General features: G+C 36.4%; 6 protein-coding genes across 6 annotated transcripts; 3 read left to right on the forward strand and 3 right to left on the reverse strand.

The window, feature by feature from the left end:
* Positions 1-3,915: 3,915 nt before the first annotated feature.
* On the reverse strand, positions 3,916-14,998 carry LOC137739148 (protein ROOT HAIR DEFECTIVE 3-like). Its single transcript, XM_068478658.1, has 23 exons — positions 14,821-14,998; positions 13,751-13,900; positions 13,349-13,415; positions 13,162-13,264; positions 12,263-12,333; positions 12,042-12,105; positions 11,858-11,923; positions 11,646-11,693; positions 11,503-11,565; positions 11,296-11,352; positions 10,954-11,112; positions 10,798-10,866; positions 10,613-10,704; positions 9,873-9,951; positions 8,794-8,959; positions 7,554-7,678; positions 7,094-7,356; positions 6,794-6,890; positions 6,543-6,707; positions 5,668-5,772; positions 4,945-5,039; positions 4,758-4,854; positions 3,916-4,605 (listed from the first exon to the last, which is right to left on the reverse strand). The coding sequence occupies exons 1-23, from the start codon at positions 14,822-14,824 to the stop codon at positions 4,378-4,380; spliced, it is 2,433 nt and encodes an 810-aa protein (XP_068334759.1). The 5' UTR covers positions 14,825-14,998; the 3' UTR covers positions 3,916-4,377.
* Positions 14,999-31,288: 16,290 nt separating this feature from the next.
* LOC137740199 (WD-40 repeat-containing protein MSI4-like) lies at positions 31,289-37,397 on the forward strand. Its single transcript, XM_068480025.1, has 15 exons — positions 31,289-31,473; positions 31,860-31,923; positions 32,341-32,427; positions 32,518-32,580; positions 33,500-33,565; positions 33,719-33,793; positions 34,092-34,167; positions 34,433-34,640; positions 34,853-34,934; positions 35,154-35,227; positions 35,436-35,547; positions 35,664-35,738; positions 36,365-36,432; positions 36,694-36,793; positions 36,918-37,397. Exons 1-15 carry the CDS (start codon positions 31,352-31,354, stop codon positions 37,011-37,013), a joined length of 1,368 nt encoding a protein of 455 aa, XP_068336126.1. The 5' UTR covers positions 31,289-31,351; the 3' UTR covers positions 37,014-37,397.
* A 1,710-nt stretch (positions 37,398-39,107) lies between these two features.
* Positions 39,108-43,693, forward strand: LOC137739291 (transmembrane 9 superfamily member 7). Its single transcript, XM_068478842.1, has 7 exons — positions 39,108-39,294; positions 40,521-40,685; positions 40,814-40,923; positions 41,133-41,241; positions 41,317-41,429; positions 41,995-42,145; positions 42,272-43,693. The coding sequence occupies exons 1-7, from the start codon at positions 39,169-39,171 to the stop codon at positions 43,427-43,429; spliced, it is 1,932 nt and encodes a 643-aa protein (XP_068334943.1). The 5' UTR covers positions 39,108-39,168; the 3' UTR covers positions 43,430-43,693.
* An 893-nt stretch (positions 43,694-44,586) lies between these two features.
* Positions 44,587-45,660, reverse strand: LOC137740584 (uncharacterized). The gene has a single exon (XM_068480424.1). The coding sequence runs from the start codon at positions 45,658-45,660 to the stop codon at positions 44,587-44,589; it is 1,074 nt and encodes a 357-aa protein (XP_068336525.1).
* Positions 45,661-49,300: 3,640 nt separating this feature from the next.
* On the forward strand, positions 49,301-50,362 carry LOC137740585 (uncharacterized). The gene has a single exon (XM_068480425.1). It carries the CDS (start codon positions 49,301-49,303, stop codon positions 50,360-50,362), a length of 1,062 nt encoding a protein of 353 aa, XP_068336526.1.
* A 2,148-nt stretch (positions 50,363-52,510) lies between these two features.
* LOC137741181 (beta-galactosidase 1) lies at positions 52,511-58,990 on the reverse strand. Its single transcript, XM_068480988.1, has 19 exons — positions 58,478-58,990; positions 58,176-58,271; positions 57,959-58,071; positions 57,791-57,857; positions 57,589-57,681; positions 57,300-57,443; positions 56,714-56,802; positions 56,481-56,586; positions 56,306-56,393; positions 55,590-55,708; positions 55,341-55,505; positions 54,968-55,146; positions 54,749-54,858; positions 54,370-54,479; positions 54,145-54,255; positions 53,954-54,064; positions 53,624-53,829; positions 53,199-53,535; positions 52,511-53,099 (listed from the first exon to the last, which is right to left on the reverse strand). Exons 1-19 carry the CDS (start codon positions 58,652-58,654, stop codon positions 52,989-52,991), a joined length of 2,532 nt encoding a protein of 843 aa, XP_068337089.1. The 5' UTR covers positions 58,655-58,990; the 3' UTR covers positions 52,511-52,988.
* Positions 58,991-64,292: the final 5,302 nt, after the last annotated feature.

A 64,292-nucleotide genomic window follows, 5' to 3' on the forward strand; every position in this document is an offset into this window, starting at 1 on the left:
TGCACTCTTGTTTTAAGTTCATCCAAATCATTCCTCGAAATTTATAATCACGAGAGAGGTTTACAGTTTACACTACGTATTTTGGAATCCTATGAGAATCTGTAACTGGTCTTTTATTATGCAATTAGGTGGACCAATATGCAGAACCATAATTACAGTAAAAACATATTCCTTCGACCACAGTATTACCCACCAACAACAATTTTATCTTATTTTTAGCATATTTGATCTTCCAAGAGAGAATTAAGATATAAAATGAATGACGGTTTGTATTGAGGGCATTAAACGTGAAGTAATCACAGAGATATGAAATGTAGAGAGGTGTGAACAGATGAGGGTTTTCTTTTATGTTCTTTCCTTGTTGGTTATACATGTTGATTTTGATTTGATGTTAAAGTTATTAACTGCATCAGAATGAATGGTTGGTTTGGCCTAAACTAAGTCATTAACTGCATCAGAATGAATGGAAAATCGGAGATAAGAACATGACTGGTTGGTCTTTCCTCTTCATGTAAAATTGTGCTTGTTGTGTCTGTCTGGTAGATATGTTAAACCAGAGTGCCTTCGAGTCAGATTTTGTGAGGGGGTTTTAGTGTTAAGTGGATTTTACATATCGTTTGATATATGCTTGATTTCATTTGGTTTATCACGGTATACACCTCATAGGTCTGTTCTGTCTTATTCTTGCTGCATTTTTGCATCATTGGCCTTGAAAAATGATCACATAAGATTAAATCATAATTTTTTAACTTTTATACCAATAACTGAATCTGCACCAATTTACTTTTGTATAAGTTTGTAGTACTAACTACTATCCTCTTATTATTTTGTGTGAATTAGATGAAGTCAAAGGTGTCAAAGGTCTCAAGGACCTCAAGCTCAAGTTCAAACTCAATGAGATCAAAATCAAATAGCCCTCAGGATCAAACTAACTTTGAATGTTTATTTTCATTGTCTTTGATTCTATTAGAAATTCGGAATGCTTATTTTATCTATGTTGAAATGGGACTTTGATTTTATTTATACTCCTCTAGATGTATTACAAAATGGTTGCAAATTGTTTTCTTTCAATTTTTTTTTGCTATGGAAAATTAAAAATAAAATAAAATAAAAACCAAACCGGCCTGAAATCGAACCGAGAAAAATCGAACCGAATACGAACCGAACCGAACACAAACCGACAGAAAACCCAACCGAATCAAACCGAATAGTAATTTCGGTTCGATTTTCAGTTTTGGCAAAAAACTGAACCGAACTGAACCCACCCCTAATGAGCATTAATACAATATTCATTACTTGAATTTTGAAAAGATTGTTAGGGCATGTTTGGTAATGTATTACTAAACAATGTATGAATAACTGTTTTGTAAAATGAAAACAACAAATACAATTAAATGCGTTTGGTGAATTAATCCCTTTTTTTTTTTTTTTTTTTTTTTTTTGGAGAAAGTAGACATTGAAAATGTGTTTGATACAAATATTAAAATGTAAAAAATAATAATTAGTTTTCTTGTTTTGTTTATGTTATATAATTATAAAATGATGGTGGTGGTGATAATATAGATGGTGGTTACGGGTGATGGTGTTGATGGTGTATGGTTAATGGCAATCACGGAGTGGGGATGAGGCATTGGTGGTGGGAGTGGTGGTGCCATATATGGTGATTGTAGCGAGGAGTAATGGTGGTGGTTGCGGTGAGTGGTTGTGGTGAGTAGTGGTGGTGGCAATGGTGGTTGAGAGTTGGCGGGGGATATGGTGGAGATGGTGGCCATGGTGGTGGGGGTTTGGTGATGAAGATAGTGGTGATGTTGGTGGTGGTGGTGGTGATGGTGTTAGTGGTGGCAGTAGCGGTGGTAGCGATGGTGGAAGGTGGTGATGGCAAGGAGGTTGGCGGTGGTTGTGGTGATGGCAACGATGGTGGGGTTATGGTGCCGGTGGCAATGATGGCAGCAGTAGTGGTGAGAGATGGTGATGACAAATATGTTGGTGACGGTGATGGTGGTGGTGGTGGGGTGATGATAGCGGTGGTAATGGTGGTGGTAGTGGAGGCGGCAGGAATTGGTTGAGATATTGATTGTGATGATAGTAAAACTCTTAACTTTATTGCGTAAATCTTGTGTTTTACTTTGTATTTGAAAACTATTCTTAAAACACACACAAAAAACATCAATATGATAAATTACAGAACCTAGACTGAATATTATATTTTGTGTATTTCATTTTCTATATTTGTTATTTATAACGCATCTAGGGCCCGCCTTGGCCCAGTGCTGGCTAAGCGACCTTGGGGCTCAAAAAAATTGGGGGCGCCAAAATTATTAAGGTGGTATATTCTTATATATTTTCATAAGAGTATAAATTTATAAAATTTGGTTAAATAATCAAGAAGTTTAACTAGAACTGGGGGTTTTTGTTGTTTAAAATTAACAAGGAGATCCTTCGTTCAAAACTCTGTGTATTTATTTATTTTTTAACTTTTACGAATTTATTTCGTAAGGGTACAAATTTGTCGAATTTGGTCAAATGATTTATAAGTTTAACTGGAATTGATGATTTATGCTGTTTAAAATTAACAATGAGGTCTTGATTTCAAAACTCTATGTGCGTTTTTTTACCTTCCAATTTTTAAAAATTTCTTTTCATAAGAGTATATATTTATAAAAGTTGGTTAAATGATCAAGAAGTTTAATCAAAAGTAGTTGTTCATGTTGTTTAAAATTAACAAGAGGTCCTAAGTTTGAAATGCTATGTTCATTTTTATTCTTTCTAATTTTTACAAATGTATGTTTGGTTGTTGATTTATTTTTAATTACTAGCTAGTAGCTATGTGGATTGTAGTTTTTAGACATTCATTCTAATTCAAGTCTAACTTCAACAAAGAGTAATGAATAGACCAAGTTTTTAGATTAAATTTGCAAACAATAAGGTGTGTCACCAATAAGAGATAAGCACGTTAATTAACATTTAACTAATAATTCAATCATTAACAATCACATCATATGGTTATAAATCTGGTATCCCTAGCATTAACCTTCAAGAAATTAATGTATGTATGTCTATCGATAGTAGGTTTAATTTTGGTGCTCATTCATTGCTGATACATATCAATTAAAGACTCGAAAGATATGATTGTTTTTTAAGTCCCATATGTTAATAAGGAAAAACATCTTACTATTTAAATAAAAAACACTTTAAAAGTTCAGATAGAAGGGAAACAAAACTCATCATCTATCTATTTGTAAACCCGAAGTTTTTTTGGTTCCCTTTGTCTCAATACAAAGTAAATTAGCTTTTTTGTGTTTCTAAATTATTGAGTTTGAAGTGCTTCTCTATAATATAAATTTATTGAAATCTTACGTATGAAAACAAATATTTTTTTTTATACGAAATTAGGGCATGATAGCATCGCCATGGGCCTAAAAAATCTCAAAACCGGCCCTGAACACACCAAACACATTTTGAAAAATTGTTTTGCAAAATGTTACCAAATAGAATCATGACTCCCTTATAATTCACATTCAGAGTTTGAAGCCGCATAGAGGATGGCCAATAATAATCTCTCCGTCGGAAACTGGTGACCGGCTCCAATTCGTAGCTTTGAGTCAAGCAACTCGTCGAAAACAGAAAAGAGCAATTTGAAGTGCGAGATGACTAAGACAACGAGGTTAGGAAGCGAGAAAGAGCAGTGGTGGGCAAATGGCCCTTTAATGGAAATGTGTGAACCTTTACATAACGACGTGAGTTCAAATCCCAGTAATGACTAACCTAACATCTAGTCTAACAAAATCGATCGTTTGACAAAAAAATTAAAAAATTAAAAAATAGCAGTGGTGGGAAGAAAGTAAAACTACTGTACACAAAAGAGTAAACAAACAGAAACTATAAACTAGGATTCTCTCCCGGGAAAATATAAAATTACCAAAAAGAATTAGTATAAGCTTTTATCCAAAGGAGTGTTCTTACACATGAAATACTGAGTGAATTGCTTGCCAATATTCAGTCAACTCCAACACCAAGCTTGGTTACAACTTTAGCAATACAAAACTGATGCAATCAACGAACATGATCGATATCAATATCGATCACTGAAAGGAGCCATTAGTAGCTCCTCCAACACCAAATAAACAAGAACACACCTATACTGACAAAATAAATGCTTAACGGGGCTTCCTCAAAACAACAAACTGCCCCTTGTATGCGGCACTCGCTAAAAAATGATGCCTACAAAACTATTACTGCTGTACGCTTGCAAAGGTAACATACAAGCTCACAGAACTAACATACGAGGATGATAAGCGACTTAACACCCTGACATTAAGTACGCAGAACACCAGAATTTTCAAACAGAAAAAAGGGCCTTTGTTCAGATTGTTTAAACTAGTCGTGTTTTGAGGAGCTGGAGTATTCAGATTCTGTCACTCCCGATGAGCCACTTGATGACATTTCACTGCTAGAATTCCCTTCTTTCCCATAGCCTGTTGATGCTGGTGCAGGGTTCCTCGGAGGATCATTAGCTGCAGGCTTTGCCCCTTCTTCTGCTAGTCTTTTCATCATGTTCATGATAGTTGGTACCACCTTGGTCGACAAGGATAGAAGCCCGGGAAGCTGCAGGCACAGTATCACACGACTACAAGTCAACTTCTAAATAACCCTTTGCAATAACAATATGTTGTTATTCGTATTATATGACCGGAGTCCTATCTTAAATAGTTTGGGAAGGGATGAGGGAGGAGATAAACTTGTGATTTGATACTCACAGCACCATTGCGGAATTCACCCGCGACGTCTAGCTGCACCCATAGGGCTTTAACGAGTAAAAAGGCCACAAAGATGACGCACAGATAGAAAGGATTTCTGCCATGAAGGTATAGTGAGAATGGTGGTAATGGATAAAATAAAAGGTAGAGCACCAGCATCATCATCTACCTTCACAAAAGTATGTACCTTAAAAGTGTCATAAATTCATTGAATCCCAGCACAATCAAGGCAACAATAGCCCACGGAGGTGGCAACCAGTTGTTATTACGCTTGTTAGCTTCCTGAAAAGTAAAATAGCATAAGGAATGGACTAGGTGTGACTATCAGTAAGTTAAGCTCATAGAAATACTAAATTGAAGAGCTATTGATAAGAATATTTATATGACGTGTATCGATCAATATATTCATCTCAACCGTGGCTAAAAACTTTGAATCTAATGTCTTCCAAGTAACAGTAACCATTTATGCAGGGCAATAGCAACACTGCATGCATTGACTCAACTGCAAAATATAAGTTAAGCGGCCCTATATAATGATTTGGTTTTACCTCTTTAACTCCTTAGAACTATTCCCTAATCTCTACCAACAATAACAAAAGATGAAATATTACATGAGTAATTCAATTAAGAAATTCTGTTTGAAACACCTCTTGAAAAAATAATGACCCATTTGATTTAAATTAAACAAAATCTAGCCAGGCATAAGATCAATAAAAGTGTAAATGCACTGCAATGGTACAATCTAAATCTAAACCCAACAAAAACAAAGTATAACAATAAAAGCCCACCAAATAATACTTTATAGGAGACCCAATAAAAAACAGTTCATGGATTCCATTAAGAAAAATAAGAAACCATAGCAGATGGAGGACGAAACAAAACATATATATTAGCAAGCATTGTATCATACCTGTGCAGAAATAGCCTGAGAAACACTGTATTCAGTCTCTGCCTTGAATTGCCGCCACAAAGATTTGCACTGGACAGGTGTGATCAATGTTTTTGATGCTGAAATCTGCTAATAAGAGGGAAGTCACAAAAGCTACTTGGTGCTTACATGAAAAACTAAGGGCTACCAGCAGTACCACAGAACGAGCACATAAAAGAATACATTGCCAAACCCGACTAAGACTTCCGGGATCAGCTGAACCCCTGGCTATTAACTGTCTTTTACTTTGCAAATTTCTTTGTTAAGTTTGGTTGTCTTTCGTTAATGTACAACCCCTGTTTAACCACTATAAAAAAAAGTGTAACTCCTTGTAGTTGTAGTTACTAAAAGAAAATTTTAATCATGAGTAATGTGACTAGTCACTACACCCATATATGCCTCCCCTATTTCAGTTTTCTGTTCTCCTATTTCATATTTTACTTAAGTTATCTAGATCATCTCAGGTAACTGGGTGGGCCAGTGCATGCATATGCATAATATTTAAATGTTTTTATAAGAGTTTTCAGTGCTGTATTTTGAATTTGTGATACACCCATATACTAAATGTCATATTTTGGCATATGCATTCTGACTGGTAGGCCAATGTCATTACTAAATTTTACCTTTTAGTTTCCCGACAATGCTAACACTATTTTCTTAAAGATGGGACATTGCAATACAAACAACAACAACAACAAAGCCTTATCCCACTAAGTGGGGTCGGCTATATAAATCCTACAACGCCACCGCGCTCAGTTTTGAGCCAACTCTAAAATAAACAAAAGATGGGACACTGCAATACAAATTAAAAATTCACAAGCTTGAAATTTAAAAATAAAAAAAATAAAAAAAACCACCTCTTGCCAAGTGCTTGAAGCCAGTGGGTCAGCGGTCGCGATACTCCGATCTTTAACAGCAGCATTTGTGGAATCCACCAAGGCAAGGGACAAAGTATTCTCAATATTATCAGCGCCCTCATCATCCAAACGGATTGCAGCCATAACAGAAAGCAATTTTAAGGACTGCAAAAGTTGAAAATATAGTTGAGAAATCTTTACGGAGAATTCAGACACAAAATGTAACAGATAATACAGAAACTGTGACATACTGCAGAACGAGCAGTTTTGGTAATTGATCTAATATCTTCCTTCCCAGTCCAGACACGTGGCATTGAATCAGAATCATGGCTAAATAACGTTGCAAACCTGTAGATAATTTTAAACCATCAGAACCATGGCTAAGTGTTGTTGCAAACCTGTCAGAAAATTAAATCTAAATTTGCATAAGATAAACTCAAATTTAGACAACTGAACGTCTCAGAACCATGGGCAAATTGAAGCTTAATTTGCATATGATAAAATCTGAAACAATTAGACACCTGAATGTGACCATTGCAAGGATTTCCTACCTGTCCTTCATACGAATCAAAACCCTTCCAGCCTCTTCCTTTGTTTTAGCTTCTACCACACCTCTTGCATACGCCTCCAGATTTGCAAGTATTTGGCCCTTAGCTTCTTCATCCATATCAAAACCAGAAAGTGCACTAGAGAGCCCGGAGACAGCTGATTCTGTCTCACGCTGGAAAAGTTTTCTTATTGAGGGCCAGGTCTCACTATTAGCTCCATCTAGAAGAGCCTCTACTGGTGCCGATAATGCATCCTTCAATTTTGACTGAAAATGTAGTCAAATTATCAGCATGGTCCATTAGATAATTCAATCAAGAAAAATATAGGTCAAAACCATATAAGTTTTTGCTTGATCCCAGTTCCCTTTTAATTTCCTTCTGCACTCTAATTTTGCTTGGGTTCTGATTATCCGTTACCCCAATCATTCCACAAGGACCAGTGAAAAAAAATATGCCAGTATACCTCATAAAGTGCAGTAAGTTCAGAGAGCTTAGCAGCACGAACTGAAGCAATATGGGCTTCTATATCTCGTTTAAGTTTATCCCTTACTTTTGATGTGTCCCAGTTTGCTAGTGTGATAACAGCATCTGCAAAAATAATGTGTTAATATTACATTGTACTTTCAAAGCATGAAAAAGGAACTGAAGAATGAATGAATACTTTGCAAGGAGATAAAAAATACTCAAGAATCATCTTTTTTCTATAGCATAACTTAACTGAAGTTCCTTCAGAACGCTTACTCGAGCCAAAGCAAACGTATATGAAACAATTCTAAAACTAAATTGTTTATGTCCACAATTTTTTTTATGTGTATGTAAATCCATTTAACTCAATTCAATAACAAATCTAAATGATAGATTCATCATATATCAAAACAAAACATTTCATCATAAAGTATGAAGTAAAGAATTTTTTTTCTAAATATTTGATATTTTGATAGCACGAGAGTTCTTTCGTCTTGAAATCCGACTACTATTAATTTGAAGAGGGCTATTTCTTATTCTATATTCTGTATTCTTTCTAAAATTCAAGGACTAACCGCTGTACTGAATTACAAAAAAATCCTGAAATACATCGATGACTTGTAATAGAACTTATGCTTGATAGAAATATTAGTACATATAGAGTCGACGAATGAGGTGCATTCATAAAAAAATTTTAAATTCACAGACGAAAAAATGGCAAAAAAGAAAGTATTAATTTCCCTTCTATATCTTGCATCTATAGTATTTTTGCCTTGGTGGATCTCTCTCTCATTTAATAAAAGTCTGGAATCTTGGTTTACTAATTGGTGGAATACTAGGCAATCCGAAATTTTTTAATGATATTCAAGAAAAGATTATTCAAATCTGTGAAGCTAATTCAAAAATCTGTTATTTTGAAGTCTCCCCCTTAAGAACACATTGGCTCTGGTAGGAAGAAACACTTTACTCAACTTGTCCTTGAACGTGTTATAAGGTGTACACTAGTACATGTCAAACTGTTTTGTGACCTATGTATTCTTCGATTCATCAATTTAAAGGCTTCTCATATTTTGTAATTCAGTTTTTTTAAATGTGTTCTGAGGAGTGTACATCGATACATTCCAAACTGGTTATGTATTCTTTAATCAACTTAAAGGCTTCTCTTATTTTGTAATTCAATTTTTTATTTATTCTTAAATTTTCAGCTATTGCTAAAAAATGGAATTCCCAAAACATACCTGCACATCCTTCATCAAACAGAGCCATAAAGGACTGAGAGCAATTATGAGCAGCCGCTGAAAATCCCTCCCCACCTTTCAAAGCCTTATCAAATGCTTCCTTGAACTTATCCAGAGTACCAGATCTTATATGTCCCAGTAAAGCTTGGAACGCAGGTTGGACAAGCTAACAAGAAAGGAAAAATAAGATTAGAAAAAAGGGCAGAAAAGGTGAATAAGAGAACAAAGACATGAATAAGGTAGATGGTATTGGAACTCATTTTATATACAAAAGGGATAATTTTATGCAAAACAAGTTAAACTTTAATCTCTTGGAAGGCCTCAAAAAGCTTTACTATACATTGGTCTTCAATTTCCGTAGGCAAAAATAACTTGTTTTCCAATACATTTGACATGTATAGCAGATTCAAGGAGGAACTACAAACATAACTTGTTCTTCAATTTCTATAGGCAAAAAAATTACAAAATATGCAACACTGCATAGCCTCAGCAGGCCCTACAGGGGGGAGGGGGAACAAAAGAGGAACATAGTGTTGGGTTTTTTCCAGCCCATGATAAGTTGTCCTAAGTCTATTGGGAATTAATAGTCTTAGAGGATTAAATTGTTTTCTCAATTGGAAAAGGATTCATAACTAGATTCCAATTAGGATTAGTAATCCTTATTGAAGAAGACCTTTATTATGTCTATATAAAGGGGCTATTGTACTATTTTTAGGGGGAGAGCAAAACAATAAATTGTATACCACTCTAGGGATTAGAGTGAGAGAATATTGTAAAGTGTGTGCGAGAGAAAAGAAAAGAGATAGGGTATTTCTTGTTCTTGTTCTTTCAGGTTTTTCGTCAAGTCCTAGTTCTAGAGATTTGGCAAGATTATTGGTTGTACTCATTATTGATATAGTGAAAGATTGTTGTTGCTGTCCCGTGGACGTAAGCACATACTGCCGAACCACGTAAATTCTTGGTGTTATTTATCTTGGTTATTTGTTTTCGATTTCCGGAGTTTGTTCTTGTTTTTCCCATTCTTAAAACGTGATATTCTCAACACATAGCTTGCACAAAAATGACATCGAGATTATTACTTGCAGCAATTTTTCTTCGAGTTGCTGGCGCTTCCCAGTTCTGACACCCTCATCAAAATATATAGCCTCTGCATCATACCTAAAATTGCACAAATAAACATATTAATCAACTAAATACAAAGAAGTATTCAGCCACACAAGGCAAAAGGTGAACTGCAACAGAAACCTTAAACCTGAAGTTGCTCAGTACAATTAAAGCAAAGGTAAAGTTACGCGCACATTTCTAACAAGCAATTTAACGAAAAATCTGAACATAAAACATAAAGCAGCCAACTTTATTTCTCTTCCTCCCCTTTTACCGTGTCAATGAGATTCTTTCTCTTTCTGTTATTACCATTTTGTGTATTGTTCACTCGTCTTTTACAAGGCTAAAACCTTGTACCCAAAAAACAAAGGAAAAACCTTGACCAATAGCACGGACTAACACTTGATCACCCACTATTCCGAAAGCGCTTTTGGTATTTGACATAACAAAAAACCATAGTGTGACCAGCGCCCATCCTCCAGTTGAATTGAAATGAGGCTCACTTAAAGAGTCTTGTGTATCATGAGTACCATAATCCAGACCCTAGAAGCAAGTTTCTACAACAAACCTAACGTGACCATCAAAGTGAATTCTAGATGTTCACAGAAAGTGCATGCTACCTAATTAGCACAAGACAGTTAAAGAACTTCTCTCTCCTTAGATCAAAATGTATCCTATAGCTTTGCCGCCGAGAAAATCAGATGAAGATACTTACTCTGATAGATAAGTATCAAGGATTGAATTGAGCTTCTTCCCAAAGCCAGAAATAGGACCGGACTGAACAGCCTCATCCAACTCACTCCACTCCTGTGATAATTTAGGAGTTCAAGGGCCACCAAATTTATAACATCAACAAGATTTTAAGAATAAAAAAATGTGGTACCATATGAAAATAGATACCTCATTTCCTGCAAAAGCAGCATACTTCTCATTTGCAATTTCTTCACAACGTACAGTAGCCACCATGACCTACAATGATTGAACAAAAGATGGCTTATTTAAAATAACATGCATAGGACATGAATGTCATAAGTGAGAATATATTCACAGGGTTACCTTGTGGGCAGGAAGATCAAGATCTTTGTTTTCTTTGATGACTTTCCATATCTGCTGTGCACTAAACGAAAACCCTGAAGCAGGAACTACTCCCCGTCGGTCTCCAGCAAGACCACCAGGTGCAATAGAATGATAAAATCTCTGCCTCAAGCTAGCAACCTTAATTTATAAACATAATTTACCAAAGAAAGAAAACAAAAATGTTAGATAGCTATATCTAGCAAAAAGCTAAAGTTCATTGTATCCCAAGAACAAAGAAACCAATATTAAATTTTTAATTTAACCTGATACAAGGCTAAAAATAATTCTATGTGATCAACAGACACACATATAGACATATACCTGCTCCTTAAATTGCTCTTCCTTTTCTTCATAACTAGAAAGAGCAACAACCTCAACCTAGCCATTCAATTATCAAAACATTGTCAATACACATGATTCATAGTTTTCACCACAATAACATCAAATTACTGTCATTCTTTAACAGTTTAGCCCACAAAAATGAGTACATGTCTATGCTCATATGTCAAAAAAGTATTCGCATCTTACATTAAAAAATTCACTTAGTGGAGTTTCCTTGTGGGCTTCAGGTTTAGGAACAGAGTCCCATATCTGCAACAAAGGATAAAGAAGGTTGAAAATAAACATCAACTTAAGTCAGAAAATAATAAGTAAAGAAATAAATCACTTACCTTCTGAATGTCTTCTCTAAGCACTGGTTCTAAATTTTCCAACGGCGTCTAAACAAAGAAAAGGATACAATCAAAAACTCAACCCAGAATTGAAAAGACTTATACAAAGAAACAAAGTGATGCAACAGGAACTAAAATATGAATAATAAATGCAGAGTAAAATTGACTCCATCTCAGGCTACGACGTAGGAAGCTAGAAGAGAGGAACTAACCCTTGTCTTATCACGGATGACAAACATCAGGGTTGTTTTACGCGGACTAAATAATCGCATCATCACCTGTTAGTCAAGCATAAAGTTATAAAAAATTTAAAAATTTAAAAAAAAAAAAAAAACAAAAGCAATCTTATGACATTTATACTAACTGCTTAAACACAGAAGCTAGGTATAAAAATACTTGGAACACAGTCTTCAGGAGAGGCTTGTTTGCAGCTTGCTCACGGCCTATATCATGGCACCACCTGGAAGATAAAAATTGTTTTAGAGAATAACTCACATGGATTATGGAAAAATGAAACCCCAAACAATATATTAATTAAGAGCAACTAAGCAGGATATAAAGCAATACATATTGACATGGTTAGACTAAAGAATATTTTAAAGGGTAGAAAAACTCACATGTTTATGAGCACTATATCTGAAACAGCAAGAGCAAAGAGGGCACTCTGCTTCTCAAATGCAGTATCATCCTTGAAAAGAAAAACAGATAATAATAATCAAAACAATTATGTCATTCTTGTCCAGAACTGTTTAAACAGTTAGATCAAATGTTACAGTAATGTAGTTCAAAATAAACGAATTAAATTACACAACCTAATTCCATATTAAAATACTTGAACCTGGAAAAAGAATGTTCACAGAATAATGCATTACAGCGTGGAATAGTTAATAAAGACTACAGACATTTGCGAATCCACTTTCTACCATCTCATAGTTGAGCTTGATGCATTAAATTTGAAGATCATTTTAATAGAAAAGCACTGATCCAGTGTTTTATAAAATAAAATAAAAATGAACTTGTCAGGTAGTTGCACTCTATTAAGGGTAGTGCTACCCACACACGCATTTTTACTTCTCACACACCCCCTTTCCATTTTCAGCCATCGGATCAAATGAATTAAAGAAGATCAATGGCCAAAAGTTAACAATGGTGTGTGGGAGGTAAAAAGGGTGTGTGAATGGCACTATCCTCTATTAATTCCACAAATTAATTGATCATAGCAGCAAAGGAATCATAGCATTTGAAGGCTTCACAACACTCAACATTAAAAAAATGTACAATTGCACGAGAGAAACAATGATAAATCCCTAAGTGATAACACTTTTTCCTTTCCGTTTTCTCATTTATTTGCTAGTCAAATTACCAACGTCTACTCTTACTTAATAGAGTAAGTATTGATTTTCTTTAAGCTACAAGGGCACAGAAGAATATAACAGAGAACTGGTTTTGATGATAAAATCCAAGCATGACCATTAATGATAATTTAAAGATAACTAAAGTGGGGTGTAAAAAGCACCTCTCCTCGTTCTCTTCCATCGGTACCCTCTAAATCCATTACAAGAGTGCAAGGCTCAATGCCGGCGCATTTTGCAACCCAAATACCTTTGGTTGTTTGCGACCTGGAAAAAAAAAATGCACCCAACATTTCGTGATCATAAAATAAAAACATAACTAATTTAATATTGAGCATCATGATAACTTGCCTTCCTCTAAAAGCATCCATCTCGCGAAAGTTGGTAGCAAATAAATGATTTAACAATGTGCTCTTTCCTGGCCAGATCATTAGTAGGAAAAAAAAATTAAGTGAAACCTTAACATATATTCAGGAAGAAGAAGACAATATGACATCCCTCCATGCAAGCTAAACTCAAAAAATAGCTTATCAGTGTCAGATTTGAAAACAGAAAACATATTCCATAGAAATTCATGCCTTTAATTACCAAAGCACATTATAAACTCTTCTCCGTCTGATTTAAACTTCAAACAGGTAGCAATATACTGAACAATAATTTAATAAAACACACTTCATCATATCTAAACCCTCAACAAAGTTACCCGGGAAAAATAAAGACTTATATGCTATGCTTGAGGAAATGAATGCATACCACTACTTTGTGGTCCCATAATGGAGACAACGGCATAAGAAAGTCCGCATTCAGCCAATTTTGCCTCCTTAATAAACTGATCAATTCCGGTGACATTGAATGTACCATCCCCGTCAAGAAGCTGAGTAGAGCAGCACTCCTCACTTTTTGCTGGATGAGAGTGTGCTCAAATGTTAGATAAGAAACAAAATCCATGGATTTCAAAGATACAAAATGTCCTAAAGAAACAGATAAAGAATTCAATCTGGCACACATTAGGTTTGTTGATTCAAATATCATGGAAAGCATTTATAAAAAGCCAAAATAAACAAAGACCAACTGTACAATCAAACATAATAGCCACCAATTTTCTCATTACTCTTAAAAATTCATCCAATCATATATATTTCTGCGTGCCTTTTGTACATCACAACAAAAACATAATTTTTTTAGTTCTTGAATTTAGAAAGGTAAATTTTTTACACTGATCTGCAAGTATCATGCAAATTAACCTTACCCCGATATTACATTGCTGATGAGAAAGTTAAATCAATTACATTTGTGTAACAAATTAATCTAACTGACCTCAATTAAGCCAAAAAAAATCCTATAATCCCCAGATTAACATCCAATTACATTTCCGGCATCTCAAGCTTAACTCAATGAATAAAAGAGAAAACATTTTGTTATGTTTTCCTACACTTTCTGACTAACAAAACAAAACAAAAAAAACAAAAAAAAATAAAAATAAAGGGGGCTTTTACAACCAATTATTTCCCCTTAATCTACCCTTCAAAACCCCAAAATTTGCATCCAACTGATGCAAAATCAATCAAATCAACCTAAATTAAGTTATATTACACGAACAGTTAAACACAAAAACTGAAACCCAAAGTAGAAAATGCTAAATACGCATGACCGCTCTCTGTATCACAATCAATAAACGTCTGAAATTGATGGCAATCAGGTGGTAAATCGCAATTAATTAATGCAAAACGGAAAATTAAACAAATGGATAAATAAATAAACGTCTGGTTATAATTATGATTTGGGTAATATAAATCAGGTGGATCGGAGGAATGAGAAGGTACCCATTTTCGGGCGAGATTGGCCTCGAAGAGCTTGAGATGACGGGCTTCAAAATGTGTGCGAGATTGAGAGAAAGAGATCGGTTAGGAGCAGAGAGAAGAGAGGGAGAGAGAAAGAGCAAGCGATCGCAGAGGAGAGAGAGTTTGAGCTTTTGTTCTTAAAAAGTGGGCGTGCGTGACTTTCTTTTGTTCCTCTAATTACTTTTAGGTGATTCTTTTGGCTAAATCATTTTCTTTTAATAGGTAAAACTTTTTTTTTTTTTTAAATTCCCTCATTTTACTTTCTCCAACCAACTTGATTGAATAATTTAACTAGTATTTAAAATATTCACGAAATTGTTATTTTTTTAATAATATATTCGAAAAATCAAATGATTGATATAGAAAGGTGAAATGCAAACTTTATCTTATATCGTCGAGATGTAAGAAAATCAATGGATATCAATAATACATAATTCCACTCGAACACATTGCTGATTTTGAACTTTTGAATTTTTTTGAGAAATTATTGTAATTTCGATTAAATCTGAATGAGTTGACCCACCAAATTACAAATTTTCATAAGTTTTGTTGAGAATAACTGATATCAATTTCGTTATATCCATCGATATTTCTATAAATTTGTATATCGATATTTTAAACACTAAATTTAATAGACACCAGTATTTTTTTCTTGTAGTGAAAATATGCTAGTTTTACCTATAAATGGGGTATTTGCTAATCATTTTGATTAATTTATTCAACATTAAGAATATTTTGTTTCTGATGTTTAAGCTTTTCAAACTTTTTTTTTTTGTCAAATGATATATTTTGTTAGATTAGTCATCGACAGGCTTGAACCCACGCCGTCATACAAGGGCTCAACACATTTCCACCACTGTGGTAAATGATCACTTGCTCAAACTTTGTATTAAGGCTAAAAGGATTCTAAAGCATCCCCATTGAAAATATGCAAATTTGATATTAGAAAAATCATATTATATTCTTTTTTACTTGAGAGAGATGTAGATGAGAGTTATTACTTTTGATTTTATTTATATTTTTTGATAAAGACGATACTTTTCGATAAAGATTTATCTTGTACATTTGTTAAGCATTTGGCATCCCTAACCACTGTTAAATGGCACACCTCATTTTAAAGCTTTCAACTAGAAAATCATGCATTATTGTCAATTTTCACATCTCGAAAACAAAATTATAGAACATTACTAACATGGGATTCTATAGCATTTCTACTGGACCACTTGTTAGTATGCATGCTATGCATCAAATTTTAATTGAACATGATGGTTGAAAAAGAAATATTGTGTGTGCTCTTTATATACACACATACAAAAGAACTTGTATACTATACGTATCATAAACATGTTCCACAATTTAATTAAATCCCCGCCCTCCAAAAAATTGATACAAATTAGAGGACAAGCATATATTTCATAAAGCCTTTAGCTATTGGTCGCCATTTCTCGAGGCAATTATGACACATGATGACTCAGGGAATTATTAAAGTTGAAAAGAGTGAATTATTATTACGAAGTTTTAACAAAAAGCACACAGTACATTTCATTTTAACGAAAAATTAGATTTTTACACTAAAAAATGAATCATGGTACTATTCAAAGTATTCTTTATTTTGTTCTTATCATTCAAACTCAAAGTTTTCAAATCATTTTCATTAGTTTTCTTTTATTATTTTGGAAGATTATAGTTGCACATATTTTTCTTCTTTACACATTGTTTTTACTTTTACCTAAATATTATAATATCGAAAAAATGTATATTACATGAGTTCACCAACATTTGGCGTTTTAGGTTAATAATAATAGAATTTGTGTTTTTTTTTTACACATATTCTTGTGCTCTCGTCAAAACTGAAATTAGTAATATCAAATAACACCTAGTACTACGGTCTAAAGATATTCATTTTCACTTGTAAGTAAGAGGTTTTAGGTTCGATTCTCACCAAAGGTGAATTTGAATCACATTATTGCTAGCCTATTATGAGGCTAAGCCCAACCATTTTCCTTTAGCGTAAATAATATCGTTTGTTCAAAAAAAAAAAAAGTCACTTAGTACTACGATTTAATGGTATTTATTTACTAGTAAGCGAGAAGTTTTTTTGTTCGATTCTCACCAAAGGAGAATTTGACCCCACATTATTACTAGCTCATTGTGAGACTTAACTCACTCCCCACCTCCTTAACGTATATAATATCATTGTCAAAAAAAAAATTCTTGTGCTCTTGTTACAAGACAATACAGCAATTGTTTTTGTTTTTTAACAATCAATATTATCTATACTAAGGGAGAGGGAATGAACTTAACATCACAATGGACTAGCAACCTATAGTATACAAATTGATATCCAAAATGGATTTGGATCCCATCCGGATTCAAATTGTGGGGATCGTAAGGATCCTCATATTCTAGTCATTCATCGTACATTGTGCGGTCATAAATTATTTTGAATTTCTTATTAAAAATTAAACACAAATAGTACCTAACAAAAAATGATCGCATAATGTATGATGAACAGCTAAGCTATGAGGATCCTTAGGATTCGCAAAAAAAAACAATCCAAATAGGATCCCCACCCAAAAATTAAAAAAAAAAAAATCAAGATAGGATCCCACAAAAAAATCCGAAAATAATCCCTATAAAAAAAATCTGGAAAAGATCCCCACAAAAATGATCGGAGAGAATCATCGTCTCTTCAAAATAGGGGTGCATGGACCCACATTATTTCACCGACCCAGTTGCCTCCCAATGTCCCTTTCAAGAATTGAAAAAGAAAAAAGGTTGGACGGCTCGATCGGCATGGACTTTGCAGCGCCGTGGGGACACGCCCACCTCGCAGCCTTCCGTAGTGGCTGCTTTCGGTCCACAAACCCAAGCGTGGGACCCCTCTTTGCTCGATTCAATATTCAAGATATCTTCCCGCGGTTTTATACTAAAATTAATCACCAAAATACATTAATATAATAATAAAACAATATTGAATAGAAATGAAGAGCGATGGCTCTCATCTGTATCGATTATTTTTTATTTTTTATTTTTTTGTAGGGTGGTGGTGGATAAACTTTTTATTATGATGGGAAACATTGATGATACATCATATATTTTTATGTAAATGGTTGAAAATTTTATTTAAGTTATTAATTTTTTAATATACATATTCTACTATTTGTATAGTAACACATGATGTACCACCTCGTGTGCTGATCATACTGAAAAATCTCTCGTGATGAATGTTCCATCATTATTAAACAACATTCGTTTGTCTAATATTGGTCCACAAGATGAAGTTATAAAGATAGTCCAAAATTACACATTCATTTATTAATAATACCAAAGAGTAGTGATAACCGGTAAACGTTAAAGGTCTGAGTCAAGTTTGTTGTACATCTTGTTTCGCTTTGTTTTCTAAATTTTTAATTTGGCTATGAGGTACTATGCTTTTAATATGAACCAATATCTCCATGTCTACGAGTTTTACTAATTATTTTTGTAAAACTAAAGGTATTTTCCCATTTATTTTGTAGAAGACTGAATTTGTAATAAAAGCGTAATTTTCAAATTCTCTTAAAACTTTTTTTGTTGAACAACTGATAGTATCTACATTAAAGATGAATGAAGTTTAGTCTCATAATGCACTAGCAATAATGTAGTCCAATTTCACATTTGATGATAATCGAACCTAAGACCTTTCATTTACAAACACATACAAAGCTACAGAGGGGGCCACCCCTCCCTCACCGGAAATGAAGCCTAGGAGTAACGATCTGCCCTTCCAGTGGGGTAGCCGCAAAGGCGCAAGGAGGTGCAGCCGCACCTTCAGTCGACAAAAATCAAGCCTAGAAGCGAGATTCCACCCCTCTACTTACTACTACTCCTCTATTGCGGTTGCAATGGCAACGGATCCCTTTTTTTCAGAAATCTAGGCTAAAACGACGTCGCTAAAGAAGAAAATTTTAAATGAAACGGTTTGTTTTGTTAAAACGAAGAACAAAACAGCAGGGGACCCATAATCCATATACACACACATATCGACGCACTTTGTGGTCATCTGGCGATCTGCATAGATTTTTCGCTCTTTCACTTTTAGGTTACAACTTACGTGGTGATATGAGATGAGATGACATGTTAAGGTCAAGTTTTTAGTGATCTATTTGTGAGAGTTTCCCTAACTAAAATTTTAAATCCGATTAACAGGTTAATTGGATGCCATATATGGCCTATACTTATCAAATTTTATCACCACCAATCAAAATATTTGCTAGGAGCCTAATTAAAAAGAGTTTGTCTAGATAATGTAATTTTTTTTAAATACATTTAATATACATAGGCATGTGAAAAAAACATTTCTCTTGTAATATAATTCGACATGTTGTATTATTAAATTATCAATTATATATTAATTATTAATTGTCTATTTAATCTTTATTTGAGCTAGGGTTTTTTTTAAATAATAACACAACGTGCCATGCACCATTATCTAGAAACCATTCCTAATGGAAATCGTCACGAACCTGAGGTGGTCTCATGGAGCTCATTATCTAGAAAAATAACATGAAAATAGTGGTGTTTTAATGAAAGTCACTCACTAAGTTGGGATGTATTAAGTAGTCCCCTCACTCATGAATGTTGGAGAATAAGTTTGATCACTTATCAAAGGAATGATGAAATGGTAGATCAATGATTGCATGATAGAACGGTTGTTTATACTGAGAAATATGTCTTTGCTTTTATAGATGAGCCTATTATGCGATGTTTTCATGACATAAAACTTCGTCGTTAATAATTGTAACTTGTTTATATTGATAAATTAAGAACGACAGTAATATTGTCTACTATCTAAAAGGATTTGGTTGTCTACATTTTCTTGGGATCATTTACCCTTCAAAATTTTGCTCCTCCTCTTGACACATCTTAACTTCGCCACTGCTTACAAGTGAAGATGAATACCACTAAATCGTAGTACTAATGAGAAAAAAAGCATTACGAGAAAGATGGGGCAAGACTGTTCTTGTCACGCCCTGGCCCCGAAATATTTATTTCAGGAAATAATATTGGTGATAGGCCCAAACTAAATTCTTGTTTAGTTAACTACCATTAATCACTATTCCTTACTTCAATTCCTTAATTCCTCACAAAATTATATCCATATTTCAATTATCAAAACATACAATTAGATTATCAATTAAATCCCCAAATTCCTTCTATTAAAACAACTTTCCAAAAAAAAAGTTAAAATTCTCGATTATTTAGGGCTGCATCTAACCCTTGTTAGACTGCCTACGTACCCTTGAGCGGGATCAAGCCCTTTGTAGTTCACCATTCAACCTTTTATCTATTTCCGAAAATATTCTAGAAATGAAATATTCACCATTATGCTTCCACAATTGAATCACATCACATAGGTACCAAATACGGATTTAAAAATATTAAAATCTGCATGAAAAGGAAGCGTCGGCCCACTGGCCACGCGCCACCGCAGGTGGCGGTTTTCGACAAACGGACCCAATTTTTCGACTAACTCTAAAAATTACTAAACTTTACAAGCAAGTAGATTTCAATGAGAGGAACAACTTTCATACCTGGGTCAAAGTCTAATTCGGTCGGGAAACACCTTAAATCATCCTTGGACCGCCGGACCCTAGAAATAGGTGTTCTCAATTCAACCTTAAACGAACTTCAATGCCCCAACCATTACTTGGGCTTTGTTCCATACATTGAGGGGAGACTATTGGTGATGGTAATGGCTGGAGTTAGCTCCAAGTTTTGGCGAATCGAGCCCAAACCCACCGTGCGGTTCCTCTTAAAATCAACCATTTTTCTTCGGTTTCTTGGGTGTAACTGGGAGGAAGGACAATTGAGTTTAAAGTAAGGATCATTTTGGCATCGGTTCGATCGTTAACGGTGATCCGAATCGGGAGATCCGACTGGGTCGGGTCGGGGGTCAATGAAGGATCAGATTTTCTCCTCTATTTCTCCCTCATTTCCCCTCTTTTCTCCATCTCCTCATTGGCCGGTTCCCCCATCTCCTTTCCCTCCTTTCTCTCATTTCTCTCCTTCCCTTTTCATCATAGCCACATACGTGGCATGCTCCAGATTATAGCAAAATTACCAAAGTGTCCTTAACTTTAAACGTTAATAACTCTTTCGTTATAACTCCGTTTCACGAACGGTTTGCGCTTACCCGTTCGTAAGTTCAAGCCCTATTCAAAATATAAATTGTGACCTAAAAAGGTCTACAGATTTTAAATAGTTAATTTCCAAACTTTAAACCTCATAAGCAGTTTAATTTAAAACTGAACTCAAATAAATTAATATGAATTCCTGAAAAATAATATAAACTCTCAATACTACGAGTACTTACATTATAATAATTCCCGTAACAAAACTTTACTATTTTTCCCAATTCTATCTTTGGGACCGTACATCGATTTAATTTCGATTTTCTTCACATATTCACAATTATGAATATAAAGTTCATATATTTAAATTTTCAGGGTATTACAATTCTGTTGACTTTTCTGTCCTCTGGCATGAAAAGAAATCAGAGGGGGGAGGGTGGGATTCTGGATGACATTTGGTATTTATACACCTATCTTCAAATTCATCAAAATCCATCATCCATTAAAATCCTAGCAAATCTTTGAGATTTTCACTACCTAGACTTGTATGGACTTTTTTATAATCCTAAACGACTACTCCCGGATTTAGATGTATTCCTTAAAATCCTCTAAAATTCTAATTTGACTACAATATAATTTCAAATTTTTTTAAAATCCTAATTTACTACACTTAAATTTTAAAGTCTATTAAAATCGTATCAAATCCTGATTGGGTTAATGACACTAACACCCCCTCAAGTTTATCGTGTTTTCACAAAACCCCATCACGTTTGAAACATAACACTAACACCCCTTGAGGTTCTAATTGGCTTTCACATAACCCATTTAGGGTTGACATCACCTTAAAACATTTTCTTAAAGACAAATTTAGCCTTATTTTAATTGATTTAAAAATAATAACAACTTTTTTTAAAATCAATATAGGGGTTTAAGGCCTCGGCCCCCCTGCGCCCCCCCCCCCCCCCCCCCGGGCGGGGTTTCACCACAATATAATGGGAATTCCTAACATGTTTCACCTCCTCCCTAGCCGTCATCACATGAAGCTACTCCTTTGTCCTGGTTTTTCGATCAATCAGCCTCTCCACAAGCTTGGCCTCACTCTCTGCCGTAAAAAAAAAAAATGAAAACCGTCGAATTCCCGAGAATCTTCCTCATGAAATGCAAGTAGTCGTTGGAAACCTTGAATCTTTTATGCCGAATTTTGGAGAAAGATCCAAGTCCATGGGTAGAGGAAGAAAGATAACAATATTTCTTTAATTTTCTTTTTACTTTTTTATTTTTTTTCTCAAACGATAGATTTTGGTAGATTAGATGCTAAATTAGTCACCGACGGAGTTTGAACCCACACCATCATGCAATGACTCAACTTCTTTTCACTACTGTGGTAAATGATCACGTGCTTCTTTTTATTTTATTTTTAATTATAATGAGGACAAATTTTTCCTAAAGGGGTTATGTGAAAGTGAACTAAAACCTCAAGGGGTGTTATTGTTATGTTTCAAACGTTAAAGGATTTTGTAAAAACACAATAAACCTGAGGGGGTGTTAGTGTAATTAACCAACCTTAATTTGACTACACCCTTAAGTGGTTAAATTCTCTTAAAACTTTTGAATCTTCATTATTAAAATTATAAAGTATTTACTATTATTTTAATGTACCATTTTGGAGAATTCTATTACGATTGCTGCTAAAAATGTTTATGTTTTCGACTTAGTTGGTTGTGGTTGTAGTAGAGGTTTCAACTTCTAACTATTTGTTTCATTATCTTTACTAATTAATAAAACACTCATTATCAACCAAAATCCTATGAAATTACAAGTTTAGCCCTCTAATTAAAACATAATATGAATAAAAAATATGGGGCAAAAATTTAATTTCACACAACCAAAATTTGCTATTTTTTTTTTCAAAGCCTCAACTATATGCAATCCTAACATATCTCTAATTAAAAAATTAAAAAATTCTCACTTCCACATTCTCTATCACTCTCTTCTTCTCTCATTCTCTTTCAAAAACAAAAATAAAAAAAATTCTCACACACTTTGTGTGTGCCCATATGCTAGTCTATATAAAATAAAGGTTAATTATGTCCATTAGGCGACATGAAATTAATGAAAAATTGTGAAAATTTACGATTGGGAGAGATAGAAATTGAAAACTTATGGGGGCTTAAAAGGACAATGCTTGGGTACGCACAGGCGAGTACCCAATTTACTGACTTCATGATGTGGCACAATAAGAATAGGCCACTGTCTCATCTAAAACTGCCCCAAACATTGGTTATCTTTGTAACCAAACATTAGTCTTCTTCCTCACCTTCAAAGCCTGTTTTCTTTGTGCACCCCAATAGCAACCCCATCAAAAAGGACTAGAGTGGGATCGCCGGAGGACTAAGTGGGGTTGCCGTCAAAGAGACGATTGACGTTGGATTCGCCGGCGAACATAAGGGTTGGTACAATTGAGGTCACCGGAGGAGAGATGGGTGGAGTTGGGGTTGCCGGGGAAAGAAAAGATTGGGGCGAGCTTACTAATAAATAGAGGGTTTGGGGGTGGGCTCACCTGAGAAGAGGGGATTGATGGAAAAATTTGGGTTGGATTTGATGTAACCAGAGGTTGGAAGAAAGAGATCGACGAAGCAAAGTTTGATGGAAGTGAGAGGGATGGGATGAAACCTGGGGCATAGGCTTAAAGGAGAGTTAGCTGTTTGGTTATACATGCAAATGTTACATTGGTTGTTTGGTTATAGGTTTAGAGAGCTTTTGTAAATTACACGTGGGTATATTTAACTGAATCATATGACAATGTCAGTATATTGGGTCCTCCCCGGTGAGGACCCAAAGTATTAGTTCTTATTAGAGAGCTATTTTTCTCTGCCACATGTCATGTTCGTGTTGGTTCTTATTAGTGGATACTTCCAACTGTTAGTGTCACTGTCACGTCCCCGCCCGGGGCGGATCACTTCCTGGGCCTGTTCCACCACCGTAACACGATATTATCTGTTTTGGGCTTACCATTCCCTCACGGTTTTGTTTTTGGGAACACACGAGCAACTTCCCAATGGGTCCCCCATCATGGGATTGCTCTAGCCCCTTTCTCGCTTAACTTCGGAGTTCCTACGGAACCCGAAGCCAGTGAGCTCCCAAAAGGCCTTGTGCTAGGTAGGGATGAGAATATACATTTAAGGATCACTCCCATGGGCGATGTGGGATGTCACAATCCACCAACCTTAAGGGCCCGACGTCCTCGTCGGCACACCACGGCCAGGGTTAGGCTCTGATATCAAGTTGTCATATCCCGGCCCTAGGCATATCACTTCCCGGGCCCGTTCCACCACCGTAACACGATATTGTCCGCTTTAGGCTTACCATTCCCTCACGGTTTTGTTTTTGAGAACCCACGAGCAACTTCCCAATGGGTCACCCATAGGGGTGGAAAAAAATCCCGAAAATCCCGAACCGAACCGAAAAAATCCCGATCCCAAACCAAAAATTTCCCAAACCGAAATTCCCGAAATTTTCGGGATGCTATCCCAAACCAATCCCAAAATTTCGGTATGGGATTCGGGATTGGCTTCTCGATATTTCGGGAATCCCATACCAAACCGAAAATATATAATATTAATTATTATATATATATATATATATATTTATACATATATATATATATATATATTATTCTTTTATAATTGATGCTAGTAGTTTCTAATTCATGCTTAGCAACCTAGAATGCCTTACACCTTGCATATTTTTCATGTTCTGTTTGATATTCATGTGGATTTTATTATTGCTGCTGCCATGGCTGATGATTTCAGAAGGCTTGATTCTTTTGTCTCTCAACAGATTGCAAAAAGAGTTTAATTAATTTGAATTTTAACTATGATAAAAAGAGTCAAGCATGCCAGTGTTCAATTAAATGGTGAAATGAAATTCCTAGTTCATGAATGTGTTCTTGAATTATATATTTGAAAAACAATTCATAATTTCATATTTCAATTTGGGATTCCCGATTTGTCCCAAAATCCCGAAATTTGGGATTCCCGAAAATTTGGTTTGGGATTGGTCTTCAAATTCCCGTCCCGAAAAATTTCGGTTTGGGATTCGGGATACTAGTTTCGGTATGGTATCCCATACCGAACCACCCCTAGTCACCCATCATGGAATTGCTCTAGCCCCTTTCTCGCTTAACTTCGGAGTTCCTACAGAACCCGAAGCCAGTGAGCTCCCAAAAGGCCTCGTGCTAGGTAGGGATGAGAATATACATTTAAGGATCACTCTCCTGGGCGATGTGGGATGTCACAGTCACATGGTAGTACTATATCATGAATAATTTATTGATAAATAGAACATGGTAGAGTAGAGGAAGAAGATAACAAGATTTCTTCAAATTTTTAATTTTTAATTTAAGATTTTAATTTGGAGTTTTTTTATTCTATTTATTTATAAAAGATTTTTTATTTTTAAAGTAAATAATAATGAGGGTAAAATTGTCTTAAGAATTTTTTTTAAGATGATGTCAACCCTAAAGGGTTTATGTCAGAAGTGAATTAGAACCTTAATGAGTGTTGGTGTTATGTTTCAAAAATGAGAATTTTGTAAAAACACGAAACTTCAATAAATGTTAGTGTAATTAACCCGTACTTTATTATGGCTCGTTTGGATGTGCTTTTAAAATGATTGAAAACACTTTTAGAGAAAATGTTTTTAGGTTCTAAAAGCACTTGAAGTGCTTTCTGTAAGAAGCATTAGTTATGTGTGTAACGGCCCGAAATTTCTAATTCAGAAGCCAAACACACAGGTAGGCCACAATAAAATAATGGTTAATTATAATTCTAACTAACCACACTAAAACAAATAATCATTTTGTTTAATTTATGGCTGCATCTAACATCCTGGTTAAACTGCCTATGTACCCTAAACGAATGGATCAAGTCATTCGTAGTTCACCTTATGCTTCTAAAACAACATACTAAAATTTCATTCCGGTCCAACGGTCAGATCTTCGCTAATCACGAAATCAAATGGTGGTCAACGTTTTATTTTATAAACTTGCAAATCCAATTCGAGAAGATCTGTATGTCAGACTCCCGATCTGTAAGTTCCTAAGGTCCTCAAATATTACGTACGATAAGGTCTCAAAGTTTGGTGACCATCCAACAGTCGGATCATCGATTCACAAATTGATCAAGTAAGGTATCGTAGTGAATTTTGGTTCAAACGATCAACCTACGTCATACGAATATCAAAACTACAATCAAGGCATCTAATTTAGCCTAAAAATAGCATTGACGGCCCTTTGGCCATGCACCGCCGTCGGTGATGGTCGGCTGCCCCGACTCACCGGAAAATTTCAACTATTTCCAAAAGTTCTCAAATTTTATAGAAATGAAGATCTCAAAGAGTATAGCAAACTTTATACCTGTGGCCAAGTTCAATTTGGCTGGAAAAGGCTTCAAATTGACTCGAACCCGTCGGAAACCCTTGATTTGGGTAGTTATCGATTCGTCACCAAAATGAACTTTCTCGCCTCATTAAAGACTTGGGCCTTGCTCATGGGGTTGAGAGGAGTCTTGTGGTGGTGGTCATTGATGGTGAAGCTTGCCGGAGCCACGGGAAAAAGATTAAAGCCGCGTCAAAAGTCATGGGCTTTATGGCTTCAAACTGGAGAAATGGCAAAGAAATTGGGAAATCTAACACTACAGAGATGTAGGGCTCGTCAAGGGTTTTCCATGGACACCAAAATCACCCAAAACGGAGTTCGTAAGGAAGAGATATGAGCAGGTTAAGTTGGTGGGTCGGGTGGAGAAATCGGGTTGGCTGGTTCTCTCATTCTCCCTTCCCTCATTTCCTTCATTTTCCTTTTTCTCTCATTTCCCTCCTTCCTTGTTTTCTGATTGGGTAGTGCTCTCCCTCCCAGCCAATGCCACACACATGGCACCTCACAATTATCAAGAGAAATCCAGATTATGGTCAAATGACCATTTCACCCCTAACTTCACTCGTTCATATCTCATTCGTTATAACTCTGTTTCACAAACAGTTTGTGCCTACGCGTTCGTGAGATCGAGCTCTATCCAAATATGCCAAGAAATACAACGAAGCATATAAGGACAAAATATGTCCTCATAAAATTACATTTAGTCTAAGTGAGACATTTTTGTCATTTCACTTTCCAATAAAAATTTCCACATAATCATATATTTAAAATTTTTTAGGGTATTACAATGTGATTCTTCCATGAAGCACTTTAAATGTTTTTTCATAATTTACTTGCATTTATACTAAAGATTGGTTCCAAAAACATTTTCATTAAGAGTGTTTTCAATAATTTTAAAAAGGATAAATTACACAAAACTACCTCAGCTATGGGTCGAACGATACTATCATACCTCAATTTTAAAAAATGACAATGTCATACCTCATCTTACGAATTTGTTCCAATGTCATACCTCCGTTAGTTTTTCTGTTAATTTCTCTGTTAAATGTTAACGTGGCTAGAGGTGGGTGGGGCATACTCACTAATCCAGCTGGATTATTTTAATTAAATATTAAAAAATTAAAAAATTGAAAAATTAAAAAACTAAACAAATAAAAAATGGCATAGGGATGTGGCCTTCCCTTTCCTCCACCTGCACCAACCCTTTTTCTTCTTCTCTTCGATAGCCACCAAACCCTTCCTCACCCATCCCCCCAACCTTCCTCCACCACCCTCTCTCTCTCATTTCTCTCTCCTCTCTCTGGGCAACCTACAATCTGCAATTTAAAACTCTAAAAAAAATCTAAAATTTAAAATTCAAAAAACTAAACCTAAATCTGAACCCTTCCCTATCACCTAGACCCCTTCTTCCTCCTCCATCCTTGTCGACTCGGTCTCCCTTGTCCGTCCCTCTCCCCACTCACACTTGTCCTTCCCTCACCACCATCTCCCAACCCGACCTATCCTTCCTTTAGTCCTTCTATACCTAACCGGACCCATCATTCCCCTAATTCTTCCATACCCAAACCAACCCGACTCGATCTTCCTGCATCAAAGATCTAGTACATATTGATGCACTATGTTCATGCCGCTGACGGCGAACGACTCAAGCTGGTCAAATCCAGAAGTGGTGGGATTAATGGTGCATACGAGCTTGGTGTGCCTGGTGGAGAGGAATCCATTCTCCTGGAGCTCGGCTTAGGTGATGATGTCAACCTCGATGGAGCTGAAAAGAGCATGGTTGCGTGCGAAGCAAAGGATTGGAGCCCCGAAGAGGATGTGTCGTTGTTGGTGATGAGAACGGAAGGCTCGCGATCAGGGAATGAGGCTTTGATTGAAAGCTTTGGGAAGAAAAGGGAAGCGGTTATGGTGGTGGTGGTGACCGGCAACCGGCGATTAGATTCTGCATCTCGCAATGCGTGGTCTTTGGATTTGGGGGGACGGGTGAGGAAGGGTTTGGTGGCTGTCGAAAAGAAGAAGAAAAAAGGTTGGTGTGGGTGGAGGAAAAGGAAGGCCTGCATCCCTGTGCCATTTTTTATTTGTTTAGTTTTTTAATTTTTAATTATTAAAAATATATTTAATTACTTTTTAATCTAGTTGGATTAGTGAATGGCCCCGTCTATAGTCACGTCAGCATTTAATAGAGAAATTAATAGAAAAACTGACGAATGTATGACATTGGAACAAATTCGTAAGATGAGGTATGATATCGTTCGACCCATAATTAAGATAATTTTGTGTAATTTACCCTTTTAAATAAACATCTAAATGAGCTCGCGTGTCGTAAACCAAACTCAGTTCAGTATTAGAGCAATTCCACCGGACACAAAATTGCCCAGGACCCTGTCCAAAAATCAGCCCACCACCCTGTCAATCTACTCCATCCGCAAAACAGCCTGGCACCCAGCCCAAGCCAGGCAGCAGACCAGCCCATTTCAGACAGACCCAGTGGCCGGCCTATTTGGCTGGCACGTGCAACATACTTGTGTTCACTCGGATTAGAGCTACGTGGCCCTCCTCAGTGCCGTTGGATTTCCAACGGTAAAAAAAAAAATTTAATTTGACTTTTAAAATGGACCGTCTGATCACATATTAATGGTCCACGTTTTTTTCACCCAAAATAAAAATAAAATAAATAAAAAAAGGCCTAACGGTCATAATTATGACCCTTGGCCATGTGGCAGCGCCTTGGCTCTTGGATTTGAATATTTTTCCAAATCAAACAGTCCAGATTAATTAACTATATTAAAATTTATTAAAAATTATGAAAAAATACAAAAAAATTATTAAAAAATACATAAAATTTTTAAAAAAGTTATTTTCTTCTATAAATATCTAACCCTCATCTTCCACCTTACACCATATTTCAATATTTTCTACACTTTCTACCATAGCTTTCATATACTTTTTGTGTGAAAAAAATACCAAAAAGCTCATCCTTAAATTTTTTTGTCCATATAAACCATACATCCCTACATCCATCTTCATCGTTTTCAAATCTTGAGTTTTTTTTACAATGTCTTCTTCAAGGAGAGTGCATAAACAATTTGTGGAGCAAAAGAAAAGATTGTTGGCACAACTTGAAGAATTGATCAATCTCGAGGAAGGTAGAGGTGGAGATGAAGCTATCGCAATGGAGGAGGACTCGAATGATGACCATAGAAGATAGATGGCCTTACATTTCCGTCGTGTCATGAAAGATGTGGATCAAATAGCCAAACCCAGACGTGCTGCAAACTTCAATAGAAAAAGGGAAAGACGAGGTAAAAATCTCTTGGAAGATTATTTTATTCCCAACAGCGTATTCCCTAATCATGTTTTTAGACGTTGTTTTAGAATGCAACGAAGTTTGTTCAACAAAATCATGAGTGCTATTTGCAACCATGATCCATATTTTGTGCAAAAAGAGGATGCTTTTCGTGTTCTAGGTCTTCTTCCAGAGCAAAAAATTACGGCTGCCTTGCGATTGCTTGCATATGAAGCATCTGTAGATCAAGTGGATGAGATCGTGAGGATGGGAAAAACAATTGTTCTGGAGTCCCTGATGCGGTTTTGTTCTACAATTGAAACCCTGTACACTAATGAGTACCTTCGGACACCCACGCCAAGGGACATGCGAAGGCTTCTGAGGAAGAGTGAGATGCGAGGCTTCCCTGACATGATTGGAAACATCAAATGCATGCAATGAACTTGGAAAAACTGTCCAAGTGCGTGGCAAGGAGCTTATGGCGACAGAAAATGAGTCAAAAGTATCATTTTGGAAGCGGTGGCTTCATTTGATACATGGATTTGACATGCTTTTTTTGGTGTTCCAGAAGCTCAGAATGACCTAAATGTCCTTGCTCAATCTCCAGTGTTCGACGATCTGCTACAAGGAAAATCGCCCAAATGCACATATTGGGTTAATGGCACTAAATACGACAGAGCATACTACCTTGCAGACGGCATTTACCCAAGGTGGTCTACGTTTGTCAAAACAGTGCCACATCCATAGATTGAAAAGAAAAACACTTCGCAAAATGTCAAGAGCGGTGTAAGAAGGATATGGAGCGTTGTTTTGGTATCCTGCAAGCTTGTTGGGCGATTGTCAGGTCTGTTGCTAGAATGTTTGATGTCGAGGCTCTTCGATCCATCATGATGACGTGTATTATTCTCCACAACATGATTGTGGAAGATGAGTATGATTATGATGCCATCGATGAATATGAGCCGGATCCGATAAACAACTCAAGAACACGTATCTACTGTGCTCATGACCGGACCGAAGATCCCGTGCAACACAAGCAGTTGGAACGGGATGGACATTACAATGAATTGATCGTTCAGCGATACACTGATGTGCAAGAGCCATACTGGCACGTAACCCGCTAGAATGACTTGATTGAGCAATAGTGGGGATTGCAAGATGGTGAAGATAATTAAAATAAGCTTGTGGTTGAAGAATAAAGTGTATTTGATGAGTTTATGTAATTTTATTTTAGTGTGTTTTTTTTAAGTTTATTTGATGAGTATGTAATTTTATTTTAGTTTGTTTTCTTTTAAGTTTATTTGAAATTTTATCCGAAATTGGTTAAAAATCTTATCCGAAAATAAAATTATTATTTTTATTTATTCTTTTTAAAAACCTAGCGCATTTTGTAAGGGTGGAGATCATTTGTGCTATCGAATTTTTAGACTGGGTGCCAACGCATTTTTTTAGGGGTGGAGATACTTTGACCTATTACTGTATATTACTGTTCACTTGAGTGGGTAAATATGCTGGATGCTGATGCAAAGGCTTTAGAGTGGAACTGCTCTTAGTGAACTGAACCGTTCCCTGCACTTAAAAAAGCCGTGTACAGTCGTATTCGTCACTGGAGAGTGAGAGCGACCGAGTTTGATAGAATTGGCGGGAAAAGAGGAGACTCAGAGAGAGACGAAGGAGATGAAAGGGAAAGCTACGGAGGCGTCGGTGAACGATCGATACACGCAGTGGAAGTCGCTGGTGCCAGTGCTCTACGACTGGCTCGCCAATCACAACCTTGTTTGGCCTTCTCTCTCTTGCAGGTCCGTACTCTCCCCCCTAGGGTTTCCTCTTCTTCTAAATTCAATTATTTTCGTATTTTTATCGAATTTATCACATGATTTTGCACAATGTGGGTTGTCCTTACCTGGCTCTCTTGTACTTTTACAAGCACTAATTAGTTTCGTTTTCGATCAAATTTTTCGGTTTGGATTTGGGTAAATGCGTGTGAACTGTGAAGTCAAAGTAAAATTAACTTTGTAGAGAATGTGCGCTGTTCTTAATTTGTGTTTGCAATGGATCTTTGTAGTGATGCTTGTGTTTGTTTCAAGCTTTCGGTGAATAAAAATTCGTGTATTGGTGCTACATTTGTGATTGCAGACTTCTAAGTGAATCAAAATTGATGATTTATCAATTTTGTTTCTTGTAGATGGGGACCGCAGCTGGAGCAAGCCACTTACAAGAGTCGTCAGCGCCTTTTTCTTTCGGAACAGGCATGAAGATCTCTCTTGCAGCATCTGACTCTCCATTTTGTATTTGATACAGAAATGTTGTAATTTTTTGTTTGGATAGCTCATTAATAGGATCAGATGCTTAAAACCACATGCCCTTGGCATTGGCGTGTTAGTTTTAAACATTTCTTATTAGTAGGTGGTCGCCTGGTCGGAAGTTTGTGATGTTATGTGGAATGATTTTGTCAACTGTCAATGCCGTGCATCCCTCTCTAAAAATTAGTGCCTCATATCATATATTTACCAACATATGATTATTCGTAATTGTGGGCAACGCAGTTACTTGCCTACGCATGTAGTGTTGATATTATGTGGATGTGCCATCTTGTCTCTTTTAGATTGTGTATCATCCTCTTTATCGTTGTAGTGTGTTTTGCTTACGTTTGTTTGTTTCCACAGACTGATGGCAGTGTTCCAAATACACTTGTCATTGCAAACTGTGAAGTTGTCAAACCCAGGGTTGCAGCTGCCGAGCACATATCACAGGTTATGTTTCATTTATTTGCCTTAGCTGATATCCTGTAAATTGACTAATTTATTAGCTAATTATGGTTATCTTTTGCTTGATCTATACAGTTCAATGAAGAAGCACGCTCTCCCTTTGTGAAAAAGTATAAAACTATTATACATCCCGGTGAGGTAAATTACATTAAAGTGTGTCTGCTTACAGTAATTTCTGCTTAATGAGTTCTTGATGAGAATGATTTGCACCGAAAAGTACTTAACATCTTATTTTTTGACGTAATTGCCGAATCATCTTTTTAAATGGAACTTATTAAGATAATTGCTCTATATCGGAAATGGAAAATGGGTTATATTGGAAACAAGGAAAAAAATTTCAACTTTTTATGAAGACTTGCTGACTGTAGTCAATACGCTAAGAAGATAATTTCTAGGTAATAAATCAGTGAACTATATTAGTCTCCGTTTAAGGGGTTAGCCTTGTGCATTTGATTCATTGATGGCATATCTAAAAACTAACTTGTGTTTTTGTTAATAATCTATGCATGATCTTCTAAATGATTTGTAGCCACGAGTATTTTGTCTTGCGGGAATGCTAATGTCTTGAACAAATTGGGTATGAGTTGTGTGAATTACTTATATTGAATTCAGACCAAGCTAATGGATATTATTACGTTTAAGATGCATTGAAGATATGTAGCATAGATATTGCTAGTCAATCCCAATCGACATACTATTGAAAAGACGGTCTTCTCCAATTTTCATATGTATCCTTACTGAGATGCGTATCAGACTTTTGCATGCTCAATTTGATGCTATTTAAAAAGGAACGGAAAACCCTTTGGGGAAAATAATGGAACCAACTATAGTTAATTCAAAACCCATTGGTCGGCCGTTGCTATTACCACCTTCTCCGTGCCAGAAGATATCCATTTAGATCAACTGCCCACCAAAACCACTGAACCCTAAACCCAAACATTCCCCACCCACCTCCAAAAACAAATTGGTGTAAGCTTATCTCTAAGATATTTTCTTCCATTATACTGCAATAAGAAATAAATCTGGATTGTCAGTAATCTAGGATTATGTTTTGCAGGTGAACAGAATCAGGGAACTCCCTCAAAATAGTAAGATAGTGGCAACACACACTGACAGTCCTGATGTAAGCATTCAGTTATATGTTTATTCTTTTGGATGGATAGTAACTATTAAGCTTCCAAGGGTTTTTCAGATAACGTTATTTTTTATTACGTATTTGGAAGTTTATATAGACAAGTGGAGGTGGATAAAGTTTTTCAACTTGTAAACAAAACAGGTTCTCATTTGGGATATTGAGGCTCAACCTAATCGCCAAGCTGTTCTGGGAGCTTCAGATTCTCGTCCAGATCTGGTATGCCCTGTTTAGAGAAAACTAATCCTCCTGCTTTCAGTTTTACTTAGATCGACTTGATAGGTTTTTTTACACGGTGCATGACTATCTGTTTAGAACTCAAAATCTTCCAACTGTAACCTTAGACCTGCACCAATTAATGGCTCCTTAAAGCTTTGGAGGGTAAAAATAATTGTAAATACCTTCATTCTAATCATGATCACAATATACTGAAAGAAGAATTTATTCATTACAATAGCTTCATCATCTTTCTCTCCTTGCATAGGTGTATACTAAATTTAATTGCATTGTGTTACAGCTATTGACAGGGCATCAAGATAATGCTGAATTTGCTCTTGCCATGTGCCCATCTGAACCCTTTGTGCTCTCTGGAGGTCGGAACTTTCTATTTTAGTGCTGTATTCTTCATTTATTATACTGATTAGGCAGGAAACAATGTGTAAAGGGAATGTCAAGTAAACTGCATAGAATATTATTCATTTAACTTACCTTACTTTCTGTAAATATAACTTCCTTTGATTTACCTTCTTTCTTTTGATTAAACTTCAATGCACCCACAAACAAATTACGGGCTGCATGGACCATGTTTGTATTTTCCTTGTACCTTCTCATCTTCTGAATGGGGAGATCTTTGCGCAGGGAAGGATAAAGCAGTGATTTTGTGGAGTATTCATGATCATATCTCATCTTTAGCATCAGAACCAGGATCTGGAGGTGGCAGTGCTAAACATTCTTCTAAGATTGGTGGGAGTAACGATAAACTCAGAGACTGCCCATCTGTTGAGCCACGGGGTGTCTATAAAGGGCATGAGGATACTGTTGAGGATGTGCAGTTCTGCCCATCTAGGTATGTGTTGATTAATAATCAAATACATTTCATATCCAGCTTATTTTGTTGACATTGCCACTCCTTATGTCCACTCATGTACTGGCAGCTATAAAAGCTTTTTTTTTTTTTTTTGGATGAGAAAGTTGTTTTATGAAGATAAAGTAGTCCAAGATGATGGCACATCGGCAATTTTCTGATTATATTATCTGTGTGTTATTTATGTGTTGTAGTGCACAGGAGTTCTGTAGTGTAGGTGATGATTCTTGCCTCATACTATGGGATACAAGAGCTGGATCTAGTCCAGCTGTCAAGGTTCTTTTTCTTCCCCCTCAAAAGTCTATCAGTCTGCCCTTCTGTTTAGTTATTCCATTATGACATTTATCTTGCGTATCAGGTCCAATCTGCGTTGCTCTCTCTCTCTCTCTCTCTCTCTCGCTCTCTGCATGTGTATAAATATAGTTCGAGTGATGATTTTTTATTCAATCATTATTTACATTTTTTATATTCATATTCATTTACTTATTTGAGCAGGTTGACAAAGCTCATGATGCTGACCTTCATTGCGTTGATTGGAATCCACATGACGTCAATCTCATACTTACAGGGTATCTGCATCTTACAGGAATTGCTGGATCATAAACTTTGATATCCACAGTGCAATAAAATGAAACTTGCTATCCTGATCAAAATGATCAAAATCTTTATATTGCTATGTTGACGTTTTATATTGATGCATCCATAAAAAAGAATTTTTCACATGGACAGTCTCATGCTGTTTGGTTCCATTTATTTTAATTTTCTCTTACCTCTTAGGTCTGCCGATAATACTATTCGCTTGTTTGACCGCCGATATCTCACTTCTGGAGGAGTTGGATCACCTGTTCATACATTTGAGGGCCACAATGCAGCTGTCCTCTGCGTACAGGTGCCAGGAAACTCTTCTGGCTTCTTTATTAACTCTATTTCTGCCTTTTGTTTTTCATAATATACTTCAAGAACTACATTTTCATTTTTCTGTGTTTCGTTTTGTTGCTATTCCAGTGGTCTCCTCACAAGGCATCTGTTTTTGGAAGCTCTGCCGAGGATGGCTTACTAAACATCTGGGATCATGAAAAGGTGTGAATATTTAAATGAAATTAATGATATTTATTAAAGGTACAAGTAGTAGTAATTTCTCTGGAAAGTTTACGTGTCCAATTATTCTTTGGTTTCATATTTAATTTGTATTAGTGGGTCTGAACGTTTGATACATTTTCGTAGTGGTGTCAATATTTAAGCGATTCAAAACAATTAGATGACAGTAGTGCTCTTCATCTTCCTTTTTTGTCTTTAACTCTTACCTTCTCAACAAATGGTAGGCCTTTTTCTTTATTATTTCAGGAGTTAACAGTTTTGTTTAGTCTAATCACAGTCTAAAAGATCTCTATATATGTTTATATACATACACACATTCGGGGGTTACACTCTTTCTTCTTATGCGACATTGTTACATTTTGTAGCATTTAAGATCTATTTGTTGCATTACACATTGTATTGACATTTGAAAAACCAGCTTTGGTCCTTTTTGTGATCATGAAATAAAAGAAGATGAAGGACATTGGTTAATAAATAAGGTTTTTACTCTAAAGTGACATTATCTGCATGAAATTGTGGAGGCATAATAAACGAAATTGTTGCGATTGTTAATGCCTTTCCTACCGTTTCCATCAATTTAGAGAAAAATATTATTGGCTTCCTTTCAGGTTGGCAAGAATGGATCAAAGCCGTCAAATGCTCCTCCAGGATTGTTCTTTCGACATGCTGGTCATAGGTATGTATGATTTACATACATGTTTTAACAAGAGCGGCAGTGATATGCTTCGACTACTTTCAATGCAAGCAAGATAGTGTAGATCCATCTGTTTGATGATGTCAACGGCCAACTCCTTACTATGCATGTGTAATCGGTCTTACCTGCTACCTTTAATCTTAGAAAGAAAGAAAAAACAAAAGATAATTACGTACTAATATCAATATTGGACAAGCATGCAACCTTTTCTTGTTTCCTTTATGATACTTTCATTGGCTGTAGGGACAAGGTTGTTGACTTTCATTGGAATGCGTCTGATCCGTGGACGATAGCTAGTGTCTCTGATGATTGCGGAAGTACTGGAGGTGGTGGTACCCTCCAGGTAACAAAAACATTTCTAATTCTAGAAAGTTGACCGTCACTCTTTTTTGGCGCTTGTATTAGTTCTGTACAAGCACATTATCTATACGTTTATGGTCGATGAACGATTCATTTTGATGATGCAGATATGGCGGATGATTGATTTGATTTACAGGCCCGAGGAAGAGGTCCTCGCGGAGCTGGATACGTTCAAATCTCACCTAACAACATGCCAGGCGTGATGTCTCCTTTGTTTTCGAGGAAATGTGAGACAAACTAACCCCTCGTTCTTTAGTTTTCAAACCAGTCCGCTAAGACAGCGACTCCTGGTCATCTAATTTAGTCGGCAGTCCAATCCTATGAAACGAAAAGGAAAGCAGAACTTCTTGGTTGATTGGTGCAGAAACCTTTCCTTTCAAAAGGAGTAGTGTTTTTAAAATCATTAAAATGTTCTCATGTGGCCAAAAGCACTTCTGACTATGTTTGGTAGAAAAAGTTAGTGCTAACGAATTAAAAAAAAACACATGACGTGAACACTTGCTATGTGCTTACTTTAGAAGGCATTAGCATTTTTATTTAGATTTTTGATGTGCTTTTAATAAAAGCGGTAATTTTCAAAGGGGCCCTAAAGCACCAACAAATCTAAGTAAAAAAAAAAAAGAAAAAAAAAAGAAAAAAGAAAGGAAGAGTTTTGTATGTACGGTTGTATAAGAATGTAGCATGCATATACACCAACTAGAAATAATATTGATGTGTTTTAATGTTAATTATTGGTTGTTATTTCTTGAGAGGATATGTCACGGTTGCTTGAGATAGGGGGTTTGTACGAAATACGGGAGAAAATAATTTAGTAATATTTTTAACTAAAAACAAATCAGAGTAAATTGTAGTTATGGTCCTTGAACTATGATTGAGTTGTAGCTATGGTCATTCAACTAAAAATCCATCAAATTTGGTCCTTCAATTTGACAAAAAGTGTAGCATTGGTCCTTCCGTGCTAACACCGTTAAATTTTCCTTCAATATGATGACGTGATGCACACATGGGATTCATGATTAATATAATAGTTACGAAAACCTTGTGCCTAATTCTCTCCTCCATCCTCCAAACCTTGTACCTGATTCTCTCTTCAAATCCCACCGTTACATTTGGTGCGGAATTGGTTATGGAATGCGGCTGGAATGTCGGGGGTGGCTTGGGTGGGGTTGTAATGGTGAGGGATTGGCTGTGGCGTGCGGTTGGGAGAGATAAAAGAGCGAGTGTCGTCGAAAGGGGGAGGATGGAGGTAAGATGTGAGGTATGGCGGGACAACACCGTCTCTCTGTCCTCTGGAACATCTCTCTTTTTTTTCTTTTCCAACTGTTTAAAGGTTAGGTGATCTGTATTTGTATATATTGTTTAATTCTATTCGATTTAAATCTATATTTCAACAACCAACAATTTATTTCCCAACTATGTTAAATTGTTTTAAATTATATGGCTTATACTCTACTTTAGTTCGTGTATTTTTTTTATAAATTTTAGTTTGTTGATGACTCCCACACTTGAATTGAAGGTCTAGTGGTGTTACTCTGCATTTGTAAGCGAGAAAGTTTTATGTTCGAGTATGATTGATGGTGAATATGATGCCAAATTATTATGACAAACCACGGCAGTAGAGCACTATAGGCCACATTTAGACCAACATATGTTGATATTCTCCCGTCTAGACCTCTATACTCGTAAACAAGTAAACCTTATAGCGTCGTTTGCTATCTACGATTCGATGAAATGAACAATCTCCTAGTTTCAATGTATATTGAAGGTAAAAACGAATGATTTTTTATTTGGACAACATCTCCAAGACATGAAGAAACAAAAACCTATAAAATAAAGTAAAGTTTGTTTTACATAAAGGAAAAAAAGTTTGGTATGGACAGGACAATATATTTTTAATTACTTATATAACGATATATTTTACTCTAAGAAAATAAGAAGTTCTGCTAAGTCATATAATATGCAACTTAATTTGGTATCAAATTTGTCATCCGAAGAGAAAATACTAGTAGATCGTAGTACTGAGTAATAATACATTTTTAATTTTGTTGATGAGAAATGTTAATGAGACATTCTTAAAACTGAGAATCTCTACGAACTATCTGTCATCTTATATTTTTTTTAACTTTATAAAATTGACACCAAAATTAATGTCAAAACTAATAACATTTCTATTTGTTATTAGTACAACCCTATAAGGAGGGAAAAGTAATTTGGCTCATAAAACAAAATGGGTCACCTTTTGACAATTCTACCTCATGAATGAAGAACTGGAGATTCGCCTATGCCATTTTAATCCCTGCGGCAGCCTCTGTTAGCACCTCTCTCTCTCTCGAATCCAAGTTGAAGAACCAGAAGAAGATGGGTAGGAGGATCTCCGCCCCTACAACCACCAAGGGGACGACCCTTATCTTCACCGTGCTCCTCCTCATCTCCTCGTCCCACTGCTTCTACCTCCCGGGCGTTGCTCCTCGCGATTTCCACACTGTAAGCGCTCTTCAAATCTCATTTTTCTCTGTTTTCCCTTCGAATTTGCCTACCCTTTGTTTGTTTATCGCTTTAATTGCTTTCTATTTCTTCATTGGTCGCTGCATTGCCGCTGAATCGTTGTCGGTTTGTCTTCGTTTCCACTGAACCAGTGGTGGATCTAGGGTTTTGAGTTTGATTTTTTTTTGTTTTTTAATTAGATCTACGACATGGGTTTTTGGTTTTTGGGGTTGGGGTTTGAGCGGGCTGTTTAATCTTCTTGTTGCTTTTAGTTGCTTTAGAGTTAAAGATTGATGTGTGGGTTAATCAAGTGGTTGCTTTTATTTCTAAAGTTTTGGTTTAATTTGGTTTAGTATATTTTTCGGCTTAAAATGATTCTGAGGATCTGTGTGTGGCTGTAGGATTACAGCATTTTTGTGTTTCCTGTGGGTGAAAGTATCGAAAATGTTAAAGAGGTCAAAGTTTTAAACTATCGAGAGTAAAATATGGTTGAAAATTATGATCTGATATCAATATCAGGCAAAATTCAGATAATTCGGAAGCAACAAAGGCTTTCAATGCTTCCAAAGAGAGGAACTAGTTAATGTACTGATAGAACATTACATATTTATTTGTTTAATATTTGTGGATAATTTTTTATTTTTCCCAAGCATAATGGGATTTAGAAGTGCGTTTTTGGAGAGTGAAGTAGCAGACGAGATTTGTACACTCTGTGCATCAGAATGCTCAAGCTAAATTTTGTTGTCTACTAAATTTGATGTTTTCCTGTTGTGTTTGTCGTAATAATGATGCCAGAAAATTCATCAAAGTGTGACCCATCCATCTGTTGTTGATTATTAGAAATGTTTTTTTTTTGGCTTTCAGGGGATCTGATTTTTTCAAGCTCATACAATCATTTTTCATTTCACCAATAATTATGTTTCTGCTCAAATTGTTAGAGAACATTGGGGTCAATTTCTTTTCTAAACAAATTAAATGTATACACATAATAGGAACTCATGTGACAGTGCCCTGGCTGTTTCTCCGACATACATGAGTTAAGCCGTTCCCCGTGTGCCATATTGTATCTGGCTATAAGTTTTTATTAAAAATGTGATTACAGCTTGTAGCCTGAATGTCGCATTATACACTTTGACTTTGGAACTCTTCTATGTTCCCTTTCCTTGTTTGCCATTTTACTACATAGAATACTAATGTTTTTACTGTGGTTGTCTTCTTTCTGACAGGGAGATGAACTTTCTATCAAAGTGAACAAATTGTCATCTACAAAGACGCAACTCCCGTATGACTATTACTTCTTAAAATATTGTACTCCCCCACAGATTATAAACAGTGCAGAAAATCTGGGGGAGGTTCTCCGTGGTGATCGCATTGAGAATTCTGTATACACTGTGAGTAGTTATAACCGTTTTTCATTTTGGCGACCCAATTAGTAGAGAAGTTTTTGAACAATATTGTTAATCTCAATCTCATTTATATAACTTTGTTTTAAAACCTCTATTTGTAAATTCTTTTCCAGTTCAAAATGAGGGAGGAGCAATCCTGTGTAGTAGCTTGTCGACAAAATCTAAACGCTGAATCTGCAAAAAATTTTAAGGAAAAAATTGAAGATAAGTATCGAGTACAAATGTAAGTAAAAATGTCATTCCTGTATTTTCTAGTTTGTAGTTTCAAGTATTCTCTTCTTTTAATTTTCCAAGTGTCGATCCTTTATGATTTGTCTGCTTTAGTTTTACACTAACTTAATTTCTCTCCCTGGTCATATTCAATTATTATGAAGTCAATGATCATTTTATGTTTCTTATTGGTTTAATTGAGACCTCTGACTTGGACTGCAGGATTTTGGATAACCTTCCAGTTGCTGTTCTCAGACAGAGGCGGGATGGAAGCCCCTCAACAACTTATGAACATGGATTCGGTGTTGGATTCAAAGGAAATTATGCTGGGGTATGCCTTAGAAACTAGTTGCTAATGTTGAAGTAAGACACATTTATGTTATCTTGTGTTTTATTTGCCATACAGAATAAAGAGGAGAAATATTTTATTAACAACCACTTGAGCTTCCGAGTTATGTATCACAAAGATCCCGAGACTGATTCTGCTCGAATTGTTGGGTTTGAGGTTACTCCAAACAGGTGCTATATCTTTTTTCCTTCTCCCTCTTCCAGTTGACGTTCATTCAGAACAGGCCTTGTATGTTTGAATGATAGAAATACTGTAATGCAGTTAAAACTTGAAAATAAAAGAAAAGAATCTATGTACATTTCTCGTTTGGTGCATGTTCATTTGACCTCTGCTGATTACATATTTTGTTTTGTGTGGTCATTTACTTTTAATTTTGAAGTTAGAGAAAGAAAGTGTGGTATTCTGTTCTAGATTCCTGGAGGGCCTTTCCTTTGTAAAAATCTAGGTCTTTCCACAGAGATGTTTATAAGATCGATTTTTACAATTAGCTGCATATAAATAAGGGTTTAAGAATTCTTATTGCTGAATATTGTTTCTTTTGTGTTCCTTTATGCTGGATGCCATGTAATGGGTTTCTTGGCCAAGTAATGAATTCTTTACTTATATAACCCCTTTGTTTTAACAAGATTCGGTAGGAAGAAACCAAGAGTTCTTGAAAATGATCACTTTCTATTCATTAAGACTGAATAACTTTATTATGATTTTCTTTTTTTCTGATACGCCTCTTTTCAATAGTATCAATCACGAATATAAGGAGTGGAATGGTAATAATACTCAGCTGGTAACATGCAATAAAGACACGAAAAATCTACCACCAGGAAGCAGTGTTCCCCAAGAAGTTGACAAAGATAAGGAGATTGTATTTACATATGATGTCTCCTTTAAGGTACATAATTTTGAACCCTTTGGCTACTTTTCTTTTTTCCATTTTACAAACTTATGAACTTGTCTTTTCTTCATTTCTACAAACTTATGAACTTTGCCTTACCACCCCCCACCCCTCCCCTCCCAGGAAAGTGAGATCAAGTGGGCATCTCGGTGGGACACGTACCTTCTCATGAATGACGATCAGATCCACTGGTTTTCAATTATAAATTCATTGATGATAGTCCTCTTTTTATCTGGTATGGTGGCTATGATCATGATGAGAACTCTATACAGAGATATTGCCAACTATAATCAGCTGGACAGCCAAGATGAGGCTCAAGAAGAAACTGGATGGAAACTTGTTAATGGAGATGTTTTTAGGGCACCAATCAATTCCAATTTACTTTGCGTCTACGTAGGGACAGGGGTTCAGATCCTTGCAATGACACTCGTAACCATGATATTTGCATTGCTGGGCTTCTTGTCTCCTTCCAACCGAGGGGGTCTCATGACTGCCATGGTTCTCTTGTGGGTTTTCATGGGCTTATTTGCTGGTTACTCCTCTGCACGATTGTACAAAATGTTCAAGGGTACAGAGTGGAAGAGGAATACCTTAAAGACTGCCTTTATGTTTCCAGGAATTCTTTTTGCCGTCTTCTTTGTGCTGAATGCTCTAATTTGGGGGGAGAAGTCTTCTGGGGCTGTGCCTTTTGGGACAATGATTGCTTTGGTTTGCCTGTGGTTTGGAATATCAGTGCCCTTGGTCTTTGTGGGTAGTTATTTGGGGTTCAAAAAGCCACCTGTTGAAGACCCTGTAAAGACTAACAAAATTCCCCGGCAGGTGCCAGAGCAGGCATGGTATATGAAACCAGTATTCTCTATACTGATTGGAGGCATTCTTCCATTTGGAGCTGTTTTCATCGAGCTGTTCTTTATCTTGACATCAATTTGGCTGAACCAGTTTTATTACATCTTTGGCTTCCTTTTCATCGTGTTTGTTATCCTTCTGATCACCTGTGCGGAGATAACAATCGTGCTATGCTACTTCCAGTTATGCAGTGAAGACTACCACTGGTGGTGGAGATCGTACCTGACCGCTGGCTCATCTGCTCTTTACCTTCTCCTCTACTCTGCCTTCTACTTCTTTACCAAGTTGGAGATTACAAAGTTTGTTTCGGGCATCCTTTACTTCGGGTACATGCTAATTGTTTCATATGCTTTCTTCGTCCTGACCGGAACCATTGGTTTCTACGCATGTTTCTGGTTTGTTCGAAAGATCTACTCCTCTGTGAAGATTGACTGATCTGAAGATGCATGTAGGGGTTGAGGGTAAGATAGGAACAACAGAGCTACACGAGGATAAGAGACTTTCTGAATCGCACCGAAACCTTCTATTTTGTTTATTGTAGATAGAGTTTGAGCAGTATTTTCGTCTATGGTGTCATGAAACTGTACGTGGTAGTTTAAGCTTGTTGCTTCGATACATCGTCGCTACACTTCTACGATTCTGTTATGTTGTACTTGCTTAATTAGTTATTCGTATTGAAGAACTTGGAAGTTACAGAAATACTCTCTTCATCACTGAAACTTGAAACCATAAGTGATACACTGCAGCTCAACAGTTTACACGCTAATTTTGCTTGCACGAAATCAATGAGAGAGGCATTCTCGTCGGGCACTCGATCTAACCATGTACATCCCCGTTCTTTGGGGCTCTTTTAATTGTGTTTTTAGGTCAATATTATTATAATGAATTAAATCATATACGAATAGGCTCATAGCTTAAATTTATAAGACGATTGGGCGAAGGGAGGGTTGATGGGCCTTTTATTGTTTTAAGAAAAAATGATAGATAACTGGAGTTTGAATCGAAGGATCTTCGGCTCCGAGAACTCCGGGATCAGGCTGCGTCTCTTTTCAAGATAGAATTATCTCGCCATCCAGATATAATGAAAAATTGCACCGCGGATGAAGCCATTTTTTCTTTTTTTAATGACTTTAAACATCGAGTGATAGAGTTGGACTATCGCTGTTATTTAGCTTTTGTTGAACTTGTCTGTTTCAAAAAAATAGATTGAAAAGTGATATTTTAAAGGTAGTTTTGTCAAATTACTTGATTTTTATTTTTTCTACCCAAATAACTGAGGGGGAAGAGACTTGTCTTGCTGCATATAACTACTACACATTTCAACTAGACTAAATTATGTAATTAGTAAATTCGAAACATATAGCAACTTGGAAAATAGAAACAGATACAACGACCAGAAATAGTTACTGAAATAATATCATTACATTCAATTTGGAAATGAATCGTACAAAAATAACGAGTTACATCCTCTTCCAGAACTGTGTTGTGTTGCTACAAGAACAAACGAATCTGTACTGCGACTGCTAGTAATCCACTAAAAGGAACTATGTATAGATACACGTATGGGACTGAGAGACCGAAGAAGAAGATATTCATCCCCAAATGATCTCTCCTTCCTCCCATTCTCCGCTGAGAAAGACGTCCTCGTCGAGTCCTTGCAAGTCATATTCTTCGTCCTTGATGTGCAAACCCAACTCCTTGAGAGGGAATCCTTGTCCAACGTTGAGAAAAGGATCTATGCTGCCACACCCGCACAGCTTCTCAAGTTCCCTGAGATAGTGCTTAGAATCATGATCAAACATCACAGACTTTTGCACACTCGAAATCCTACGCCGAGCTGATTTTCTGAGGCTATCCCTTCTCTTGGTCCTCTGCTCGGGAGGAGAGTCGTGTAGACCTTTTAAGATCTTGTTAGCTTTCGACAGGGTATCTGAAAATCGAAGCTTCAGCAACTCAACCCTCCCTTCTCTTGGTCCTCTGCTCTTCTCAGTGACAGTTGCAACAGAATGTCCAGAATGTTCAACAACGAGGGTGGCAATGACAGAGTCATCGTCTTTGCCATCAGTGTTTGCAATTGAATGAACCCCAAAAAGCCCTTGACTTTGAATAACCGTAGAAGTAGAAGAAGAAGGAGAACAGGTGTCGTTCTTACCGCCGTGTATGTGTTCGGGTGATAAGAAGGATGAAGACGGCAGAGACGACAAACCCTTGGTCTTAGGCGGTGGCAGAGGACGATGAACTGAGAATTTGGCCATGGTTTCTTCCCACTCCGTGTTAAAGAGATTACTGAGATGTTGGGCGGCTGCGCGGACATAATTCCCTCGAGGGTAATAGATCAAGGCATTCAAGAACACCCGCCTCACATCAGCGGCAAAGGAATCGGCGCTGGAGTAGTAACCCTTCTCCAAGTCGGACTTGATAGTACCTAGATCAATCGGCTTCCGGATGACGTAGAGATAATCCGGCAAATTCGACGCCACAGGATCAACGCGCTTCGAAAATTGCTTCCCATGTCCGTGCTGCATGAGAAGCTGCAAGATTTCAGCACAATGGGCCTTCAATCTGGGGTCCAAGCCCTGCCTCTTTTGCCTCTTCTTGACCCGCCGCCTCTGAAATTCAAAGGGCTCCGACTCCGTCTGCCTGCGCTTTCTCGCAGACCACGCCATAAACCCAAAAATAATCAACCGAAAGAAAACCCTAGAAGAAAAAATTCACGACCGACTTCGCTCGATGTTCACCCTCTCGAACGAAAAACCAAAACCCAGATCACAAAACCCAAAACCCAGAAAGAAAAATCTACCGAAATCGAGCAAACCCTAGATTCCAAAATTCACAAACGGCTTTACTCGATCGTTACATGTTTTGAATGAAAAACCCAAAACCCAGAAGTCCCTTAATTACTGGCTCAGTCGTCGTTGCGATTGCAAAGAGACAGAGGGACAGAGAGACAGAGAGGGAGGCAAGTGAAATCGTTTCACACAAAGAGAAAGAACTCAGAGAGAAGTCGATCGCTGCTTGGTTTTTCTGAGAATTTTGGTAGCAACTCAAGGAAAGAAGGAGAAATTTCTAATGGGTCTAGGGTTTATACCACTCTTTGTGGCGCCAACGGTCTGCTTTCTTTGGTTTTCAAATGACAAAGTCGGCTGGTAGCTTTCACTCGCTCACTCCACTCACTCCACTCACTACGCGAAAAACGCCGCTGTCAATGATCATCACTACAACTGTAATTTCCAAATATAAAAAACAAAAACAAAAACAAAAAAAGTTGCACCTATAATCTATATATCTAAATTATCTATTACTAAAATGATAATGTTAGAAATATTATCTATTGTTTATAATTACATAAACTATATGATGCTTTGTTGATGATTGAATTATTATTAACGAACGTATTTTATATTAATGACACATCATATGATTTGTAAATATAATCTAAAAAAGAAGGTTCTTAAAAACGCTAGACGCTAGTCAGGCGACGAGCTAGCGCCTAGGCGGATTTAGGTAAATTTCTTGTATATCTTGTAAATAAGTGCATATTGACATATAAAAAATTATAGTTGTATGAAATTCATGGATAAGATAATAAAATAAAGATAAAATACAAAAAGAGTATTCAACAAGTTCAAAATTTTAAAACACATTAAGCATATATACCATATAATTTAAGACATTTTGAATGATTAGTAAGTTAAATAAATTAAATTCAGAGAGATAAAATATAATTCAAGACATTTTATAGTATTAATTTAAACTAAAATATAACACTTAAATTTGGGAATGAGAGGATTAAGTGGTGGAGGAGAAAACATATTAGAATTGATAAAGTGGACTGTATAGCAAAGCAACCCTCGTGATTTTTAGGTTTTTAATAAAAATGGTGAGGCTAAAAAGCCTCCCATGTTGGCTTAGGAGAGTGTTTTCAAACCAATAGCAAAAACACACCGTTTTACTAAATGGTTAGTTGTCTTCTTCTCCACCTTCTGGTTTGCAGAAGGCCATAACAGAGCAGTCGTCGCCACTGTTTTCTCCTCCATCATATACCCATATTTAGGTGGTCTGTTGAGGTCTCATAGCCACTAGTCCGGGTTTCCGGGTGGTCCCTTAATAGATTCATCCCTGCGTCCGCACAGACCTTGCCAATTTAAAAAACGATTTTGAGTTAATCATGGCGGAGCACTGCTACCTGGCGCCCAGGCGCCGCCTTAACCATTTTTTAGAACACTGCTAAAAAATTAGTTCACTACAAAAACAATATGATCTTTAATCACAAAATAAGATTATGGAATAGTAATATAATTTTGTCCAAAGTAACTTTTTGTTTTATTTTAATTAAATTTCACATGCATGACACCATAACATCTTTAATTTAAAATAAAATAAAATAAAGTAACCTTTGTTTTCTATCTCTCTTTCTCTCTCACTTTTCTCTCCAACTTTTGTCCACTACCCAAAAATAAAAAAGAAGGGATCAGACCAGTTGCACAAGAGGCACCCAAGTAGATTTGAAAAACTCACGATTGTTATTTCAAATGAGTTTAAACAAAATAATTATTCCCTAATCAAGAAAAGGAAAACTAATGAAAATAATTTGAAAACTTTGAGTTTTAATGATAAGGACAAAATAAAGGGTAAAGTGAATGGTACCATAATTGACATTTTAGTGTAAAAATGTGATTTTTCGTTAAAGTGAACAATATTTCGTTAAAGTTCCCATCAATAAATGACTAAAACTTTTAGTAAAATTTGGCATGTAACACATATTGATTTGCCGCTCGTGAATGATAAAAAATTAATAAAATTTGAAAATTATATTGATATGATAGCACAAGGTGGAAATACCTACTGCGAGAATTGCGAGGATGTACAAGGCAATATGACTTAGGATTCGTTTGGTTGTGCTTTTTAAATGATTGAAAGCACTTGTAGAGAAAATATTTTTGGGGTTCTAAAAGCACTGTAAGTGCTTTCTACAAGAAGCACCAGTTATGTGTTTCTTCTAGGAAGTGCTTTTTCAGGATTTACTAGTATTTATACTAAGTATTGTTTTCAAATTTATTTTCACCAAAAGCTCATTTTAAAAGCATATCCAAATGAGCTCTTAGTTACAAGATTACAAGTCCTAATGCTAATCGGATTTGATTTCTTTATTTCAATTTGCATGCGGTCCAATATTTTAGTGGTTTTTTAGTCAAAATGGTCTCTTAGATTTGTACAACACATAACTTTGGTCCTTAAGATTTAAAATCAATAGAAGTGATCCCTGAGATTATCCACCATCCATTATTTTGGTCATTCCGTTAAAAAACTCTATAAGTTGAGGGTATAACACATAACCTTGGTTCTTGAGATTTGCATAATACATAATTTTGGTTTCTGAGATTTGCATAACACATAACTTTGGCCCATGAGTTTGTCCACCATTCATCATTTTGGTCATTCCATTAAAAAGCTCAAAGACCACTTAATGGAGTTTTTTAATGGAAGAACCAATATAATGAATGATAGACAATCTCATGGACCACTTCTATTGATTTTAAATCTCAAAAATCAAAATTATATGTTACGAAAATCTTATAAACCATCTTAACTAAAAAACTTATTTTAATAGATAAAATTTTAGAATCTATCTTACTTTTCTGGTTCGAAACTCCTCATTCAATATTATCGCAATATATTCACTCCCTCCCCTTCCCTAATAATAGTAAAAATAATACACATGTTTTAATTTATGTTTTTCCCGTAGTGAGTCGAGCCGAGTGGAGTGAGTGAGTGAGCGAGTGAAAGCAAGACCAGCCGACCTTATGATTTGAAAAACAAAGATATCGGACCGTTGGCGCCACAAAGAGCATATTTACCCTCCTTTCTTGAGAGCAACACCTAATTTCTCATTCCTTTCCTTGAGTTGTTTACTATAATTCTCAGAAAAACCAACGAGTGCGAGCGAGTTTCTGACTTCTTTCTCTGTCTGGGTCTGTCTGGAGCGCTTTCAGTTGCCCCTCTCTGTCTCTTTGCAATCGCCACTCAACGCATCGACGATCGAGTGAGCCAGTGACTTTTAGGGTTCTGGGGTTTCGGTTTTTCGTTCAGCAAGTGGAAAGATCGAGCGAGGCCGCTCCGGAATTTTGGAAACTAGGGTTTGCTTGATTTCGGTTGGCTTTTCTTTCTGGGTTTTGGGTTTTGTGATCTGGGTTTTGGCTTTTCGTTCAAGAGGGTGAACATCGACCGAAGCCGGTCGTGAATAGGGTTTTCTTTCGGTTGATGTTTTAGGGTTTTATGGCTTGGTCTGCGAGAAAGCGCGGGCAGATGGAATCGGAATCGGAGCCCTTTGAATTTCAGAGGCGGTGGGCCGAGAAGAGGCAAAAGAGGCAGGGCTTGGACCCCAAATTGAAGGCCTGCTGTGCTGAAATTTTGCAGCTTCTGATGCAGCACGGACATGGGAAGCAATTTGCGAAGCGCGTTGATCCTGTGGCGTCGAATTTGCCGGATTATCTCTACGTCATCCGGAAGCCGATTGATCTGGGTACTATCAAGTCCGACTTGGAGAAGGGTTACTACTCCAGCGCCGATTCCTTTGCCGCTGATGTGAGGCGGGTGTTCTTGAATGCCATGATCTATTACCCTCGAGGGAATTATGTCCGCGCAGCCGCCCAGCATCTCAGTAATCTCTTTAACACAAAGTGGGAAGAAACCATGGTCAAATTCTCAGTTCATCGTCCTCTGCCACCGCCAAAGGCCAAGGGTTTGTCGTCTTCACCGTCCTTTTCACCTGAACACATACATGGCGGTAAGACCGAGACCTGTTCTCCTTCTTCTTCTACTTCTACAGTTATTCATAGTCGAGGGCTTTTTGGGGTTCATTCAATTGCAAACACCGATGGCAAAGACAATGACTTTGTCATTGCCACTCTCGTTGTTGAACATTCTGGACATTCAGTTGCAACTGTCACTGAGAAGAGCAGAGGACCAAGAGAAGGGAGAGTTGAGTTGCTGAAGCTTCGATTTTCAGATACATTGTCGAAAGCTAACAAGATCTTAAAAGGTCCACCTGACACTCCTCCTGAACAGAGGACCAAGAGAAGGGAGGCCCTCAGAAAATCAGCTCGGCGTAGGAGTTCAAGCATGCAAAAGTCTGTGATGTTTGATCATGATTCAAAACACTATCTCAGGGAACTTGAGAAGTTGTGCGGGTGTGGCAGCAAAGATCCTTTCCTCAACATTCTACAAGGATTCCCTCTCAAGGACTTGGGTTTGCACATTAAGGATGAAGAATATGACTTGCAAGGTCTCGACGAGGACGTCTTTCTCAACGGAGATTGGGAGGAAGGCGAGATCATTGGGGATTGGGAGGAAGGAGAGATACATTAATTGATGAATCTCTTCTTCTTCGGCCTCTCAGTCCCGTACATATCTGTACGTAGTTTTCCTTGAGATTTTAGTTATAATTTCCACTCATTTCCATTCAATTTGTTTCTAGTCCCCTTTAGTGGATTACACGCAGTCGAAGTACATATTCGTTTATTCTTGCAGCAGCACGGTTCTGGAAGAGGATGTAACTCCTTTTTGTACAATGCTTTCCAACATGAATATATAATGATATTATTTCAGTCACTATTTCTGCTCGTTCTGTTTTCTATATCTGTTTTTGTTTTCCATGCAGCTGTGTTCTGTTTCAAAGTGGAATGACTCCATAATTTCAATTCAGTTTGGAATGATTATTAGTTTGCTGTGCATTATGGGCAATTAGAGTGGTCTCATTAGTTTCTTTACTGCCAGTACGTGTGAGCGTTTCCTATGAAATCTTCTAGGGACTCTGATGATTTTCGTCTTTTGGATACGCCTTCATGTATGAGTTTGCAGACTTTCCTAGTTGATGCTCTAAATTTCTATGTTTTTTGGGCATCATTTATTGCTTCCACATTTGTTTTTCCTTTATTCAGTTTCTTTAATGTCAATACAGCTCTATTACTAATTACAATGTGTGAGCATTTCCTATGAACTTCATGGGAATGTGATGATTTTGTATATAACAGATGCTTTTTCAGCAGGCTTTCATCGAACAATTTCATTTGTCCATTCTGTGTTGAAGCTTTCACTTGCAAGTTTATATGCATTAGGACTTTCCTAGACAAATCTCTGCAATGATGCTTTATATGTAGTTTCCTAAACCCTTTTTCCCTGTATAAGATTGTCGTTGCCACGTACTGTTTGCAATCATAGAACTGACCGGTAGAAGAAGAAGCGACATTGAATGGACATATGCATATTAGTGTATTTAATAGCCAAGTTTGCCAACTGAAATTTGCCAAGAGGAAAATCTACTCGAGTTTCTCTTATAAACTTTGGTATCTTTTTTTGTATTGATTTGGATAGTAATCGACTTCTTGTCATTGAGATAACCATATAGGCTCGTGTATTCAAATTGAAGTCGGGAGCATCTGCTGCGTTGTTGTCAGGAAGGATTTGGAACTACAGATTATGAATGTCTCCGTGCTGAGATTTTTCTACACTTGCTTTAGTAAATTGATCAAAAGGCTCCAGCAGGTAAAATAAGTCTTCTGAAAACTGTATTGGTGTATATATCTAAAGTGTACTATAAGAGCCAATTTTAACATGGTATTGATGATTTAGATGATTTTCCGTTGTAAGAATTTGAATTTACTCTGTGACGTAAAGAAAAAATAGAATAAATACGCTTGCAGATTTCCCTTCTAGGAGTTCAGACAATAAAACCTTTGATGTTTCACCAATATCTGTGTACAGGTTGGCTCACAAAGTGCAAAGATGAAGATGCCTCGTGTTCCTCTTCACAGAGGATTCTCTTGGCAGTCTATACCCCGACGAGGCCACCTCTTATGAAGACACTTCATTTACCACAGCCGGGTTGTTGGAACAGACGGTTGGAACTTGTACACAACAGAGTTACATGTATCCCATTCATTCTTTCAGTCTTTTTCCATGAAAATTGTGTGAAGGACAATACCTCTGACCGATTTATATGAAAATCCTATCTTGTTCGTTTCCCTTTCCAGTTTTAAGATTGATCCTAACGCGTAATTTTTCAAAAGCGGGAAGTATCAAGCGCTTGCATTCTTGTCAGCTGGTACCGCTTTGCACGTTTTCATCAATGGCAACTTGCAGGTAAGCAGCATAAGTGTTAAGTATGGATAAATGGCAGGAGTATCGGCCTCAACCGGAAGTTGTAGCGAGTGTTACTATGCTGGGACATTTGACGTGAAGGAATATTTAAGCAACTGTGGGGAGGTTTCCCCGAGACGGTAAATCAAATCGTGGGGACAGGTTTTTGTCTGAATCAGGCATATCTAAATCATTGATCAAGTTGGTTTTTGCCTGAATGGGTGATCTACGTATAAATTCACGTATAAATTTGTGTCATCGTGTCATTCATTTATATGCCCGCCGTGCACTCTCTTAAAAACAGTTAGTAAACTTTGCAGAGAAACAACGCTGCTGTCGAGATTTGATCATGATACCATTTATCTGAGACAGGCTTAATGATGAAATAAGTACTACATATTATTACCAGTGGGAACTTTCTTACAACGACAAAGCAATGAAATAATTGCTTCCCAAGTTACATAACAATTGAAATATTTAAATTACTCGGAAACCGGATGCTTCCATACTGCTAACTACATTTGCACACGGACTCGATTAGCATCATCTCGATGTGCTTCCGATCCCCTCGTTGATTCCACGTTTCTCGTAGCACGCAGGGTACAGATCAAAACGGAGGATAGTGTATACTTACAGCTTCTCCACAATCAATCACAAACTGTATAGGCTTTCAACCAAGTGGTGTGTTGTATGTTTCTACAACTTCACCTTGGAAAAGCCGAAAAATGAATTGACCGAATGGGGTTGCACTGACCTTTTTTAACTTAGCCAGATATAAGTAACTGAAATTGCTTAATTGGTGTGTAAATAAATCAATATCGGACCTTCATCGGTTTACTTGAGAGATTGAGAATCATTAGCTGCAAATGGCCTCCACGGAGAGTTTCTTCATTACACTTGGACATGGATCGCCTCCAAAATTCTCAGGTTCTACAGTTACCGAGCATGAGTTCTGTCCGATACAACTCTGCAAGAGTGAAGTCCTTCTTTAACATGTAAGCAAGATACGAAAGGGGGAGGAAAGAGTGAAAATGCTAGGTATTAGTTGTGCAAGATAGTGAAATACCCTTTGAAAAGCGTCATACGAGTTGTGGGCATGACAGGCTCCCTCACGGAAGCTTCCACAAGCGCCTTCCGGCGTTCCAAAACTAGCAAACTTTATTGATGATATTTTCTGTCCAGGGCCACATGACAAATGGGCTTTAGGCCTTACCGGTTTCTTCACCTTGCCTGAGGCTTGCATTTGATAACTCATAAGATTTGGTTGCCACTCATAAATATCAGCACATATGCTATCTACTTCCCTTCTCACCAAAAATATCCCATTCGGATCTCCTCCCCACTCTTCTAATACAACCAACAAATTGCCTGTTGGGTTTAACCACGACCGAGGAACATGATACCTGAAATTATTAACAGTTACCAGTTTGTAAGTTACCTGTACGTAAGCATGACTGGAGCTTGAAATCAAGTTTATTTGATTTGACATACCATCTCTGGGAAGCCTGTCCACAGTTACTCAAGCATTTTTTCTCATTGTATGTCCCAGCATAGTTACAGGCGCCACAATTACCAGATGCTGTATATGCAGGCCAGTAGCGGCCAATACTTCTGCCGTTTATCCATACTTGACCTTTGCCCATGCTGATCATATCTAGAGCCAATGGTGAATTTCCAGCTGGTTCATTGAAGGTTGTCTAGAATCGTGACAGGGACACATATAAGTAATGTTTTGACACAAGCTCGGGCAGAAGTTTTATATATTGTCACCTCAGGAAACTAACAAATTAATAAGGTTTAGTTGAAGTTTGATCTACTCACTTTGAACCATGTCAGAGGCTGCTTTCTTGTGACATATGACCCCTGAATCCACTCGACTGAGGAACTCCCACTGAGCGAATGAAGACTCAGGGCTTCTCCTTTAAGCCCAACCTGATTGAGGATATACCGTTCAATGAATATTTCACATGTCAGTGCACAAAGAGAAGGCAAGGTCAAAAGCAAAAGCATACCTTGTAAGACCATTTCTGCCATGACAAATCCCTCCTTCCCTCATTCAGACCATTTAATATGACCGGGCCAAGAACACCAGCATTCCAAGTCTCAAAATGTGGACCAACATTCTGCACGCACATAACAGCAAACTCAGTCAAAATGCTTCGGCTATGTGTGCGAGTGCGTACGTGTGCGCACGTGTGTGTGTGGGGGTGTGTGTGTGTGTGAGAGAGAGAACAAACCGGGAGGCCAACAGCAATGCTTAGAAGTGCAATCTGGTTGATACCAGCTATCAAATTCACACCTTGACTAAATGTTAGTTTAGGGAATTCTAGACTTCCGTAAGAAGTTCCTGAGGAAAAGAAATCAACAATAAAAGGTTATGGGCGGAATCAATAACAAAATGATCAATTAGCCCTTTCCAAAAAATATAAACATCGACTATGGTACATTCAAGGGTGAAACGTAGAATTTATAATTTAAACTAATACTTCAAACTGTGTTGTAACACATAGATTATATTTCAGTGTTTCACTTAACAAAGTCCAAGCAGTTTACTGCTAGTAATTATGGAAATGGACCACTTTGTTGAATTTGCTTGACCAGAAACATGCTGCTTACCTGCAAGTTGACCGTTGATGAAAACACGCAAAGCATGGCCAGCTGATAAGACAGTGAGTTCAGGATACTTTCCGCTTCTCAAAAATTCCTCATTGGGATCGATATTAACACTGGAAAGGGAAGAGAGTAAGATTGATATTTCATAATAAATCTGTCAGATGTTTTTCCTTCAGACAAAATATTCATGAAAAAAAGACTGAATGGGTATATGTTACTCACTCTGTTATGTACCACAGATAATCAGAGGAATCTCTAGTGGTATTTATCTGCTCCAACAACCCGGCTGTGGTAAATGTAGTGTCACTGTAAGAGGCAGCCTCATCAGGGTACGACTGCCAAGAGAATCCTCCATGAAGAGGAACACGAGGCATCTTCATTAGTGCACTCTGCGCACCAACCTGTACACAGATATTGTTGAAACATAAGTTTTATTGTCTGAACTCCACGAGGGGGAAATCTAGAGCAGATATCTTATATTTCTTTAAATGAAGGAATATATGAAGAGCCAAACTGCAAACATCTAAATCGTGAATATCTGTTATAATTGACTCTTGCTAGAAGTGTTTCAGCAAGGTAACATTCATATACTCACTCTTGCGGTGTTATAAACAGTGTTCTTGCAGTCAGGAAGAATGCTAATAGACCAAGGAGGTAGGTTGTAATGCATATTTCCAAATGCCACTTTCGCAAATGATCTTGGGTTGTAATTTGCAAGAAATGCAGAACAAGCTCCAGAATTTGATTTGAAAACATGAGCCTGTATGATTACAGGTAACATGTTAGTTACCATCCAAAACAATATGAAGAAAACCAAAATAAGTGAGATTCTTAAGTAGTTAACCTCTTGAAATCTGCCAAGTGATTGTACAGTGGGATCCGCAGAAACTAGAGCTGGTTCACACAGTTTTATTGCTCTGTGCAGATCTTTCAGATGGCCCCATTTAGGTTGCCTCAATAGACCTGCATAAAGAAAGAGGCAGTACTTTTCATATTCAAGCAAAAATATGGAACTTTACAAATTTATTTAAGCCGTTTTAAAACTTGCGACTACTTTAGGGACAGCAGAAGCTAGTAGCTACCAGAGAAATGAAGGTTAGTTTAGACGTCCTGAGATTCATCATTTCTCAGAGAAAGGGCCCAAGAAACTTTATGCGGCAGTCACAGCCTTTATACAGGGAGAAAGCGGGAACTTAATGATAGAATTTCAATGAGAGAATCTACGCTGCTTGCAGTCACTTTTTGGTGAATAAATCTCTTGTTATCAGATGTGGTAGGACACTATCATTACTATACTGAAATGCAAAATCTTAGCTCATGTCGTATGGTGAAAGTGACACAAGCACGCACTTGGCTGACGCAACAAAGGGTGCTTGGTGACAATATGATACGTCTACGGTCTACCACAGAGAACCAAGAATTTAAAGTTTGAATTCCGGCCTTTTCTTACTATAGAAGAAATGAAGGAAAACAATAAATATTGCCTACTTAAGGTCTATATCAGACTGCGAAAAGTCAAAATGTTTAACAACTTCTAGAACTCAAATCCTTTGCACATACCGTATTCATCAAGAGGAGCATCATAATCATAACTAGTAGCAATGAAAGGACCTCCAGCAGTTCGGCCAAAATTTGTTCCTCCGTGGTACTGGAATCATAAGACATGCAAAATTACATTTTTTTAACCTTTTCAGAAATGCAGTTTCATTAGAAACCCTCTAGAAAATAACCTTACCATATAATAATTAATGAATGATCCACCCTTCTGAATAAACCTCGCAACTGAGAAAGCTAAATCCTCAGCCGGTCGGTAAGGAACTGCACCTCCAAACTCAGTATACCTGCAGAATAAAATAGGGCAAGTATAATCAGAAGATATCCACGGGCAGTTTACTATATATAAGCCTAGTTTAGGTGGTACAGAATCTGGAATTGGTTCTATTACAGGAGACAAGCACGAAAACTTACCAGCCAGTCCAGGCTTCAGTCCACATCTTTGGTTTATATGCCTTGTTTGGAGAGAAGTAGTCACAGTAGAAGCCATTGCAGGCATTAATCTGTAGAGGTAAAATAATTATTAGTGAAAGAAGAAACTGACAATATAAAAAAAAAAAAAAAAACAAGGGATAACAAGTCACACTAAGACAAATGACAAAACATATACTTAATAGCAGAAACGTTCAACAAAAATATCGATTTGCAAATCAGGCTACAGATCAAACACATTTCCAGGAACTCCAAGATGAAAAAAGACTTTCGGTAATTTTAGCTAGAGCACCAGTGGCACCAACCCAAGATGAAAAGGCCATCAGTACAATTAAACATAAGGCATGGCCACCGTTCAATCATTACAAAAAAGGCCACAGAGAGAGAGAGAGAGAAAAAGTGAAAGAAAGCACAGCTTAGCCATGTGCAATGAGGAATCATTATTCATGTAAACCATGACCAACTTGGAGTCAAGACACTATTTAGTAGCAAACCCCACAAAGAAAAAGGGAACATAACATGATAACCATCCACAAATATACTCCAGAACATGACAAGGAACTCTTACAATAGGATCAGGGGCATCATCTTGTTTGCACATCACCCAGGGGACACCCGTGCCGAGCCCCAAAGCCATCTGAGCTGCCCAGTCAGTGTACTGTTTACCGGGTGCACCGAGTTCATACTCCATCGGTCCATACTCATTTTCAATCTGTCACACAAAAGTTACTTCTCAGTTTACAATCTCCATTCATCAAATTGTATGACAAAACTGAGAAAACTTGAGCAAAAAAATTTCTAGGAAAAAAAAAAGGTAGCAGATTGGATTCAATACAATAATGGTGTAATTTGGCTACCTGGGACATAATTATAGGACCACCTTGAGTCTGGAACAACCTTTCTGCTTTCATCATATTTACAATCTTGGTTGTGAATCTTTGCATTTGATTCTTCAAAATGGTAATTGAGAAAACAAATTAAATCAGTGAAAAAAAAATCAAATATATTTAATGAAAAAAAAAAAAAAAAAAAAAAAGAGACGGAATTGCAATGCCAAACCTTGAAGGGACCATTATCTGTTCTGAATTGGATACCAGGAATGTACTTCAGCCAAACAGGAAACCCCCTGGAAAATGAAGCAATAAATTCTGCTTAGAATCTCAGAACATTAAGCTGGACTGAGAATAGGCATCTTGCTATTTTTAGAAATTACATAATTATTATTACCCAAAGTTCCATTCAGCACAAACATAAGGACCAATCCTGAGATGAACATATAGGCCTGCCTGCTGAACCAGCTTGATAAACTTGACCAAATCATAGTTGTCTTCAAAATAATACTGCGAAATAATTAAAAATTAAAAAAATTAAGGAAAAATTGTAATGTGTAATTTGCTTTCTGAATAAAGCATTCAAAAGCAGAAGGGTGCCACTATCAATTTACTTTGCCAGGTGAAGGTTCATGCCCATTCCAGAAAACATAAGTCTGAACCACATCCAGACCTCCTTCCTTTGCTTTCTGAATAAGATCTGGCCACATCTGCAAAAACCCAAAAAAAACAAAATAAAATAAAATAAACCCAACACTTAAAATACAGCAAAGAAAAAAAAAAACAAAAAAAAATTTAAATTTAACAAGGATGAAAAAACAGAGTTGCCCAGATGGAGAAAAGCAATTTAGAACAGAAAGAAAATGAAAAGACGGAAACTTGGAGCTAGCCAGCAAACACATTTGGTGAAAAATACCTCAGGGGAACTTCTTGGGTAGTGAATAGATCCAGAAATGAGGATCTTTCTCTGTCCATTAATCACAATGGCCTTGGAATCATATGAAACAGAAGCTCTCACAGAACCAACCCATGAACCCAGCAACACGAGCAGCAGCACAGCCACATTCCACATTACAAGCCTCAAAAAACCCATAAAAACATAAATTTTGGAAAATTTTAAGCTTTATTTTTAATTTTTTTTTCAAGCCTTGAGCTCTCCACCACCACCACCCAAAGCAATGGCCTTTTTGGTGTAAATATTCTTTCTCTGTATCTCTGCTCACTTTATTATATGCTTGTTTGGGTGAGTCAGAGAGAGACAAAGAAAACCCAGCTGGGTTTGTCTTCTTTTTTCCTGTTGTGTGAGATTTCTCTTTATTTTCTTTCTAGGGAAAAGAATGGGAGAGAAAATAAAAATCAAGGGTTTATAGAGCTGGGATTTCAGACTGGTGTAAGCAGCATTCAGTGTGAAACTGTGAAATAATGGGGTTTTCTTTGGGAGTGCACAAATGAAGTGCTTTGTAGCTGGTTTTAAACAATGGAGTATAGAGGCTGGGAAAGTGATAGTGGGTCCCACTTGAACGCCTTTGGTCCCCACAATTTTACCCTCACTCTCACTATTCCCTAACTCGAAACTTTATTATCCAACTATTCCCTAACTCTGGAACTTTCTTATCTCATGCATGATTTGAGTATTCTTTCTTAATTTGCAAGAAATTAGGGATGTTTGATATGTTCAGGGTAACTAATACATCGGAGATTTGGTCGAAAATTTAGTAGTTAAAATTTTGATCGAAAATTATGGCTAGTATTTCTTCTTTTATACAACTGAAAGTCCATCAAAGGAATTTAAATTGTAAAAAGAAAAATTCAAACTCAGATGTGAAAGCACACAACTGTAACTAATTTGGCTTTACTCTCGACGACAAGTATTTTTTTAACAAACGATGTTAACTACACTAAAAAGATGAAAGAGTGGACAAAGCCACAATAAGTTAGTATAATATGGTTAAATTTGTCTTTATTCTAACTCTTGACGGCAAGTATGAGTATTAGAACACTGTATAAAAAAAATTAAAAAAAAAGAGTTAAAAAGTGCGTTTGGCTGCTAATTGTAGGGGCGTTTGGTTTTTAATAACACAAAGATTCTCAACTCAATCCCGATACGGTTTGCTTCCCCTTTTATCGGCCGATACATTTGTGTTTGTTTTTCGCATATTTTCATCCCCACTTGCATAAATAAATCGCTTGAACAGCGACAAACGTTAAATACCATGGATTCTTTTTTTGGGGAGAAAAATTAGAGTACAGTTCTAAATAGTGTGAATGTTTGTAAATGTGAGCAATAAGTAAGACAAAAAAAAAAAAAAAGTAAAAATCTTTAAATAAAGAGGTAATTGTATCATACAGGATGTAGATATATTTGCTGCACTTTGTAAATATTATGTCTTTTTTTCCTTTATATATCATTCTATACATCCTCTGTTTCAAAACAATATGTATAAAGTTTTAATTTTACTTTTACTATTTAAGGTATCGTTTGGTATGCAGACGGGACGGGACGGAACAGAATGGGACGGGACGAGACGGGACAGGACGAGACGGGACAGGACGGAACGGAACGGAGCGGGAGCAAAGATGCCCTCGGATGGAAACAAGGAGGAAAAAGAAGGAAACGGAGAGGTTATAATTTTATGTTCCACGGATGTGGAACGAGTCGTTCCAGGGGGTGAGGTGGAACGAAAATCCACCCAAAACTCGTCATGTGAAACAGCTCGTTCCACCCGTTTTAGGGGCACCAAACGTGGGACGGAATTCCTTGTCCCACTCTGTTCGGTCTCGTTTCACGTACCAAACGGTACCTAAGGTATCGTTTGGTATGCAGACGGGACGGGACGGAACGGAACGGAACGGGACGGGACGGGACAGGACGGAACGGAACGGAGCGGGAGTAAAGATGCCCTCGGCTGGAAACAAGGAGGAAGAAGATGGAGACGGAGAGGTTATAATTTTATGTTCCACGAATGTGGAACGAGTCGTTCCAAGGGGGTGAGGTGGAACGAAAATTCACCTAAAACTCGTCCAGTGGAACAGCTCGTTCCAGCCGTTTTAGGCGCACCAAACGTGGGACGGAACGCCTTGTCCCACTCTGTTCCGTCCCGTCCCACGTACCAAACGGTACCTAAAGGAACCGATTGGCTCAATAACATAAAAACAAAAACAAAAGAAAATTGGTTGATTTTTGGGGCAGTCTATTCATGTGTGTGTTAGGCGCGTGAGTTAGCATCTCTCTTGGTCATTGCGTTAATCAAGGACTCAGTTTTTAGGACTGCCCCCAATACATAACCTACCTCGGTTTTTCCTTCTTTTTTTTTTTTTTTTTTTTTTTTTTTTGCAGACGATATATTTTGTTAAATTAGTCACCAATTAATAGGATTTGAACCTACGCATTTATGCAAGGGTTCAACACATTTTCATCATTTGGTAAAAGGCTACTTGGAACCTACCTAAGTTTTGCATGGCTAAAATTAGTAACGTTAATGGATGGCTAATTGATGGAATTGTTACGATCACAATTGAGTATAAGGTAATATTAGGCACGAAATTCGTAAATTAAATTTATAAATGAAATGATATGGTGGTATTCTTCTTTACTTGTAAAGTAGACATCTTAAATTCAATTTTCGCTAAAAACGAAATTGAACTACATTATTATGGCTGACCCATTGTAAGACTTAGCCCAAACCCCCAGCCCTTAATGTAGATAATATTGTTTGTTCAAAAGTGATAATCCAATCGTCACTCAGTACTATGGTCTGGTGGTATTCCTCTTCACTTGGAAGTGAGAGGTCTTAGGTTTGAATCTCACGGATGACGAATTATTTGATGCCAAATTGGGCTGCCGAACTCCCCCTCCCCTTAATGTAAAAATATTGATGTATTAAAAAAAAAAAAGTAATAATCTAATCATCAATTGCTATGTCATGTAGTTTACCAAATTTAGTCTACCTAACATTACTATTTATGAAATTCATGCTAAAAAAGGTACCTTAAGATTAGAATTATTTGGATCACATTGGACAACATTTTTCTTCAGTAGTCCAGACATGTTACCAATCCGCTTATTGTAACTCTAAAATGTGATCTTAACAATACACATGCGATAATTTCTAACGACATCCATGTCGGCATGCAAATTACGTATGCAAAAAATAAAGCAACTTACATAGAACGAAATTACCATCACTTTTTACCAATCAATAATACGTTATCATATGGAATGAAACTTACACATAATAATGTATAGTTAGACTGTAACACTATGTGATAGTGAATCCACGATTTCATATAAATCATTCCCTTAAAAAAATACGGCGAGTATCCATAGTTTACAATTAGTTTTTCTTATTAGGAAAGGAGTTAATTAACCAAGAAGAATGTTGATGATTAGGTAAACGTCAAAAAGTACAATAAATTGAAGAGTAAGATTTGATGCATGAATTAATTTGCAACTTCTAGCAGGTTGCTCAATTAAAATGCAACTACCATCTACCAACATGTACTAACGAACCACAATTTTTTAGTTCTCTTCATTCAATTCAGATGAGGACTTCCAAACAACGTACGTGTTCATATTATAGACCGCTTATCTCTCATTTTCAATCCAAAATAGTTAAATCGTGAATCATGTATTCATGTGTTATTTTTTCATTAAATACTCAGTCAATTTGTGTGCGAACGATTGACAACTGTTGATTGGTATGAATCATATGATGAATCTCACACTTACGAATATATATATATATATATATATATATGTGTGTGTGTACATATATATTAAAAAATATCTTAAGATATAATGCCTTTTGCTTTTAACCAAATTTGTTGATATGCCTTCTAATCCACTCAATCTAAATAAGGATCGAAAGGAAAACCAAAAGGTAACAGAAAGTGGAGCTCCATTTGGTTGCAGTTGCAATAATCATGTCTCGAGGGCTAATTTTATTCTCCTGAAACTTTGCTCTGAAACCAAGTTGTAGACAAAAATGCAACCAAAAAAGCGGAACAATTATGCTTAATTTCTCCCTAATAATTCAAGGAATAATAAACTACAACTCTCAAAATATTCGTATAAAAATACCAGTACTATTGAAAAAAAATCATCACTAGCGTCAACCAAGTCAGTTTGGTTTATGCATGCATGTGAGAGTACAGAAAAAAAAGTGAGGATCCTATAATTTGATTTTCTGAAGAAATCACAAGCATATATATATTAACCAAATCGGACGATCTCTGGAGGTTGGCCTTGGATTTTGGTTCCTCCTCTCAATAATGCATGCATGCTTTGTAATTAATGTTGCCAAATATATACATACAATATTATTATCCATCTTGGTTATAATTAGAAAAATGCAGAAAGCTTTCCGTCTCAGATATCTACACACACACACACATATACATATATAATATTATAGAAAACTAGATTTTAATCCTTAAATAAGATGAAGCTTAGAAAAATGTCTTATACAAGATTAAAAATTGATTTTAGTCCCTAGACTCTATTTAATACCAACATATTAAATGTCTCTCTTTTTTATTTATAATTTTATGATGTTCATAAATTAAATTTTATGAAAAAACTATAAATTTTAATTCTCATTATGGTAAATATCTTATATAAGAAAATACTTTTGTAAAGATTTTTCGGTACACATGTTTTTACATATTTTCTTGTGTGCCACTAATTCATTACAATATATTTATGTACGAACATTTGGGTACACTAAGTTAGTATAATATGTTTAGGTACGGACATTTCGGTACACTAATTTATTACAATATATTTAGGTTAGTATCATGTATTTTGGTACGAAATTTTTCTGTACACTTATGTTTTTGCATATTTTCTTATGTGCCACTAATTCACTACAATATATTTAGGTACGGACATTTCGGTACGCTAATTTAGTAAAATATATTATGATACAAACATTTAGGTACACTAATTAGAGGAAGTAAAATAAACATAATGAATTAAAATGTGTAAAATAATAAATAATTTTAATTTTAATGTAATGACATTAAATAAGATATTTATTAAATCAATATCCAATCTAACACCAGATTTTTATTAAATTTTAATCTTCTTCAAGGATTAAAGTTCAAAAACCCATATATATTATTATCCATCATGGTTAAAATTAGAAAAATGCAGAAAGCTTTTCCGTTTCATATATATATATATATATATATATATATGTATGTATGTATGTATGTATGTATGTATGTATGTATATGTATATATGTATATATAGTTTACTTGCCGGCCGGAGGAGAAAGCGTGAAAGGAAAAAGGAAAAAATTAAAAGCAAAAGAGCCAAAAAGCTTTATAAAGGTACTATGTATATAATCTATATATGTTTGTATCTATACATATTATTAGAAGTTAGAACATTAGAACATCTTTTAAGAGTCCTCCAAGCGAAGCAAAGCAAGTCACAAAAGAAAGGAAAAAAAGGGGCCTGCGTCCACTCCTCCCACTCCTACCAATCCTCCATTATGCACTAGTTTATTACAAACACCAACCCTAGCTCCCACATTTCCAAGATTGTTCAAACTTAAAGTCATTATATCATAATTTTTATTAAAAAATGAATCATTATTTTTTTTAATAAGGGAATTTCCACGCATTTTTTTTAATTTTACATGTCCAACAATTAAATTGAATAAACCAAAGGAGAATAAATCAAGGGAGAATAAATTAAAGGAGAATAAATATATAGAAATAAATA

This window comes from Pyrus communis, chromosome 7 (assembly GCF_963583255.1).
Source record: "Pyrus communis chromosome 7, drPyrComm1.1, whole genome shotgun sequence".
NCBI classification, from domain to species: domain Eukaryota; kingdom Viridiplantae; phylum Streptophyta; class Magnoliopsida; order Rosales; family Rosaceae; genus Pyrus; species Pyrus communis.

Coding starts and splice junctions, on each gene's coding strand:
- LOC137740584 (XM_068480424.1), bottom strand. CDS start 45,660: ATGGCGTGGTCTGCGAGAAAGCGCAGGCAGACGGAGTCGGAGCCCTTT.
- LOC137740585 (XM_068480425.1), top strand. CDS start 49,301: ATGGAATCGGAATCGGAGCCCTTTGAATTTCAGAGGCGGTGGGCCGAG.
- LOC137739291 (XM_068478842.1), top strand. CDS start 39,169: ATGGGTAGGAGGATCTCCGCCCCTACAACCACCAAGGGGACGACCCTT. Junction 41,242..41,316: donor TCAAAGGAAATTATGCTGGG/GTATGCCTTAGA, acceptor TTTGCCATACAG/AATAAAGAGGAGAAATATTT. Junction 42,146..42,271: donor CATATGATGTCTCCTTTAAG/GTACATAATTTT, acceptor CTCCCCTCCCAG/GAAAGTGAGATCAAGTGGGC.
- LOC137741181 (XM_068480988.1), bottom strand. CDS start 58,654: ATGGGTTTTTTGAGGCTTGTAATGTGGAATGTGGCTGTGCTGCTGCTC. Junction 58,272..58,477: donor ACCCAAGAAGTTCCCCTGAG/GTATTTTTCACC, acceptor GGGTTTTTGCAG/ATGTGGCCAGATCTTATTCA. Junction 57,682..57,790: donor CAGATAATGGTCCCTTCAAG/GTTTGGCATTGC, acceptor ACCATTTTGAAG/AATCAAATGCAAAGATTCAC.
- LOC137740199 (XM_068480025.1), top strand. CDS start 31,352: ATGAAAGGGAAAGCTACGGAGGCGTCGGTGAACGATCGATACACGCAG. Junction 33,566..33,718: donor CACACACTGACAGTCCTGAT/GTAAGCATTCAG, acceptor TAAACAAAACAG/GTTCTCATTTGGGATATTGA. Junction 34,641..34,852: donor GTGCAGTTCTGCCCATCTAG/GTATGTGTTGAT, acceptor TATGTGTTGTAG/TGCACAGGAGTTCTGTAGTG.
- LOC137739148 (XM_068478658.1), bottom strand. Junction 7,679..8,793: donor GTTTGATGAAGGATGTGCAG/GTATGTTTTGGG, acceptor TTATTTTTGCAG/ATGCTGTTATCACACTAGCA. Junction 6,891..7,093: donor TTGATTCGTATGAAGGACAG/GTAGGAAATCCT, acceptor AATTATCTACAG/GTTTGCAACGTTATTTAGCC.